General features: G+C 46.9%; 2 protein-coding genes and 1 pseudogene across 2 annotated transcripts in view; 1 reads left to right on the top strand and 2 right to left on the bottom strand.

Moving 5' to 3' along the window:
- YWHAG (tyrosine 3-monooxygenase/tryptophan 5-monooxygenase activation protein gamma) overlaps positions 1–19,916 on the bottom strand; it is a 28,678-nt gene extending 8,762 nt beyond the window's left edge. Inside the window, exon 1 of the mRNA XM_055340613.1 lies at positions 19,600–19,916. Within this exon, the coding sequence (XP_055196588.1) occupies positions 19,600–19,686 (87 nt within the window). The 5' untranslated portion in view covers positions 19,687–19,916. The remainder of the gene's footprint in view (positions 1–19,599) is intronic.
- Positions 19,917–42,105: 22,189 nt separating this feature from the next.
- SSC4D (scavenger receptor cysteine rich family member with 4 domains) lies at positions 42,106–51,946 on the bottom strand. Its single transcript, XM_055340611.1, has 10 exons — positions 51,781–51,946; positions 49,803–49,838; positions 49,221–49,526; positions 48,230–48,307; positions 47,205–47,519; positions 46,126–46,203; positions 45,492–45,566; positions 45,065–45,376; positions 43,773–43,850; positions 42,106–43,132 (listed from the first exon to the last, which is right to left on the bottom strand). Exons 1-10 carry the CDS (start codon positions 51,944–51,946, stop codon positions 42,816–42,818), a joined length of 1,761 nt encoding a protein of 586 aa, XP_055196586.1. The 3' UTR covers positions 42,106–42,815.
- Positions 51,947–60,277: 8,331 nt separating this feature from the next.
- On the top strand, positions 60,278–67,017 carry LOC129519889 (developmental pluripotency-associated protein 4-like; annotated as a pseudogene).
- Positions 67,018–71,160: the final 4,143 nt, after the last annotated feature.

The raw sequence follows: 71,160 nt of genomic DNA, 5'->3' as shown, positions 1-71,160 counted from the left end.
CTCTAAAAAAAAAAATCTCAAGGAAAAGGTGAAAGGAGGCTCCTGGGTGGCTTAGTTGGTTAAGTGTCTGCCTTCAGCTCAAGTCATGATCCCCAGGGTCTGGGATAGAGGCCTATATTGGGCTCTCTGCTCAGCAGGGAGCCTGCTCCTTCCTCTCCCTGCTCACACTCTCATATGCTCTGTCCCCCCACCCCCGCAAAAAAAAGAGGAGGAGGGGACTAGCGGACACTAGGTATAACATTTGGCCCTCATCTTGCATTTTTCTTATGCCCCTAGGTTTGGAGTACTAGTCACTAGAAAGGCCAAGAGAACATGAAAGAGAGAAACACAGTAACTACTATATATGAACACCCTATACCAAACAGAAAAAATAAGATGACAAGGTACAGGATGGATATCAGTGTTCATGTAATGGATAGTCTATATACTATACAAGCAGAGGAATAAACTGCTAGAAATAAATGATACTGTTCTGCCTGAATATGTACCTAATCACATATTCTAGAGATGACTGGTCTACTAAATAACTACAAAAACTTTACAAAATACCCTGAAGCTATGACTTTTCTATCAGGGTAAAATGCCTTACACTTGCATTATAGCCTGTGCAGAGGAGTTAATACAACAGACTTGAGAATGCTAACTTTAGCAAGATCTACTTGCAAACTTGACCCTTGGCCGGCATCTGAAAACTTGAATTTTGGAACGGTTCCCACCACTTCCAGGTAAGAAAGGCTCCCTGCCCCTAAACTGTTTGTGCAAACAATGTGGTTTATGGTAAACACCTGTTTTCCTTCTAGGAGTCTTGAATTTTGGTATGTGCTAGGCAAAAGTACCTATGTGACCCGTCCCAATAAAACCCTCGGGGCACTAAATTTCTTATGAAACTCCCTGGCAGACACCATTTCACATACGCAGCCTACATAGGAGCCCCTGGGAGAGGACTCTTGAAACCTTGCACCTGGTTTACTCGGATCTTTGCCCAAGCACCTTTTTCCTTTGCTGATTTAGTTCTGCATCTTTTTGCTGTAATACACAGCCCTGAATACAACTATATGCTGAGTCCTAGCAACATCATCCACCCTGGGGGTAAGTCTTGAGGACCCTCAATACATTCATTCTAGAAAACTTGATAGAACATGTCCCATAAGGTCTGATAACAAGGAAATATACTGAAAAGCCACTCATCAGGGTAATTCATCAGGCATCTGTCGAGCATCTAGCATGTTTCATATGCCACCACTCTGTGAAAACAGAAAACTTAGTGAGACATCCTCAAGGTGCTGCTCCCTGAGGAGGAAACACAAACTTACTCACTTTATTCTTAGGATAGCACTCTGTCTGTAAAGTTTATTTTTTTATTTTTCTTTAATTATTTATTTATGATAGTCACAGAGAGAGAGAGAGAGGCAGAGGCAGAGACACAGGCAGAGGGAGAAGCAGGCTCCATGCACCGGGAGCCTGACGTGGGATTCGATCCTGGGTCTCCAGGATCGCGCCCTAGGCCAAAGGCAGGCGCTAAACCGCTGCGCCACCCAGGGATCCCATGTCTGTAAAGTTTAGAGGAAATTTTATTTAGAAAATAACACTAGCTGGGTTTTTTATTAAAAAAAAAAAAGACTATTTACTCATGAGACACAGAGAGGCAGAGGGAGAGGGAGAAGTAGGCTCCCCATAGGCAGTCCAATGTGGAACTCAATCCCAGACCGGGGATCATGCCCTGAGCCATAGACAGATACTCAACCTCTGAGCCACCCAGGCATCCCAATTAGCGTTTTTTTTGTTTTGTTTTTTGTTTGTTTTGTTTTTTTTTAATAACCCAGGAGCAACCACCATGGATAACTCTACAGAAGGGAAAAATTTAAGGAACAGGAGCATCCTGGGAGTTCTGTAACTTCATATTCACCAGGGCCAAGCTCAAGATCTCACAGATGACAGAGGAGCTGCCCGGGCACTGGGGCTTTTCAGACAGTCACAAAGTCCTGTGTTTGTTTCATTACTTCTCTTCAAGGTGGACATCACACTTACAGATGTGATGTAGACAAATGAAAAGGATGCCCCCCCCCAAAAAAAAAATCACACCACAAACACATTGCTGAGATAAGACACAAACATGAGCCCTCTAGCTTCAAAACCTGTGTTCCTTCTCCCATCCCAAGGCTCTGATGATATGAGTATCACCAACACATCAAAGAGAAAGGGCTAATTTCTCTTAATACATAGACCTCCTATAAAGAATTTTGGACCAATTAGTAATAGAAAAAAGGAGTACAAGGAATGGACAGTTGAAAGAAAAGGGAAACACAGGTAGAGCACCCACTCTCATCTATTATGAATGTTCGGGATCCCTGGGTGGCGCAGCGGTTTGGCGCCTGCCTTTGGCCCAGGGCGCGATCCTGGAGACCCGGGATCGAATCCCACGTCGGGCTCCCGGTGCATGGAGCCTGCTTCTCCCTCTGCCTGTGTCTCTGCCTCTCTCTCTTTCTCTCTCTGTGACTATCATAAATAAATAAAATAAAAATATTTAAAAAAAAAAAAAAAAATATTATGAATGTTCATTTTTCTCCAATCAGACTGGCAATACCTAAAGTCAGATGACTCTATGAAGAGCAGCACTCTCTCATCCATCCATGGTGGGCAACTATAAATCGGTACAACATTTATAGAGGACAATCTGCAAAGGACTAACAAAATTACAAATATTCAGCAACCTTTTGACTCTGCAATTCCTACCCCCACCCCCGTTTTTTAAAGTAAGCTCTACACCCAACATGGGACTTGAACTCCTAACCCAAAGATCAAAAGTCACATGCTACTCTATTGAGCCAGCCAGGTGCTCCTCTTTCAACTCTTTCTAGAAACTAATTCACTGCATTATTGCTAACAGCTAAAGTCTGGAAACACCAAAATGGTCTTCAATAAGAAACTAGTTAGATTATGACACATACATACTGTGGAATTCTTAGCCATTCAAAAAGTATTTGTGAGGACACCTGGGTGGCTCAGTGGTTGAGTGTCTGCCTTTGGCTCAGGTCATGATCCTGGGGTCCTGGGATCAAGTCCCGCATGGGGCTCCCTGCAGGGAGTCTGCTTCTCCCTCTGTCTCTCGTGACTAAATGAATAAAATCTTAAAAAAAAAAAAAAAAAGTGTTTGTGTATTCTAGGTATATTTCTAGAGAGGCCACTCTCTAAAAACAAGAGTGGCTGGGGAGCAGTGGAGATTGAGAACATTGATTCTGACCTGTTACAGTACTTATTCAAACAAACCTACCCCATAATTCACCCTGTTAATTTTATCTACATTAAAGGTTTGGTGTTTTTTTTTTTTTTTAAGATTTTTAAAACCAATGCTGAGAACTAAATTTTCACAAAAAAAAAAGCACCCAGGGGATCCCTGGGTGGCGCAGCGGTTTGGCGCCTGCCTTTGGCCCGGGGCGCGATCCTGGAGACCCGGGATCGAGTCCCACATCGGGCTCCTGGTGCATGGAGCCTGCTTCTCCCTCTGCCTATGTCTCTGCCTCTCTCTCTCTGTGACTATCATAAATAAATAAAAATTTTAAAAAAAAAAAAAGCACCCAAAGGCAGTAATTTTATATAAACAAGTTTACTGGTGTAAATAATTAACTCAAACCCGTTATCTGTTGATTTGTGTGCACTACCCCATCCCAAGAATACCTTTTTCCCCCACTTTAGTTGTATAAAAATCTTTCACTGGATCTTTATACAGGTCACGGCCAATATATAGAATATATACTATAAATTTCAGCCCTGTCTCATTAAACCAATTATTAATTCATATATTTCCCCAGTTTATTTCCATAATCTTATGGCTATCAAGTATCAGTTTCTTTCCTGTAGTAATACTCTCTATACCTATAATCAAATCTTACTGCACACACATGGGCAATGTTACTAATGTTGATCACGGGCACTTTTGTTTTGAATTAAATGGAATACTTCCAGCATTTTTATTTTATTTTATTTTATTTTTAATTTAATTTAATTTTATTTTATTTATGATAGTCAGAGAGAGAGAGAGAGAGGCAGAGACACAAGCAGAGGGGAAGCAGGCTCCATGCACTGGGAGCCCAATGTGGGATTCGATCCCGGGTCTCCAGGATCACGCCCTGGGCCAAAGGCAGGCGCCAAACCACTGTGCCACCCAGGGATCCCCTTCCAGCATTTTTATTTATTTTATTTTTTTTATTATTATTATTTTTAATTTTATTTATTTATGATAGGCACACAGTGAGAGAGAGAGAGAGGCAGAGACACAGGCAGAGGGAGAAGCGGGCTCCATGCACCGGGAGCCCGACGTGGGATTTGATCCCAGGTCTCCAGGATCACACCCTGGGCCAAAGGCAGGAGCCAAACCACTGCGCCACCCAGGGATCCCGCCTTCCAGCATTTTTAAATAGTGACTCTTGTTTTGGGAGGTTTTAAGATTTTATTTATTCATTTGAAAGAGAAAGTATGAGCAGGGGGGAGGGGCAGAGGGAGAAGCAGACTCCGCTGAGCCAGGAGCTGACTTGCGGCTCGATCCCAGGACCTGGGGATCATGACCGGAGCTGAAGGTAGACACGTAACTGACTGAGCCACCCTAGCACCTCAAGAGGAGGTTTTTAATAAACTATCCCCTGGTCCACCTGGGTAGCTCAGTTGGTTAGGCATCCAATTTTTTATTTTGGCTCTGGTCATGATCTCAGGGTCACAGGATCGAGCCCCATGTTCAGCTCCGTGCTCAGTACAATGTCTGCCTGGGATTCTCCCTCTCCCTCATGCCCAGCTTATACATTATATACACAGGTGCACGCTTTCTAAATAAATAAAATCTTAAAAAAAATAATAAATCAATAGGGCAGCTCAGGTGGCTCAGCGGTTTAGCACTGTCTTCAGCCCAGGGCGTGATCCTGGAGATCTGGGATCGAGTCCCATGTCGGGCTCCCTGCATGGAGTCCATTTCTCCCTCTGCCTGTGTCTCTGCCCTTCTCTCTCTCTCTCTCTCTCTCTCTCTCTCTCTCTCTCATGAATAAATAAAATCCTTTAATAAATAAATGAATAAATAAATATCCTCCAACGTAGCCCTACCCCTTGAAGATCCAGTATTGCATGGAATCCTTACTTCTCCAGGTTAAGAATGGAAGCACAGGGGCACCTGGGTGGCTTAGTCGGTTAAGCATTCGCCTTTGGCTCAGGTCATGATCTTAAGGTCCTGGGTTTGAGTTCACTGTGTAGGAGTCTGCGTTTCCCTTTCCCTCCCACTTGTTCTCTAATAAATACAAATCTGGAAAAAAAAAAAGGGAATGGCAGCACAATATTCCTCAAAATGGCAAGTTACCACATGACTCAGCAATTCCACTCTTAGGTGAGTATATATGAGAGAAATGAAAACATCATCCACACAAAAACTTATACACAAATGTTCTTAGCAGCATTAGTCAAAACACCCAAGACTGAAAACAATCTAAAGGTCAACTGGTGAGCAGACTAAATTAAATGCATTATTCAAACAATGGAGTATTACTCGGGCATAAAAAGGAATGGAATAAGGACACAGGCTACAACATGGAGGGCAGTGAAAACACGATGCCAAACTAAAGAAGCCCTGGCACAAGAAGACCACACACTACAGGATTCCAGTGACAAGAAATGTCCCAAACAGGCGAATCTACAGAAACACAAAATAGACTGGTGGTTGCTTAGGGCTGGGGGGTTTTGAGAGAGGGCAGGGGAGTAGACAGTGACTGTACCCATGGGTACAGGGTTTCTTTTTCGGGGAGTGACTATTTACTCTAGGATTCAGACACTGGTGCTAGCTAACACAACCCTGAAATGCTAAAAACCCCTGAACCGTACACTTGTAATGGGTGAACTGGTATGTGGATTATATCTCAATAAAGTTGTAAAAATAAAACTGTTGCACTGTACCATAGTCTACATTGCACTTTCACACACTAGCAATTAAACATTAACTCATGTGTGCCTGAGGAGTTCCCAATTCCAAATACTTCATGCTTCATAATACGTGGGCTTATACAAAGACAAGTCACTGTCACAGACCATAAACCTCTAATATTAATTTTGTTATTTCAAATCAACTCCTATGTAGTCTAATGTATGTTAATATTTCTTTTTTTTAATTTTTTAAAATTTATTTATTTATGATAGAGAGAGAGAGAGAGAGAGAGAGAGAGAGAGAGGCAGAGACACAGGCAGAGGGAGAAGCAGGCTCCATGCACCGGGAGCCCGACGTGGGATTCGATCCCGGGTCTCCAGGATTGCGCCCTGGGCCAAAGGCAGGTGCCAAACCGCTGCGCCACCCAGGGATCCCCTCCTATGTAGTCTAATGTATGTTAATATTTCTCATCCCCTCTCCCAAGATGAGAACAAGAGTATTGTGTAATTTTATTGCTCAGGTATACTTAAACAAACGTGAAGAGGGCTACGAAATTTACATTCCCTATCACAGGTATTTCTCATTATAAAGCATCCAATCGTGCCACTATAGGAGGGAAACACGAAGGACAGAAACATACTGAAATTATGCAAGATTACGTATTACTTCCCGAAACACAGACAATCCACACAGATATCAAACCAGAGCTCCTCCCCTCTTGCAGACCCTGAGCAAAGGTTCCCCCTGCCCCACATTGACCTGCACATCTTCTGTGAGAACTGGACCTAAGTCCACCTTCAGAAATTAATTTCATGGTAAAACTCCCTACAACTGTCATGTGCTAGCCTTATGAATTTTATCTCTTGGGGCCACAATCAATTCCTCAAAACAGATGAAGACAGTCCTCCTAACTTTTCGTCTTGTCTACTTACTGTTTATATGATCTGGATATAACTCCCCTCACCATCCTCTCTTCCCACAAACAGGCTCCTCTGTCACTACCCGTAAGCCTGCTGAGAATACAAGACTCAAACTTCAGCCAGGCTACCTCCTGAATGCAGGCAAACAAAGAGCTAATATTTATCATGGCTGCTTTAATCATAGATATGTTTTGGTGAGGGAGGGGAGGCTCTCCCTGCAGAAAATTAAACTAGCTGATGTGTACACAAGTGCTGTATGAACTATGGTACACTGCAGCAGTTTCTTAAAAACAGCTCTACAGAGATTACTGAGCAAAGGCCAGGGATGCTCCTGAACTCTAATATGCACAGAGAGGCCCCCTACAAGAGTGAAGAATAATATGATCCAAATATCAATGGCACCAAGGTAGAAAAATGCTGTACTGGAACACCTGGGTGGCTCAGTGGCTCAGGTCATGATCCCAGAGTCCTGGGATCGAGTCCTGCATCAGGCTCCCTGCATGGAGCCTGCTTCTCCCTCTGCCTGTGTTTCTGCCTCTCTGTGTCTCTCATGAATAAATAAATACATCTTAAAAAAAAAAAAAAAAAGGAAAGAAAAACCCTGTACCCTGTACCAAGTTATCAATACTCAGGTCATGTTACTCTTCCTCAGACTGTATACTTCTGCACTCTCATGCTTGTCCAACCACCTAAGCACACTTCCAGAACCCATAAAGAAAAATTCTCTGTAAATCTTTCAAGTCTTAATTCAAATACTACACACACTTCCTTCCAGAAGCCTTCTGAAAATTTCTCAGGCAACTCTAATCACAGCTTACTCTGTGTATTAATTTTTACCTTGCATCCTTTATACCACTTACTTCTAGTGCCTCATACTGTTAACTATATACCCCTCCTTTCCCCACAAAGACTGAAGTCCTTAGGGACAGGCACACATTGCGTACACCAATGAATCACCATCGTACCAAACAGTCACTTCTAAATGTTTAGGTGACCCGAATCTATCCTAATGTATCAAGCCGATTGTTTGCAAAAGTGGCTCTACTAATTCCTCCCAACCCTGTATAGATCTTTTTCGTTTGCAGTAGGACTTTGTAGCTCCTCCCATGAAGAAATGGAATCTTAGCTCTCCACCCCTACACTCTGCACTTGGTCATGCGACTTGCCTTAGCCAGTGGTCCAGTAGCAAGCCTGAGGCAAGCAGAGGCCTGAAAAGTGCTTGTGAATCAGGAGAGAGCTTGCTGCTAGAAAACTTCCATGGCCACTTTAGTTTGTCCCCCCGCACCCCGCCAAAGATTTTTATTTATTCATGAGAGAGGCAGAAACATAGGCAGATGGAGAAGTAGGCCTGCCACGGGGAGCATGACACAGGACTTGATCCCAGGACTCCAGAATCATGATCTGAGCCAAAGGCAGACACTCAACCACTGAGTCACCCAGGTATCCCTAAACAGCTTCTTATACAAATCCATACTGACTCCCCTTCGTAACAATTTCCTTTTAGGCCTTTTCTTTGCTTCTACAACTTTCCTGGAATCAATGTCCTGTTCATTTTTGTTGGGATTACTCACCTATGTCCAGATCTGTGTCTAGCTCTCTGGTTCTACTTGCATTGTCCAAGGCTATTCCCCTGAATTAATTATAAACAATAGTGTAGCTATCTCACCAAATTTGACAACTTAACCCCCAAACCACACCCTGACCTCCTTGTTCAAAATCATTCACCTTTAAAATCAAACTGTTGGGCAGCCCCGGTAGCACAGCGGTTTAGCGCCGCCAGCAGCCCAGGGTGTAATCCTGGAGACCCGGGATCGAGTCCCATGTCAGGCTCCCTGCATGGAGCCTGCTTCTCCCTCTGCCTGTGTCTCTGCCTCTCTCTCTCTGTCTCATGAATAAACAAATAAAATCTTTAAAAAAATAAAATAAAATAAAACTGTTAGGGGCACCTGGGTGGCTCAGTGGTTGAGCGTCTGCCTTTGGCTCGGGTTGTGATCCTGGGGTCCCTGGATCCAGTCTCATATCAGGCTCCCTGCAGGGAGCCTGCTTCTCCCTCTGCCTATGTCTCTGCCTCTTATGAATAAATAAATCTTAAAAAATAAATAATAAAACAAAACTCTTACAAAACCTCCATCCAATACCAGTCCTCACTCTTACCTACTAGCCCATGCTCCTGAGCCCCATCCCTTCTTTCCTTCCCTTTAGGCTTTATTCCTTTCTTCTAAGATTCACGAATTCAATTATTTATGTATGAATATGAACTTTCCTACTGAGGGGAGAGGAGACAGGGAAGGAGACAGAGACAGACACCAACCTAAGACAAGTCCCTGCACATTAAGGTTTTCCTAACATCAGCAGGGGCCCTTTGCACCTACTGCTTCGCAATACTTGCTTCCTGCCACCTCTTCATGGAGGAGAGTGACCACAAGGAACGAGGTGCCTTTTCTTAGTAAACAACTGGTACTATCATTGCCTCCTCCCTGTGTGCAAACGCAGTGTTTCTTCCCCCTCACTATATGCCCAGCAGTCAATCTCTCCCCTAGATCTTGCCTCCTCCCCTCCTGCTTTTTCCCATTAGCACATCACCCAAGATCAGGATGAAAATGAGTAAGTGGAGGTGAGTGAGTGCCTCAGTGCCTCAGCAGGTTGTCTGCTTCTCCCCTTTCTGCACTTCCCCCTGCTAGTACTCTCTCAAATAAATAAAATCTTTAAGAAAAAGAAAAAAATAAGTGGCTTTTAATCTTATCTTTCTCATTTCCTGCAAAATCAAGCTCCTGAAAATAAGTCTATACTTCTCAGCACTTCCTGAGCTTTCATTCAACTCGCCTTACCACCCCTGCACCTACTTGATAAAGCCATCAACTGTCATTCCCCTTACCCACCCCCAATCGACATTCCCTTACATCTTCAACTTAAATCTCTATTCCTAAAGGAATCCAACACTGCCAACCACTCCCTCTTTCCAGACCAGCTCTTCCCTTTGTTAGCATTCTCTCCTGGTTTCTTGCCTTCCTCACTACCGACTAATAGGCTCAGCCGCCTCATTCTAACTCAAACTCTACTTTCCCTAAGTGACCTTACTATGCCTGGTTTTAGCCGTCACGGATAAACAAGTGTCCCCCACTAGAAAGTCCATTCCATAGGGGCCACGAAGTGGGCCACGGATTCCCCAGCTCTCAGACCAAAGCTCAGTCACTAGTTGGTCCTACAAAAATGTTTATTTGATGAAGAGAGAATATGTAATACAGTGTTTGCCCTGTGTATGGTGCTATTCTAAGTGCCGTGCACATGTTAACTTGTAGCTGCCTCTACTTACATGGCTCCCCAAACTCAGCACAACCACAAAGGAATTCACCGCGTCGGTCATTCTTCCTCCCTCCTCGTCTCCAGCCATCCAATTCCCTCAAACCTGCTCTCACCATCCATCCTCATGTCCAGGTTCTCATCCCTTCAGGCTCCACCTCATAACACTTTAATCCGTCTCCCTCCCTCCACTTCATGGTCCTTCTTTTCTTTAAGATTTTTATTTACTCATGAGAGGCAGACACAGGCAGAGGGAGAAGCAGACTCCATGCAGGGAGCCCGATGTGGGACTCGATCCCAGGTCTCCAGGATCAAGCCCTGGGCTGAAGGCGGCGCTAAACCGCTGAGCCACCACCCGAGCTGCCCTTCACGGTCCTTTTCAATTTCCAAATATTTTCAGGCCAAAAATCAGATTATGATCCTCTTCCGCTTACAATCTTTCCATGACTCTCCATAGTTTAAAAACTCAAGACTTCACGAAGCCCTTTGTTAACTGGCCCCAACTCACCTCTGTGGACTCATTTGCTATTTCCTCAAATACACACTACTGCAGTACGTTCTCCTCCTACACACTCTGGAACTACACAGGTTATTCCCTCTGCCATGACATTCCTTCCTCCATGCTCTCCTCCTTCCAGCCTCACCGAGACCCAGCATTGCTTCTGTACCAAATATCCCAAAGTCCAGTGTGACTTTGATGTCCTGTTACTCTATTACTGTTGTTATAGCCGTTGGAAATTTACCATATTGTTTTCCTTTCCTTAATATTGAATCCCCTTCCAAAATAAGTTTTATGGAATGCCTGAGTGGCTGAGCGGTTGAGCGTCTGCCTTTGGCTCAGGGGGTGATCCCGGAGTTCTGGGACTGAGTCCCGCATTGGGCTTCTGGCATGGAGCCTGCTTCTCCCTCTATGTTTCTGCCTCTCTCGGTGTCTCTCATGAGTAAATAAAATCTTAAGAAAAAATTAATCAAGTTTTCCAGCAGAACCTTCAAATGGCAAAAAAATAAGTAAAATGATAGCTTACCCACCTAAATTACTGTTAACATCATAATTGGGCAGCTGTATACCTGTGAGCATGGATTCAAAGCTAGGCTGTTTGGGCCCAGCCAGCTAAGATATATGCTTACTACCTACTTACCCACCCATCCACCCAAATACCCAGCAACATACAGCCCTTAAAACAAATGATTTTTTAAGAAATGCTTCGCAAGCAACAGAGCCAAACAAAAGCAAAGTTGTTTATTCACATCATCCTCAACCAATAAACTGGGTTTTAGCTCTTCTATCAGATTAGTGATAAAAGCCAGAAGTAACTGAAGAATCTTTCCAAAAACAAAATAAAGGCAGTAAAAGAGGAATCCCAGTCCTGTAATGATATAAGTCTTAACCCACAGACAACACATCATGCATCCTCTGCCCCCTCATGACCCATCCAGGCTTTCATTCCCCTCACGAGAAAAAGCTGATGGTAGGCAGCACTTGCATTTCAAACTGAAGTGAAGTGCCTCTCTTAAAAATCAAGGAAAAAATGAAAATCATCTGCCATGTGAATTAAATGCTTTAAGCAAGAAACTACATTTGAGATTGCCAAATTTGAATGTGGAGAGATCTTGCTGATAACCTGAGCATTTATGGCCAATACAGGGTAGTTTTAGGTCGTTAAGAAGCCATCTTCCGCTAAGATGGTAAATCTGGTAGGAACATAGACACAAGATTGACTGTTATGCTGACAAATGGTGAAGCTGGTTGTATGAAGACATATCCTACTGTTCGTCTCTAGAAATGTTTGAAATTTTTCATATTAGTTTTAAGTAATCTACACCCAACGTGGGGCTTGAACTCATGACCTGATAAGAGATTCCCCCACGTTCTAGCGATTGAGCCAGGGAGGCCCTCAGTGTTTTCTTTTTAAAGGCAATCATTCCAACCACAAGAAAGCAACAAAAGGGAGATTTGCTGCTAGCAGTGAAGTTCTTACCTGCTTGACTTCATTTTTCTTCATGTAGTAAAAGTGGAATAGGTTATCCTTGAATTTAGAAGCGTGTTATACCTACTTGATTACATTTTCCACTACTTTTAAGAAAACTCAGTACCCACTGTGATTTCAAGAACCTTAAAAATTATGCTTAGCTCTTCCTTTCAAAAATTCCACTTCTGGGGATGCCTGAGTGTCTCAGCGGTTGAGCGTCTGCCTTTGGCTCAGGGTGTGATCCTGGGATCCAGGATAGAGTCCCACATTGGGCTCCCTGCATGATGCCTGCTTCTCCCTCTGCCTATGTCACTTCCTCTGTGTCTTTCGTGAATAAATAAAATCTTAAAAAAAAAATTCCACTTTTGGGTCTCTGTCCTAATATATAAACTATGTTGGAGGGTACCTGGGTGGCTCAGTGGGTTAAACATCAGCCTTCATCAGGTAAGGAATCCCACATCAGGCTCCTTACTCAGCAGGGAGCCTACCTCTCCCTCTCCCCCTGCCTGCAGCTCCCCCTGCTTGTGCTGTCAAATAAATAAGTAAAATCTTAAAAAAAATATGTTGGAAGCTTTATCCATAAAGATATTTATAGCAACATTACTTATAAATTCGGAAAGAACACAAACGTTAAATACAATTATGAAAAAATTAAATTATGACACACCCACAGAACTGTTAAGCCATTGAACATAATAACAGGAAAAAAAAAGATCCTTGAAAAAACGTCAAGGGAGAAGGCAAGGTACAAAAGCAAGCCTAAACACTACAGAAAAATACACGAGGGAAATAGACCTGCATGGGGAATAATTATGGTGATACCTGCCATTTTTTCCCAAATCTCCAAGCATCCAAAAGGCCAGACATGTTTGTTATCAGTAATCAGTCCCATTGATGACAGCCTTCCAAAGACCAGACTCCCTTAGAAAATAAAGCATCCCAAAATTCAAAATATTCTAGAATATTCTAAAAAAGGAAAAAGAAAAATAAGAGTGCCTGGCTGGCTCAGTCAGTAGAGCATGACTCTTGATCTCGACATTTTAAGTTCAAGCCTCACATTGAGTGTAGAGATAACTTTAAAATTTTTTTTAAAAAAAACAATATTTTGGGCAGCCTAGGTGGCTCAGTGGTTTAGCACCGCCTTTGGCCCAGGGTGTGATCCTGGAGACCCAGGATGGAGTCCCATGCCAGGTTGCCTGCATGGAGCCTGCTTCTCCCTCTGCCTTGGTCTGTTCCTCTCTCTCTCTCTCTCTCTGTCTCCCATGAATAAATAAATAAAATCTCTTAAAAAAGTAAAATAATAAAAACTATTTTTTCTGCGCTCCCACTAGCTTTTCCTTGCCTCAAGATGGTTGTTAAGCCTCTTATTCTCTCCTTGCACTTCTACTAGATTGGGTCATTTTCAACTTAATATAAAAAATTTAGTGCCTCTATTAGAGATGTAGTTTAAAAGACTCGATATAGGTCACATGTGAAGAATGGAGGGAGTATCATTTGAAAATAGCATCTATCCACCAGTCTACCCATATCAGGCAGGCCCTCACATAAAACTGTGCTGGCAGGAGTATGAGATTGGGATTATCTGCATGGCTATTGGCTACTATATCCATGTGGGGCCACCAGGGCAGAGACCTACTCACTTAATTCAGTCAAAAAAAAAAAAAAAAGTTTAAGCTTATTTCCACATCCTTAAAGTACTGGCACCAGAAACCACTTCCCAGATCCAGGTTATTTAAATATGATAGGCTCGGGATCCCTGGGTGGCGCAGCGGTTTGGCGCCTGCCTTTGGCCCAGGGTGCGATCCTGGAGACCCGGGATCGAATCCCACGTCGGGCTCCCGGTGCATGGAGCCTGCTTCTCCCTCTGCCTGTGTCTCTGCCTCTCTCTCTATCATAAATAAATAAAAATTTTAAAAAAAATAAATATGATAGGCTCAAGTGTTGTGTTAATAATTCCTTTCAAAAAGCTCAAGAAAAAAAAAAAAGCTCAAGAAATTTAGGGGCAGCCCGGGTGGCTCAGCGGTTTAGCGCCACCTTTGGCTCAGGGCTCAGGATGTGATCCTGGAGACCTGGTCAGGCTCCCTGTATGGAGCCTGCTCCTCCCTCTGCCTGTGTCTACCTCTCTGCCTCTCTCATTAATAATTAAGATCTTTAAAAGAAAGGAGACAAAAAAAAAAAAAAAGCCCTCACGAAATTTAAATGATCTCCTCAAAACAAACCTGCATTTTTAAAAGCCCTCCTCTTGTTACCCTCTTACCCTTCCTTCTCTCCGCCACTGCAGCTGCTCTGCACTTTCTGCTGTGGGGGAGGGAGGCTAAGGGATTCCTCTTGAGCTGTCATTACTTGTGCAGCTGCCCACTGCTGTCACTGTCCTATTCCCAGCTCTGACGCCCCTGTCCTAGTAACAGAATTAAAAGGAAAAAGCTGACCTTACACCTGGGTCCTATTCAGTTTGGTTATCTCCCCCCCGAAAGTAAGATCTTGCTCCAAAGATTAAGAGGATGAGACCGAGGAGTTTATCTGGAAATTTACTTTCTAAATCTCATGTTAAACGATCTACATATGTGAGAACACTCTCATTCCCTTTTACCTACTTGCAACCCAGCTATGCAGCACAGTATTCAACTCAGGTAAAGAAAAATCTCCCTCTATAGGACACAACTTTATAGGTGAAATGCTTGAACTTCACTAGTTTAGAAAGGAAGAAAAAAAAAAGAAGCCATGCAAAGTCCTTAAGACTTATTTTTATTGTTGCTGTAAAATCACGGAATCAAACCAATTCTTTAACCATTTATCTTAAAATTAAAGCTCTCTTGGGAACGTCTATTGATCACTTTTCATGGAACTGGTTTAAATGAGTAAAATCAAAATTCAAGGATCTCTGTGTGATGATATGGTGGTAATGAACCAAAATCATATTTGATACCTAAAAAGGAATTTCAGGAAGACAACAGGAAAATGATTATGAAAGGAAAGGTAGCTGATACTGGTAGCCTTTACAACCTACAAAGACAAGCTGAGCCTCCCATGATTACAGTCGTAAATATATGCTCAAACGCTAAAAAAACAGAACTTAGAAAATAAGGACAAAAGAGGGGCGCCTGGCTCATTCAATAAGACACGCAACTCTTGATCTTGGGGGCATGAGTTCAAGCCCCATGCTAGGCAGAGTTTAATTAAAAAAGACAAAAAACTGGTTTATGTGTGTTTTCCCCTTTGACTAGTAAACCTATAAAGTGCTCTGTGCTTTTCTTCCACATCCCATGGAATCTGAGAGCAATACAGTAATAACCAGATGCCTTGCGCCAGGTAAGAAGAGTGAAGGCTGGTGATAATGGCAGTAAGAAGCTCTTGGAAGCCTCAGAAGCCCCCAATGTTGTATATAACATCATACACAGGGTATTCCCATCAGTTTAGCATCCCGTTCTTGAACAGCTCACCCTCTCCATGCTGTACAGTGTTCATTAGGGAACCGCTGCCACAGCAGGGAAAGCATTTATAACGAAGTCAGCATTGGGATGGAAAATGAGTCATAGTAATAACCCAGCAAAATTTCCATAATCTCCAATAGTTAATAGTTTGTTCTGATTTCAGGTAAATTCTTATTTGGGGGAACATCATACGGTTCTTAAGCTCTGTTAACTTCTTAAAGGGAAATATAAACCTAGCTAAAATAAGTCTTTTTTCAATTTATGCTGAAAAGGTTCAGATGTCAGAAAACAAAGACAAAAGGATGCCAATTATCATTGGCTGTGAGCTACTGTGATTACTTCACTATTGACACATTCCTGAATCAGTAGTCTTGAAATCCAGCCAGCTACAGCCAAACCATCATCCCTTTTTAGAAATATCATTTTCTCATTTTTTTAACTAGAGATAATGGTTGCACAACATTGTGAACGTGCTAAATTTTACTGAATTGTACACTTGAAAACAATTAGTTTGATACTATGTGACTCTTACCTTGATAAAAACAAAATCATTTTCTCTGCTTTTTAATAATTTAGAATTTGGCTTAATAAGGCTTCCCGCAGGTGCTAGGGAATGAAATTCTCCCTGTGGTCTGCTGTTAACCCAAAGCTCTGTAACAAGGATACACATTTAGCAGTACCTTTTTTATCTTGATACAATTCAAAAGACAGTTTTTTTTTTATTAGAAAAAGCAATTGGCATTGCAGTTATTGCAAAGACTACTACATAAAAAGCCAACTGTTATCTGTATTCTTTCCACCCCAAAGAACAGAACAATTGAAACCACATGGCTTAGAATAATGGCTGGCAGAATTCCACCTCTGAAGTCTGCAGAGGTGTCACTACTCCATTAGCGATAATGGCTATTGATCTAGCCTCCTGGAAGGGCTAGGATGAAAAACAGAGTATTTAAGACATTAAGAATTGTAGACCATATGGATTCCAATAAGACTCTTCTATATAATTAAGGTAGCCTTTTCCAACCAGTGCCCCCCAATCCAGTCACTTCAACAAGATGAGTAGCCCAGAGATCTTTCCTCCCTCCTGAGGCAAGTACCAGTAGCCTATTTAGAATATTAACTTCTGGAGAGGCTATTAGAACCCAAAGAACAAGACAAAACTGTCTAACAAGAAACATCTAGGTGTTCCCTTAAATGGCAGACTACAGGTTTCTCTTAAAAAACTAAACAACTGAGGTGCATAACTGGTTCAGCTGGAAGAACATGTGACTCTTGGTCTCCAGGTCGTTAGTTCAAGCCCCAAACTGGGTATAGAGATTACTAAAAAAAAAAAAAAATATTAAAAAATTAGCTTAAAACAAAACGCCAGTAAACTTCCCCTTTTCTTCTTCATAACACTGCAAACTGTTCCCATCCTCGGTCACCCACACACAACTACCACTCTGCACAGGTACCAAAAGTATTATTACTAAGATAATTTCATTAAGTGCAAATTTAATCCCCCTGTCATCAGAATGACTTCAGCCTTAGAAGAGTGCTCCTTGGGTGACAGGACCCAGTAATTTCTTTGTATCTTCCTGTATTTTCCCAATTCTCCAAAGATGAGATGACTTTTATAAACGGGGCAAGAAACAAAGTTTTCTACATAGTTACTATTTTTGAGCACCTACTACATCCCTTACTTAATCTTCACAAGTATTTCAAGTAGATATTGACCTATTTTACAGATGAGGAAAATGAGGGTCAGGGATAAGCATACCTCCTCAGTCACAGTAAACAGGTTTGAAAAAAGATCTCCTTTATTTTACACTGTTCTTTCCTCCATACTCTGACAAGAAGCAGAAGCATAAATATGTGAAAAAAGAACTTTTCCAAGTCTCAATGTAAACGAATCTTCACTCGTTAACATTACTGAAAATGACCCAGTAGGAAATCATAATTTTTAAAGGTTTTTATTATGACCTGCCAAGTTAAAAATCTGCAATAAACCCAAGTATAGAGCAGCCTACCCAGCACTATGATCAGAAAACATATTGTTTAGAATTTCTATTTTTATTCCATTATTGTCCAATTTTAACAGAGACACGTTTTAAAATACAAATATGCTTTTGTGAGTAAACTAGAAACTGGAAAATGAATAGGCATTATCTAGAGGTCACTGATTTTCATGCCTAAAGGTAAATGAAATTCTTATTTTTTGGACCAACTCTTATCTGGTGGATACGGTGAAACGCTCAATTCCACCTGCTTATCTGCTAATTTCTGCATTACCTTGGACAAATGCCATTTGCATACTCCCTACCAGCCCTTAGGTGCATTGCAGCCTCTGTGTCATTGTGTGTGACATCACTGGGTTGCTATGGATATAGGTGCGAGGTCACTCACTTTCCTGTGAAACTAGAAACATGGAAAAATTAGAAGCGTCTAAATAGCATGAACTAAACATATTTATAATACTGCTATCTCTTAAAAGTACAACTTATCATTTGAGCTTTAAAATGTTTTAAATTTTAAATCTGTGGCAATACATTATAATACAGCAATACTCCCAATTTCAGAATCAAGCCTCTTCCTAAATAATAAAAATCTTTTTTGTTAAGGTAGCTGGCTTAAATAAAGCATCAGCATTGTTATGTATTTTTTATGAAATAGCAAAGTTATTCAAGAATTAATCTGTGATACCTACATTGCTTCATTATAAAGATTTAACATGCAAGAAGATACACTCCTGAATCCACTTCACACTGGAGATGCATTTTCTAAATCTTTGTTACATAATGCAGAAGTTAAATGTTAAGGTAGTGAGAGACTTAAATCATTCATTAGATAATTTATATGTTTCATTTAATAATACTCAATATTTGCCCCCTCCTCTAATATCAAACTCCTCGATAGCCCATTAGATAAATGTACTGTTACTGACAAAATGGTGCAATACAGGCAGGAATCTGCATCCCAGACAAAAATGCGACAACTGGCGATCAGCATTCTCTTTTCATCAGCATGAGGATGCACTAGTTTTTATTTTAAAAAGCCTCACACTTATCTAAAACAAATTATTAAAAGACTTTTTCTCCTTTAAAATAACTCCTCCCAGCCTCCACCCAGTCTAGGCTCTCTGCAATATGACAAATGCAGAATCTTCTAGAATGACTTGATACTGCCTCCCACCACTGCTTTGTTTGCAATATCAGATCAGAAAGAATATTTTTTCAACTTATAGGAATTTCAACAGATGTGTGCCAATATTCAAAGAAACAGCATGTGTCACAAATTGTACCAGTCAGCTAAATGTATAACCTTTATTTTAAAGACAATACCTACCCTTTTTAATACAAAAAGCATCAGGAAAAAATGGAGAGGACATGTTGAGAACAATCAATGAAAATGCCAGCAAGACATACATTCCCCTTACCTAAAAGCAAGAAGACTTGCTTTGGGGTATGGAGAAAGAGGAGCCTTTTGTTAAGAAAAACGTGAGAGCAGCAAGGAGGTTTCGGTTTTGCTCCATTGAGCCCAGGGTTTCAGGAGAGCCTACATTTTTCCTGGTTAGGTTCTAAAGGATCCATCAGGAGAGGCAGTGGGGAAGATTTGGGGGGCGGGGGGGGGGGGGAAGTATTAGAAAACCAGGAGACCTGATAAGTGAATGGGAAAGGCGCCGCCCAGACACCAGGGAGAGAAAGAGGAACCGCATCCATGCGGTCCCCCGCCCCCACGCCCAGGCTGGGAGGAGGGGAAGTGGGGCACAAAGGATGTTCACGGCCCCCGCTCAGGTCCCCAGCGGACCCGGAGACTCGGGGCCAGAGCCCCCACTCCCGAGACCAGCCCTGCAGGATCCCGCCCCAGCCCGAGCCCGGGGAGGGTCGAGGCAGCGCCGCCGGCCCTGGGGGAGCTCGGGGAGAGTCCGCGTCACAGCCCGGGTCCCTTTCGCTGTCGGGGCCCTCCCCAGCTCCCCGCCGGGGGCGGGGAGGGGCGGCCAACGCCGCAGTCGCGACTGGCGACTAGTCCCCGGGCCGTCCACGCGAAGGCCCGCGTCTGCGAAGGGGCTGGGGCGAGGCGGGGGGAGGGGAGGAGAGACTCACGTTCTTCATGGCCGCGGCCATGTCGTCGTAGCGCTCCGCCTGCTCGGCCAGCCGGGCTTTCTGCACCAGTTGCTCGCGGTCCACCATCTTCGCGGGCTGTAGGTCGGGCCGGGTGAGGAGACCGGGGCGGCCTGAAGGGCTCGGAGGGCGGCTGCGGCGCGGCTGGAGCCCGTGTGCCGGAGGGACCGACCCACGGAGCGAGCAGCTGAGGTGGCGGTGGCGGCGGCGGCGGCGGCGGCACGGAGGATGCGGACACAGCTGCGACCGCGGGACCGGGCGCGAGGCGGCTGCGGCTGCTGTGCGTGTCGCGGGCGGACAACCCCCTGCGGCCCCGCCCACGCCGCGTGACGCAACATGCCCCGCCCGCCCGCCCGCGCACCCCGCCCCGGCCCCGCCCCGGCCCTTCCGCTTCTCGGGCTTCCCCTCCCCAACGCGGCTCGCCGCAGCTTTCTGGGCGTCTCCCTCCTTCCCGTTGCCTCCTGCCAGTGCTCCCCGTTCTTCCCTTCACCCCGCTTCCTGCGCCCCAGCTTCTCCAGACTATCCCTCCACCGCCCCCCTCGCATCTCCGCCCTGTCAGCCCCTCCACCACGTGGGCCCCTGGGAGTTGTAGTTTATCCAGCAGGGGAGTGATACGTTGGAGAGATCAAGGACAAAGGGGCAGTCAGGACTACATCTCCCAGTGGTCTTAGCGCATGAGCTGTGGAGAAGGGGAGGGTTCTAATTCCGCGGCCACTGGGGACCCCTGGCGGGGACTGAGGCTGCATCAGTCCAAGCGAGTGCTGATTCACGGCCCCGCCCCATATTCTCTGGGAAATTACGAGGGGAGGGGGCCTCAGGACCTCAGCCCTGGCCCCTACCTGTCAGGGAGATAAAGCAGCACCTGGCCAAGGAGGGACAGGGGAGACACAAACTTGCCAGGGTAGTGCCCGCCCGCAGGATGGATTGAATTAAGGAGCTTAATATGGGGAGCTAAACTGTCACCCTCCCCCACAAGGTTCTATTTCCTAGTACCCAGTTTGAGGTTCTTGGACCCAAAGAGGTGAAAACATGAATACTGGCCCGGCATACGAGTTAATTTACAGAAAGGATGCAGCTGTCTGCAGGCTGATCCCTGGGGAGCTCCTTTTTCCTCTCCAGGGTGGAGTGTCAAAGATTCAATTCTGTTGCCAAGAGCCTACTGTATGCTGAACATGAGGTTGTATCACTGAGGGTTGACTAACCCTTTTCTCCCCATCTAGGACACACACACTGAGGTCAGGCTGACAAATTCTTGCTCATGTGCTTCTCTTCTTGCACATTCCATGTAGCTCACACGCCCATAGTTTTGATTGTATATTTTATTTGCTTAATTTTTTTTCAGCAATTATCTGTTGAGCACCTACTGTGTTCCAAGCACTGTTCTAAGCAATGGGGGAGAGCAAGGAACAAAATAAAAAAATCCCTACCCCCCAAAATAGGTAAGATAAAGATAAATATATGGAGTATGTTAGGAAGTGATAAGGAGTTAAAAAAAAATACAGGATAAGAAGTGTTGTGTTGTGAGAATCTAGAACGAAGGAGTCTCTGTGGGAATATTCCAGGCTCTGTGCTAGATGGTAGAAGAACAGGGCATGGAACCCTGCCCTCAAGGAATTTATTTATTTATTTATTTATTTATTTATGATTTATTTATTTATTTATTCGTGATAGACAGAGAGAGAGAGAGAGGCAGAGACACAGGAGGAGGGAGAAGCAGGCTCCATGCCGGGAGCCCAACGTGGGACTCGATCCCGAGACTCCAGGACCGGGCCCTGGGCCAAAGGCAGGCGCTAAACCGCTGAGCCACCCAGGGATCCCCCTTCAAGGAATTTAGAATGTTTTAAGTAATGTTAAATTTTGTTAATTCTTTCAGGCTAGATAGAAAGAGGTTCTGAAAAGCTTCTCTGGGAAGGTTGGTTACAATTCCAACCCAGCTCTTAAAGGATGTGTAGCTTTTTTTTTTTTTTTTTTTTGGATGTGTAGCATTTAAGAGCATGAACAGGGCACAGGCCCAGAATTCGGAAGGTAGGTTTCTCCCTGATATAGTTATCCTCAGGCAAAGAATTCAGAGTCTTTGTTGTCTTAAATGATGGGTAGTGGGATTGCGGAGGGAGCCAGGAGCCAGAACAGGAGGACCCCTGAATGACAGTTAAGGGAGTGAAGTCTTTCTCCTAGAATAAATAGGAAGCCCGAGGAGAGATTGTTATGAGGGCAGAAAATGATGAGATTTGTATTTTGTTGGCATCATCACGGCCTCCTTGGAGCTTAGCACAGTGCCAGGCACACAGTAAATCTGTAGAACATACCAAATAAAGAAATGGATTATTGAATTCATGCACATATAGGGAGACTGCTCTGGCAGAGGTGGAGGAGATAGACTTAGTGAGGAGAGGGTCTAGGGAGGAAATAGCTCTTTCTACCATGGACATGGGATCTAGACCCTCTTCTCTTACCACAAAACCCGGCAAAATGCAATCCTGCTTGTGAATAAACCCTCCCACTTCCTTCTGTCTCTTACATGAGTGTTCGCCAAGTCATTCCTCTTCCTTTCTCTTCCTCCCTGCATGCAGGCCAGGCCTGAACAATTCCGGCCTGGGTGTCACAGGTCCGTGGCAATGAGCCCTCATAGCCAACCCTCCTTGTCCTCCTGTGCATTGAATGTGTCAATGATTCGGGCCCCAGATGCAAAATCTTGGAAACTTCCTGAGACATTTCAGGCTGCCTCTCTGACCTCTCCACCTGAGTTCCTTCCTCCACCAGTCCAATGTGCATTAAAATAATAATAATAATTTTAAAAATCCAGGCCAAATCTGTTTGGGAAAAGTAAAGCAGATACAAAGAAAAGGATGTTGCAAAGGCAAAGAGGAATGACATCTGCAGTCTCCACATCAAAGCTTCCCTCCAGTGGTGCAGGGGAGATCTGGCCCTGCCCTCCTTTCTGTTTTGATTTTTTTAAGACTCTAAGCTTAAAGCTGCAGCAGCCCAGCAGCCCCTGGCTGTTTAGAGGGCAGCTTCAGAGGTGCGGCGTTGTTATACAGAGCAAATGGCTTAATATTCTGGCTTCTTTCTCCATTGCGTGGTACTGTTGAAAAAGTAGGGAGGAGCAGGGAGCAGGGAGGTGGAAAATTAACATTCTGGCTTCTGCCTGGCCCCCAGCTCTGTGTGCAAAGCTTGTCCCTTCTCAGGGTTTTAATTTCCCCAACTTTGAAGTGAGAAATCAAACAAAATAAGCACCATGTCCTCCCTCCCCCCCAGCTGTGACAACTCATAGTTCTAGATTCAGCATGTTCCTCTCCTTTAGCGGTGAAAACAGAGAATCTGTACCTGCAGAACTGGGAGATGATTCAGTCCCAAGAGTTGAGAGGCTCAGAATCACCCCTGTTTTTGAGACCAGGAAGCCGAGACACAGTGAGACGGTGTGACCAGCCAAAGTTCACACACCAGTGACTAAGAGCCCTGAATTCAAACCTGGGCAGATCTTCCAGACTCCCAACAGCAAGGGCACCCTTCTCTACCCAGGCTGTCAGGATCTACACTTTGGCATCTGCTTGGGAAAAGGGACCCTTGCCTCTGATGATGGGCCTGATACAAGGGCACTGGGCAGGCACGCTGTATAGCTAACCCTCTGCCCCATCTCCAGTACAAGAGGACATGACCTTTAGATGCATGCTCTCTGGCTGAGCTGGCGGACAAGCAGGCCAGCCAGAGACATTAGTGTCCTGCTGTTTCTGTGCAGTCATAAATCACTGCAGCCCCATCCCCTGGCTCCTGGCTTCCTCCTGTGGCTAGAAAGCTCCCTGATTGGAGGGGAGGCAGCAGCAGGAACAACAGCAGCAACATTTTCTGAAGCAGGCAATACTCTCACCCTGTCCTCTGGGAACACTTTCCTGTCACTTTCCTAGCCAGCTGGGCTGTGGTAGGGGCAGAGCACATTACAGGTTCAGAGGCAAAGGACAACAGGGAAATCTTGGTGGGTTGCCCACCTTCCAAGGAGAGTGGGGCAGTGAAGGAAGTCTCTACTAGGAGGCAAGACCCATAGGTCTTAACTTTGCTATTGATCTTGCTGGGTGACCTTGAGCCAGTCACTTTACTTCTCTGGGCCTCAGACTGTGCATCTATAAAATAAAATAATTGGATGAATGTTTCTTAAGATCCTCCAGCCTGTAGCAACAGCCTTTCAGGGATGCCTGGGTGGCTCAGCGGTTGAGCATCTGCCTTTGGCTCAGGGCATAATCCCTGAGTTCCAGGATTCAGTCCCGCATTGGGCTCCCTGTAGGGAACCTCTTTCTCTCTCTGCCCATGTCTCTGCCTCTCCCTCTGTGTCTCTCATGAATAAATAAATAAAATCAAAAGAAGGGAAGGAAGAAAAGGAAGAAATGGAAGGAAGGAAGGAAGGAAGGAAGGAAGGAAGGAAGGAAGGAAGGAAGGAAGCAAATTCTCTATTCTGACTCTCTGGGGCTGACCAGCTTCCAAACCAGCTTCCCTAATCTTGGGCCTAACTTTCAAATCCCCTAAAACTGATTGAGCTGGAAAAAGGAAGAGATTGAAAAGTTTAGTATACCTTTCCATTCTATTTTAATTTTAAGATTTTTATTTTTTATTAATTTATATATCATATATATCTATATGCTACTTTCATATTCAAATATATTTATCCTTAGTAAATCCTTATTTTATCTTTACAATTCATAAACAAAACCCCATATACAAATTAAAACAACCTCACCACAACCCCACCCCATACCCGAACACATTACATCAATTAACATCCCCTATACCACCCAACCCCTTTTAACAAACAAATCCCCCTATCAACCTACTCCCACACCTCCTCATTTAAATCTCCTATTCAAATCTACTCCAAACCTCCCCCAACTCCATATAGAAAAATCACACATCTTAACCACCAGTCTCCCATGCCACCACTCATTGCTTTATACCATCCACAAAATATAATAAGTAAATTATAAACAAATCTCTCACATGTCTAGTATGATACCATTATGTGGAATCTACGTTAGTCACTACCATTGAAGCCCAAATAGGGATCACATACAGTATTTGTGTCTCTTTGAACCATAGATTGCCACAGAGCTTTATCTTACCTGATTACTTTGTGTGTGTATAGTGAGCATTACCTGTAGAGTGAGAGTGGTGCCAAATATTTGAATTTGAATAGGTAGTTTTTGTTTTTGTGTGACTATCTAGAGTGTGTGTGTGTGTGTGTGTGAAACACCATCCTCACTACTATGTTAGAGAGAGAGTGAGATAGTAGATAGTATTGCGCGTAGTAGTAGATGGCTGATTAGAGAATCTTAATGTTTATTTATGGGGAGTGATATCTATAATCGATCATTATTTGTATAACTCGCACCCTGAGCCAAAGGCAGATGCTCAACCACTGAGCCATCCAGGCATCCCTTCACCCTACTCATTAAATCAGACAGTGACACAGATGAATTCTTTGACTCGGTAGAGGGGTCTGAAGCAATGTTTTGATGCTTGGAAATCTAATAGAGGGCAAATGACCTTGGGAGACTGACAGGGATGGGTTGATGGCAGCCAGCTGATCAGTCACACAGAGTGAGGTGGACCTTTTTATTTTTGGAGGACTGCAAGCTTCAAGAAAGCCCAGCAGTTTCTGTTCATTTCAAGGAAGCAATTTCTCCATCGGCTGGAGTCCTGTGGTGATGACATGAGCAGAGTCTGGAGGAAGTGGGACAGATCATGGGTCAAGGACCAGCAGATAAGCTGGGTTGGAGGACCAGCCACTCCCCAGTGATGCTGAACAGTGTTCTCAACATGGCTGGGCATCACTGCTTCCCAATACAGGGGGTGGGGATGGGGGTGTATGTATCAAGAACACAGAGTCCCAGGTGCAGCTTAGACATACTGGGTGGGAAACTCCAGTGGTGGCATCTGGGAACCTGTATGCTTCTGGAAGATTTTTCCTACCACCGGTGGTCTGCCGGGATGACCTCAAAAGGCCCTGGTGACCTGGAAGGAGGCCAGGCTGGGTTGCCTGAAGAGGAAGTGGAGCGGCCATGAGGGCTTCTGAGAGCTGTGTGGAATGGGTGCAGGAATTGGCATTTTCTCGTGTTGACCATTCTGCTGAATCAGCCCAGCACTAATGCTTTCAGAGTGCAAATCCCACTTGGTCATGTAATAGGAACGTTGGTGCTGACACAGCAGGCAGACGGGAGCCCAGGCTGCACCAGGGAACAGACACTCCGCACCAACTCCTTGCTCTAAGCCTGGGGACAGGCAGGGGCAAGAGGCACTCCCTCCAGGCCAAGCCTTAAGTGAGCCAAGACGACTCAGGAGCATGGGGCCTGCTCTAGGTTTCAGAGCCAGCCAGATGACTTCCTCTCTGTGTTCCTGGAGTTTGGAGTTCATAACAGAAAGGGACAGCAGGAGGACTCCTGTTCATCCAGGGGGGAAATCTCTTCTCCAGCATCCCATCTCCTGGGTGTCAGCCCCTGCTAGCATACCTCCAGCTACAGACCATTTACTGTTTTCCTGAGGTCCCCCTTCCTCTGTGGGACAGCACCCCCATTTGTAGAGCTTCTGCCCATTGTTCCTCATTCTGCTCCCTAGCGTTACAAGGAAAAGGAGAACATTCTCCCCCAAATCCTTTTATGTTTAAGGCCAAAACATGTGAAGCCCTATTGTCTCCACACTGGACAGTTTCCCCAGGAGCAGAGAGTAGGTTTGAGCACATGCTTTTATGCAACCATAGTGCCTGGTACACGGTGTGGATGGAGAGATGGCCAAGAAGATAGATGGCTAGAGCAGGCAGTACTGATCCTCCACTTAAGAAACATGTTCCTAGAGCATTATACAAGGCCTAAGAGCACTTCATAATAAGCAGAGATTTGGTCTTACAACCCCAGGGTAGCCATCCCCAACATAAGCTGTGTCAGGTCCCTGGCTACATCAAAGGCTACCTTTGTGTGTGTGTGTGTGGGGGGGTCTGTAATCAATGCTCCTTCCACTAAGCCCTTACCTGAGTTTCTTTTTTCTTTTTTTCCCTTTTTTAAGATTTTATTTATTCATAGAGACAGAGAAACAGGGGCAGAGACACAGGCAGAGGGAGAAGCAGGCTTCACACAGGAAGCCCAACGTGGGACTCGATCCGGGGTCTCCAGGATCACACCCCAGGCTGCAGGTGGTGCCAAACCACTGAGCCACAGGGGCTGCCCCTCACCTGAGTTTCTTACACTCAGATAGCAAGGAAAGGGCAGTAGGTGGGCAAAAAATACAGGAGAGCAAGTGAGTTTACTTCCATGCCCCTATAGATAGTAGAGAAGCCATAGTACAGATGAGGAATCCAAGGTACACAGAAGGTGAGAAACCTGTCCAGGTCATACAGTTAGTAAGTGGAGGGGCTGGGTCATAAGGGGGGTTCATGTGTCTCCTACTCTTCATCTAGCATCCAGAAGTACCACCTCAGTAAAAGGGATTTCTTTTCTTTTCTTTTCTTTTCTTTTCTTTTCTTTTCTTTTCTTTTCTTTTCTTTTCTTTCTTTTTCTTTTCTTTTCTTTTTCTTTTCTTTCTTTCTTTCTTTTCTTTCTTCTCTTTCTCTCTTTCTCTCTTTCACCTCTTTTCAGAGCCAGTGAAGATAGCCTGACTCCCTGCTCAGAGCTGGGCTTATTTCTAACAGAGGGAGGAAGTGAGATACCTGCTCACTCATAAGAGTGGGAAGGAGTGTAGTGTGGTCACTAGGAGGGTGAATCAGACTAAAGACCCTTCCGCAGAACGAGGGACAGCAGTCTCCAGGTGTACTGTCTCAAGGCTGTGGCCACCCATGCTGGTGTCAAGCCCTGGGACAGCAAGCAGAACACGGGAGACCTGGCTCTACAGATGACTCACTAAATAACCTTAAACAAATTACTTCTCTTCTTTGGAACTCTGTCTCTCCTTTGCAAAATGAAGAACCAATGACGTATCCACTCAAAACAAGTCACTTGGGTTAATACTAAAACCTTAAAAAAAAAAAAACCTTTATACGTTTTGTTACCTTCTCTAAATTGATCTGAACTCAGGTCCTATGGGGATCAGAAGCACCCAATGATATCATGGGGCTTTCCTGGGTATTTATGATATCATGGTGCTTTCTGGGGTTCCAGGGAGCGGGGGATAAATATAAAGACACCAAGAGGAACTAAATTTGGGAATCTCAGAATGAACCAGATTCCTGCCCTTCATATTCTTCAGCCAGGAAGAGTTTTAAGCAAGGCAGAGATAGAGTCAAATTTGCATTTTTAGAACTCTGTACGCTGGCCACTGGAGTAGAGGATGGACTGGATGGGAAGAAGGCCAGAGGAAGGGAGATCACTTGGGGAGTTCCTTTAATAGCCCCTGTGAGAGGGACACCTGGGTGGCTCAGCATTAAGCTTCTGCCTTTCAGCTCAGGGTGTGATCCTGGGATTCGGGATGGAGTCCCACATCTGGCTTCCCACGAGGAGCCTGCTTCTTCCTATGCCTGTGTGTCTGCCTCTCTCTGTGTCTCTCATGAATAAATAAATAAATATGAAAAAAAATAGCCCCCCCGTGAAAGGTGAGCATTGGTTAGGGCAGTAGTAGTGGCTGTGGGGGTGTGGGGGAAGATGCCAAGCATGACTCCTAGGAACATGAGGTAGATAGGGATGGTTCCCTTCTTCTAGATAGAGCAGGCTTGTTTTTCTTTTTTTTTTTATTTTAATTTTTATTTATTTATGATAGTCACACACACAGAGAGAGAGAGAGAGAGAGAGAGAGAGGCAGAGACACAGGCAGAGGGAGAAGCAGGCTCCATGCACCGGGAGCCCGATGTGGGACTTGATCCCAGGTCTCCAGGATCACGCCCTGGGCCAAAGGCAGGCGCCAAACCGCTGCGCCACCCAGGGATCCCTTGTTTTTCTTTTTAAAGATTTTATTTATTTATTCATGAGAGACACACAGAGAAAGGCAGAGACATAGGCAGAGGGAGAAGCAGGCTCCGTGCGGGGACAGAGGGACCCCGGGATCATGACCTCAGCCAAAGGCTCAACTACTGAGCCACTCAGGCACCCCTAGATAGACCAGGTTTAAGGGAAAGAGGATGGGTTCAGTTGAGGAGTAGCAGTACAAAAGGATATCCAAATATAGGATTGTTGAATGACTATATTGTACACCGGAAATTAACATAACAGTGTATGTTAACTATACTGAAATTTAAATATTAAAAAATTGATACAATTTAAAATTTAATTTAATGAAAAGAAAGAAAAACAGGATATCCAATGAGATGCCCAAGTTGAGGCTAGAAACAGAAATGAAGGGGCAGGCCCATGCAGATGGGCTCAGGAGGAGATCTGGAGGGAGCACCAGGAAAACCAGAGTCCCAGGGCACTTGGGTGGCTCAGTCAGTTAAGTGTCTGCCTTCAACTCAGGTCATGATCTCAGGGTCCTGGGATGGAGCCCCACATTGGGCTCTCTGCTCAGCGAGGAACCTGCTTCTTCCTCCCCCTCTGCCCCTCCCCCCCTCATGATCTCTCTCTCTCTCTCTCTAATAAGTAAAAAATAAAATCTTAAAAACAACAACAACAACAAAGGAAAACCAGAGTCCCTGTGTCTCAGGGATCATGGAATGATGTGATCATCCAATCTACCTGGTGCTCCATGATGCCAGAACCCTGCAGAAAACTCATGTGAAGGCAAGTAAAGAAGGCCATTTCTTGAGTTAGGGCATCCTTCTTGAGCTAGGTGAGAGCAATTTTGGATGGCAAGAGGTGGACAGGTGAAGAATCAAAATGGAGCTGACTGCTTTCATCATTAACGTAATGGTTAGATGAAGGAGAGAGAAGCTGATATTGCTGGTGGCTCAGGCAGAGGGAGGGTTTTATTTGTGGGGTGGAGGCTGAGGGTTTAAATGTTTAGAGGAGAGGATGGAGAGAGTGACTAGAAGGTGAAGGGCTGGAAGAGACAGGTGGATAAGCTGAGGTGGGGCAGGGCCGGAGCCCTGAAGGAGGGGTCAGCTGGGATGGCAGGTGGGTGGATGGGCCTGTGAGTGAAAAGCAGGGAGTTTCCTGGGAACCTCTTTCTCTGAGAAGGAGAAGCTGAAGTCACTTGCTGAGTCATGAGAGGAGGAGGGGAGGAAGCCAGAGAACAGGCTGAAGGTTTGAGGAAGTCTCTGGGGAGGATGGGGGAGTGAGCTGGGGAGAGGCCAGCCATTTGAGGACCAGCTGGACCTAGAGGCCACCACACAAAGGCCCCAGTCTGCCCAATCCTGTGGTTTTTCTCCTGCAGCCCTTGCAATATGAGTCTGAGCTCAGAAGGTGAAGGTCAGATCACCCAGAGCAGGCAGTGGTGAGCTGTGGCCAAGGGTGTGGGGGACAGGGAACCCAATATATCAAAAGAGAGTACCCAGATGGGCCAAGGACCAAGCTAGGTAAAGGGTAGAAGCCAGAAGGGAGTCAGGGGATGAAGGCCTCTAGGACATGGAAGCACAGGTAGAGGGGAGCAGGGGAGCAGGGAAGCAGAGGTGCCAGAGGATCAGGAGAGTAGAGGGTTGTCATTCTCAGAGGTCCCCCAAGGCCTGCAGAATATTCTGGGGAGTAGACAGGGCTAGGGTTGAGGCCCAGGAAGTTAAGGAGGTCCCTACAGGAGACTCTGGTGCAAGATGCTATGTCTTGTGGATGCTGGAATGTTCCAGAGGGAAGCAGGGCCTGGGGAAAAAGGCAAACTGCAACCAGGCCTCAGGAATGCCACTCAGAAACGGGCTGTTTGAGCAAAGAGATGGATCACAGAGCTGCAAGGCCTCAGCCCTGAAGAAAGAGACTTGTTCAAGGCATTTGGAAGGAGCAGAGCTGGCAGGGTAGTTCACGGCTTGGACCTCCATACCTCTCCGTTCTGCCTGGCACTAGGCCCTGCCACCTGCACATCTTGTGCCCCTAACTGATCTCTGGGCCAACACTTCCGCCTCTGAGACTATCCGCTTCAGGCCTCCGGAGCTTCATAACAAGGGAAGAGGAGGCTTGAACAAATAGGAGCATAGCTACAGTGTATCCTGCTTGGTAGGTTGTTTTATGTTTTTTTTTTTTTTTTTTATCCACTGGATCATGCACGTGGCTGAGAAGCACCAGGCAGAATAAAGCTCTCCTGAGGGGCTGTATGTCCTGGGGAGTGCTCCTGAGGTAGGGGAAAGGCCAGGGAGGAGGTCCTGAGGCTGACCCCCCCCCACACACACACAAAAAAAACTCAGAGATGAGAAAATGGTATTGACAGACAGACACACAGCGGTGGGGACAGAGACCCAGAGAGAGGAGAGAGAAAAGGATTCAACCGAGGGACAGACAGGAAGACAGATTGCCTGAGACAGAAGCGAGGAGAGAAGGTGATGAGCAGGCTGGCCAGGTGCCCACGGCTCATCCGGGAAGCTGCTGGGCTGGGCCCAATCAGTGCAAGATGGATGGCTGCTTTGGGAAGGCAGAGGCCGCCAGGCCCAGGCCGGGCAGACAGGCAGCTGGGCTGTCTCTTCCATCAGCACAGCATGCATCAGAGAGCCCAGCCAGCTGACCCTGTTTCCCCACAGGCTGACTGAAGAGCAGCTTCAGGGCTTCCTCAGGGACAGCAGGAGGTGGGGAAGGGTGCTGCTTTGGAGACAGGGACCCCACGCCCCACTCCACCCCTACCCCTGCCTCTCCCTAGCTTCCTGGTCACTGGGTCCTCTGAAGTCTTCACTCCCATTTCTAAACCGAGAACCAGAGCCCCAGTCCTCAGTGATTCTGACATTTTTCCACCTCCTCTATTGAGACAGGGGACCTGGGTACCCTGGGACATCACCGGTATCCTTCAGGTCCAACAAGAACTTGGAGGTAACAGGTGCCTTCTGTTCCTGGCACATTTTGGGGATAGTTCCAAAAATCTGGCCAAGTAGTTTGGGCTGAGGGTGGTTGTGACCCCAGGTCCAGAGTTGCACAATTGATAAAGATCCTGCCAAGTGAGGGCTCCTATCCAGCTCCCCTTTCCTCCAAACCCTTGCACTGATGCTGGGTGCCAAGCCCTGCTGCAACATGTTCTGTCCTAACCATCCAATAGATGTGCTCCAGACAGTAGCCCTCAGCAGCAGGGCTGGAAAAGACACTCCTGATCACTGAGGCCAACCTGCAAACTAGCCTCATCCAGCCTCTCTGCCATGCATTTGCCTCTTCATTCACTCAAATGGTGAATGTCTCCTTTTTTTTTTTTTTAAGATTTTATTCACTTATTCATAAGACAGAGAGAGGCAGAGACACAGACATAGGGAGAAGCAGGCTCCCCTCAGGGATCCCCATGTGGGACTCGATCCCAGGACCTGGGGATCAGGCCCTGAGCCAAAGGCAGACGCCCAACCACTGAGCCACCCAGGTGTCTCTGAATGTCTCCTTAGTGTATGAGATCTGGTAGGTGTGATGAGCCCAGGATGAAGGAAGAGGACATAGAGGGGACCCTTCACCCTCTCCCCACCTATCCAACTCCAACTTAAATATTCCTTCTTCCAAAAGGCTTGCCAGAACTTCTAGGATTGGAGACTATTTCCTCCCCTGAGCCCACAACATTTCTCCAAAGACCCACATACTGGGGTCTTATACTTGGTCTAGGAATGTATATGCTTTATATCCCCATAGATGGTTTCCTCTCTGGGGGCAGAACCCATATCCCATTCATCTTTGCTTCCTAGGGAGCCCAGCACAATAGCAAGGGGTCAGAGTTCAAAGGATACATATTTACAAGTCTTTGAACTACAGTGGAGTTCAATGCTGCATAATAATTACTGCCTTTAAACCTCAATCTTTTCTTTTTTTTTAACCTCAATCTTTTCACTTGTAAAGTGGGGATAATAATCTTTGCTTCCCCGTGGGGCCAGATGGATCAAATGAGATATTGCACGTGAAGTCCCCTGGTAAGCTGGAGGCTCTATAGCTCCGTGCCGCTGTGGGCTGTTGCTAATAATATAGCAATCTTGGGGCTAGGGCTGGGTTCAGAGAGGCAGGGAGCAGGCGCCCCTCTGTCTGCAGCTTCTCCTGCCTGACAGTGTGAAGGGAGTCTCTGAGCCTGAAACACCCCAAATGTGGGCACCAGACTGCAGTGGGAAGAGAATCCATGGGAACCCGGATACCCAGTTTCCAAATCTGCCTCTAGCTAAAGGTGAGTGACCTTGGTCAGGGCAGTCCCTTTTCTGAGCATAAGTTTCTCCATCTGCTAAGTAGGAATAAGAATTCCCAGTTGGCGGCAGAGTTGAGGCAAGGCCTGGTGAGGGTTGCAATGCATAGGAAGCCCCACACCAATGTCTAAATACTGTGCTCTTGTAGGGTCACAGAGAGGTCTGCACCAACCCCTCTGTAGACATCACCCCTCGCCTTCTACCCCAATTAGGTCAGACAGCAGCCCCTTTCCCTGGAAGACTGGGCATCATTTCTGGCCCAGAGTGGTTCAGAATATTTTCTGAACAAGAGAATGCATGAATGAATGAATGAATGAATGAATGAATGGGAGCCCCCTTTTTCTATTTACTTATTTTTATGATTTTACTTATTTGGCAGAGAGCACAAGCAGGGGGAGCAGGAGAGGGAGAAGCAGGCTCCCCACTGAGCAGGGACACCCCACCTTTGTCCTGCTCCACCCCATGTAGGGCTCCAACCCAGAACCACTGGATTATGACCCAAGAAGAAGGCAGACACTTAAACTGAGTCACCCAGGCGCCCCTCCCTGCTTCTTTATCTTATTATCTTACTAGCTCTCTTCTCCACAGGATGCCCACAGTGATCTCTATAAAATTTAGATCTTATGTCTCTCCTCTGCTCATAACTGGCTAGTTAGCCTCCCAGTACCCTCAGGATAATCTCCATAATCTTTAATGACCTACAAGGCTCTCCTTTCTAAGCCCACCATCTGGGCTGAACCTCTGTTTTAACCATCTTGACTTTCCTCCCATTTCAATAAGGTCAGGTTCCTCTTCCTCTCCTTAAAAGTTAACTTTCTTCGCAAAGTTTTCCTTGGACTCTCACCTCAGTATAAATTAGGGGCCCCTGCAACCTGCCCCTGACTTAACACTGTTCTTTTCCATTGCAATACTCATCAGGTCTTGATGTAACCTTTGTGGTGTCTCCTGCCTAGACTGTAAACCCTAGAAGAGCATGGACCTGGTAGTCCCACAATGGCCCTTTTCATCCCTGCCTGGAGCAAGGAAGGGGCTCAGAATATTTGATGAGTAGCAGAGAGGGCGGGAAAGGAAAAAAGATTGCAAGGAGTCTTTGAGAGTAAATTTAAACAGACCAAGTCATATCAGGAGCAGAGGCCAGGTAGAGAGAAGGGCAGCCAGGTTCAGAGAGCATAAGGCTTTGACTATCAATTTGAGAAACCACTAAGAGCCAGAGACCACCTTCCTAGGCTTGCCTACATCTCGAAAGCCTTGAGTGCCAACTCCAGAGACCACAAGGATCACATCCTCAATGTGATACTGCAACCGCATGCCTTTGCTGGGGCTCCTCGATGAGCGCGGCTGGTTGTTAGGCTAGTTGTGCGTGTCTGGGAGTGCTCAAGACTGCCCTTCTTGAATTTGTTCACACACACACACAACCCCCCCCCCAAAAAAAAAAACTGGCTTTACAATTTTAACAGGCCTCTGTAGATGAATTAATCCTCCCGTCTGAAAACAAGAGTAGAGACCCCAGCCAGGCCCGATTGGTGCGCCACTCTTTTAAGCTAAGAATTGCCGCACGGACTAGAAATGGTCGCCTTCACCCCAAGTTCTTGGAGGCCGTTCCCGATCCTTCCTTTCGGTGCTGGTGTAGGCTGCACCAAGGCTCCCCGCCCAGGTTCCGGCCAGCCCCACCCCTTCAAGTGGCCAGGCCCAGGACACTCCCGAAAGCCGCGAGGCGCGTGCCCGGGAGGGGCCAATTCCTGGGGAGGTGGGGGCGTTCCCTCGCCTTAGGCTGCGACCCACCGGCACCCTGCCTCTTGCTGTGATTGGCTGTCCCAATCGCAGGCTCTCCAATCGGGAGGCTATGGCGAGGCCAGGAGCGGGGCTTCGGTTCCCACGCGGGGCGGACTCCTATTCGCCTCTTCTCCCCAGCCCGCTGCTCCCCGCCCCGCGGCCGTGACTCAGCAGGACGGTGCGACCCGACTGGGCCGGAAGGGCCGAGCCTCGCCGCTCCCTCCGGGTCCACACACTGAGCGGGTGGGGTTGGGGACGCTTTGTGAGCGGAGGTGGGAGTCCCTAGATCGGCTTGCTGGATCTTTCTGTGTGACCTGGAGGAACTCCAGGCCCTTATCTGTCCATAGCTTACCTTCTCTGCAGGAAAGATAAGGATACTGGGCGGTCGTGAGATAAGATAGGATTAGCTAGTCAGTAGGAACAGTGTGGGGCTTTCGGGAGTTTGCTCTGGGTGCAAATCCCTACCCCTGATTAACTAGGTAAGTGACCTTGGCCAATCCCTAAATACTCTGTGTAAAATCAGATAAGGAATTTACCTTGTTCTCTGGTTGTGATGATGAAATGAGGCAAAATTCCAATTAGAAGAGCCAACTTTAAAAAAAAAAAAAAAAAGAAGAAGAAGAAGAGCCAGCTTTTGGGGCAGCTCCGGTGGCCCAGCGGTTTAGTGCCCGCCTTTGGCCCAGGGCGTGATCCTGGAGACCCAGGATGGAGTCCCACATCAGGCTCCCTGCATGGAGCCTGCTTCTCCCTCTGCCTGTGTCTCTGCCTCTCTCTCTCTCTCTCTCTCTCTCTCTCTGCCTCTCATGAATAAATGAAGTCTTAAAAAAAAAAGTTAAAAAAGAAAAAAGAAGAGCCAGCTTTGATTAGCAAAACAAAAAAGGCAATTTTGGAAAGCTAGTCCTGAATGCTAGGCAGTAGACAGGCTAGCTAGACAGCTATGCACATGAAATAAGCAAGAATGCAACTGAAACATGAACCAAGGTCTTGAATATACATTTCTCCAAAGAAGATCAATAAAGAGCCAATAAGAACAAGGAAAGATACTCAACATAATTAGTCATTAAAAAGATGCAAATCATGTGGGGGATGGGCTGGCTGGGGATGGCTATTAAGGAGGGCTCCTGTGAGCACTGGATGTTGTATGTAAATAATGAACCATTGAACTTTACTGAAACCAATTGCACTGTTTGTTAACTAATTATAATTTAAGGGACGCTTGGGTGGCTCATCGGTTGGGCGACTGTCTTTGGCTCAGGGTTGATCCTGGAGTTCCGGGGTCGAGTCCCAGATCAGGCTTCCTGCATGGAGCCTGCTTCTCCCACTGCCTATGTCTCTGTGTGTCTCGTGAATAAATCAATAAAATCTTTTTTAAAAAATTAAAATTTAAATAAAAATTTGGAGGAAAAAAGATGCAAATCAAAACCAGGAGATACCACTTCACAGCCACTGGGATGGCTAGAGTTTTGTGTTTTAGAATTTTTTTTTTTTTTTAAGTAGGGAGCTAACTACAAGAGTTAGCAAGGATGTGGAGAGTTGAACCCAGATGCATTGAAGGTGGGAACAGAAGATGGCGCAGTCACTGTGGAACAGTTTGGTGGTGAGATTCCTCAAAATATCAAAGGTGGAATTACCACATGACTCAGGAATTCCCTTCCTAGGTATATACCCAAGAGAATTGAAAACAAATTCAGACACTTGTAACCAATGTTCATAGCAGCATTAGTCATAATTGCTAGAAGGTACAAGCAGCCTAAGTGTCCATCAACAGATGAATGGATACACACAATTGGTTGCATCCATACAAAGGAATATTATTACATCAAAAAAAGGAATGATGTCCCGATATATGCTATAATGCAGATGAATCTTGAAAACATTATTCCAAGTGACAGAAGTCAGACACAAAAGGCCACATATTGCATGATTCTGTGCCTATGAAATATTCAGAATAGGCAAATCCACTGAGACAGAAAGTAGCCAGAAGCTGGGGGGGGGGGGGGGGAAGGAGAACGAGGAGTGCTACTGGGTGTAAGGGGTTTTTTTTGGGAGGGGAAGAGGGATGAAATGTTCTGGAATTAGGTAGTGGCAATGGTTGTATAACCCTGCAAGTATACTAAAAAACAAAACAAAACAAAACACCGAACTGTATACTTTAAAAAGGTGAACTTTATGATATGTGGATTTTATCATAATCAAACTGTTATTTAAAAAAGAAAAAAAAAAAGCAATGAGCAAAATGTGGCAGTCAGAGGGTTTGCAAAACAGGGAAAAGGAAAGAGGTAATAGGAGAAAGGGAGGATCCCAGAAACTGACATAGACTGTTAGGGCTAGAGTAGAGAAAAATTAGTGAAAATTATGTGGAAATGTGAATGTGTGTGTAGGGCGGTGGATGGGTGGTGGCGGCAGTGGTGGCAGTGGTGTGCATGAATATATAAGGGCTTTGTAAAAACAAAATATCTAATTTTCAATTTTCAGCTGTTTGTTGCACTCTTGCTCCAAATCGTCAGCCAAGTGTGGTACAGGCACAGCCCAGAATTGGTGAAAACGGGAATGAAGGGTTTAGTGAACAGGAGAAAGAAGAGTTACAGGGGAGGCAAAAGCAGATGGAAGATTCAAAAATCAGCAAAAGTCAGGTGCCTGGGTGGCTTAGTCTGTTGTGGTCCGAGTCTTGGTTTCGGCTGAGGTCATGATCTTGCAGTTGTTGGATTGAACCCCATGTAGGGCTTGGAACTCAGCCTGGAGTCTGCTTTAAGATTCTCTTTCTCCCTGTTGCTCCCCCCATTCATGATCACACGCACTCTCTCTCTTAAATGAATAATTTTAAAAAATATTTTATTTATTTATTCATGAGAGACAGAGAGAGAGGGGCAGAGACATAGGCAGAGGAAGAAGCAGGTTCCCTGTGGGGAGCCTGATGTGGTACTCTATCTCAGGAGCTTGGATCACGCCCTGAGCCAAAGGCAGATGCTCAACCACTGAGCCACCTAGGTGCCCAATAAATTTTGTTTTTCTTAAAGGAAAGAAATGGGACCCCTGGGTGGCTCTGCAGTTGAGTGTCTGCCTTCAGCTCAGAGCTTGATCCCAAGATTCAGGATTGAGTCCCACATCCTGTGGGGAGCCTGCTTCTCTCTCTGCCTATGTCTCTGCTTCTTTCTGTGTGTCTTTCATGAATAAATATATAAATCTTAAAAAAAAAAAAAAGGAAAGAAATCAGCAAAAGTCAGGAGTGCTTAGCAGAAAGCACTTGAAGATTTCCTGCAGGTTTTGGTAGGGATGTTGGGTATCCTACTATAATGGGAGATAACTGGCTGGATCCCCTCCCCCCCACTTTTTTTTAGCGCCAGCACGAGGCTGTAGGGAGGGGGAGAGAGAGAGGGAGAGAGAGACTCCCAAGCAGGCGCCAGGCTCCACACCCAGCTCAGAGCCTGAGCTTGATCTCAAGACTCTGAGATCATAACCTGAGCTAAAACCAAGAGTCGGACACTCAGCCAAGGGAGCCACCCAGGCACTCTGGTGGCTGGGTCCTTTTAAGTAAATTTTAAGAGGCAAGGCACACTCAGCAAGTTGAAAGAAGTGGAACATATTTAAGAGGCTGATATCTGGGGCACCTGTATCATTCACTTTCCAGTGGGTTCTGCCCGCCATTAGAATACAACTTCTCCCTCTAGCCTAGAAAGTCCTGAGCGATCTGGCCCAGGTGGTAACACCTTTTCTGACCCATCTCAGCATGTTCCCCTTTGCTCCAATCATAGCACACTTCCCTCTGGCCCTTCTGCAGTCCAGGCTAAATCCCTACTGAAGGACTTAGAATGTTCCTCCCCAAATCTTTCTGTGGCCAAAAGGTTCATGGCCACCTCCCTCTCATTACTAAGGCCCAACTCAAGCCTCAACCTCCTCAGGCACCTTCTCTGACCACCCAGTGCCTACCATGACACCTACTTTACGTTCTTTTGAGCACTAATCACTAGTTCAAATTCTCTATTGATAGGCACAATGGTTTATCATGGGTCTCTTCTCCTGTAGAACTTAATCTCTGTGCCTTGCAAACAGGAAGCTGCTCCCGGTCTCTTCTTGCTCTGGAGCCCCAGAGCCCAGCACTGTGCTTGGCCTAGCACACAGGTGTTCCAGAAATATTTGCTCATGTCCTTCACTCACCTGACTAATATCATTTGAGCAACTACTGTATGAGGGGTCCTATGCACAAAGTTGGGCATGACAGCTCCAGCCGCAGGGCTCAAAGGTTCCCTGAGCTGGTAGGAGACAGCCAAGTCAGCAGTCTCAGCAGGGGTGAGAGCTGTTCCTTGGGGGTACAGGGTACTATGCTGGCTGCTCCTAGTGCAGACCAAGAGGAGAAGGTATCAGAGAGGGCCTTCTGGAGAAAAGGAAAGCTAAGACATGAGCCTAAATAAGAGTTGACTCAGGGGAAGGAGGGGAGAGGGTGACGTGTCTCCCAAGCAGAGAGAACAGCATGTGCAGAGGCCTGGTGGGAAGGGAGCCCAGACATTAGAGGAATTGAAAGTAGTTCAGCCTGGTGAGATCCTGGCAGCAAGTGGCAAGAGATGATGCTAGAAACACAGGCAGAGCCAGGCTGGACAGGACCTTGCAAGTTGAGCTAAGAGGTTGAGGAAGAGCACTGAGGAGCCATGGGAGGGGTTTGAGCAGGGGCGTGGCAGCATGGGGTTTGGAAGAAACTGCTCACCTTTTTTTTTTTTTTTTTAAAGAACTTATTTCTGTATTCATGAGAGACACAGAAAGAGGGAGAGACATAGAAGGAGAAACAGGCTCCTCACAGGGAGCAGGATGCAGGATTCGATCCCTGGACCAATCCCTGGACCAGGGATCACGCCCTGAACTGAAGGCAGATGCTCAACCGCTGAGCCACCCAGGTGTCCCCAGCTCACTGTTCTTGTGGCGTTCGGAAGAGGCTGGAGACAGGGAGACAGTGAAGAAGCCATGGTGTGAAATGTAGGGTGGAGAGAAGTGAACAAATTCTAGCAAGGTTTGGGAGATAGAATCAGTAATATTTAGTGACTAATTTTGGTGGTGGAGATTGCTGGGGATAACACCCTGATTCCTAGCTTAAGCCAGTGGTTGGTAGTACTACCTGCCAAACAGGGAAACCCAGGTTTAGGTATAGGTGATAAAGTTCTGAGTGGGACAGGCTGAATTTCAGGAGAGCTCAGGGTACTCAAGTTAGCAAATGATTATTATGTGAGTTTCTCAAGGGTAAGAGCCCTGTCTTATTTATCTGTGTGCTCCCAGCAGGCCTGGCCCACAGAATACCAAAATGTACAGCACAACAGAGTTATAACAACAGTTAACAGTACTTGCCTTGATAACTGGCTGGAAAACAGGCTTCACATAAACCCAAGACAGATAAATTTAGAAGCCTGAGTATGTCAGACAGGATGGTCTAGGTTAGGGTGCTCTGATAAACCACCCCCAATCTCGGTAGATTACAACAACAAAGATTTATTTTTCACTCACTCTTAGTCCACAGTGAGTCAACAGAGGCTTTGTGCCAGGTGGCCCTCATTCAGGGATACAGGTTGATGGAACCTCTGTCACCTGGAACATCACTGGTCACCTTGAAGGAAGGAATTTGGCAAACTGCGTAGGTCCTTGGGGACTCCTATCTGAGGGGGCACTTCACTAACGTTTCATCGCCAAAGCATGTCATAAGGCCATGCCTCACTTCAGGAGGGCAGGGAAGTGCAAACCTGTCATGTATCAGGAAGGGGAGCACAGGACATGTTGGTAGACTTGTGACTCTTGAACTCAGGGTTGTGAGTTCAAGCCCCAGGTAAGTGTAGAACTTATGTCTCAGCCTCTCTCTCTCTCTAGTATCTCTCATGAATAAATAAATAAAATATTAAAACAAAACAAAACAAAAAGACCAGGAAGAGGAGTCCAGGGATGGGACGCTGTGCTACTTCTCAGGCCGAGGGAGAGGTATGTGGGCGTGGCTGGAGTGGTCAAACAGAATCTGAGTGTGCTGCACTCAGATCTGGAGGCTAAAGGGTGGCTGGTGTGTCCCCATCCCTCTGCCCTGAAGTATTTTTGTTCCTTTCATTGCTCAGGTCGTTATCCTTCCAATGACACAGTGGGTCTCTGAGCTCTCTGACAAATGGAGACAAAGCCATTACTGCCAAGTGCTGATGGACTGTGGAGCTGAAGTGTCTGCCTCACTCCTTGGCTGGGAGCCAGGACCCAAGCTGGAGCCTGTGGGAGGCAGAATAATGCCCCCCCCATTCCCTGCCCCAAGATGCCCATGTCCTAATCCCTGGAGCTCCTGAACATGTTACTTTACACGGCTAAAGAGATTTTGCAGATGTGATTAACTTAAGGACCTTGAAATGGGGGAGTATCCTGGATTATCCAGGGCCTCATATAATCACAAGGGGCTTCAGAGAATGGAAAAGGGAGGCAGGAGCCTCAGGAAAGGAGATGAGGTGATGGAAGCAGCGGTCTGAGTGATGCACTTGCTGGCTGCAAGGAGGTCATGAGTAGGCATAGGATGCGGACAGCCTGGAAAGGTAAGGAAATGGATTCTCCCTTAGACTCTCCTGAAAGAACATCACCCTGCCAATACCTTGAGCTTAGCCCAGGGAGACCCACTTCAAACTATCGACCTCAAAAACTGCCTGGGTAGCACAGTCGTTTGGGCATCTGATTCTTGGTTTTGGCGCGAGTCACAATCTCAGGGTCCTTCCCCCTCTACTCCCTCTCTCAAACAAATAAAATCTTTTTTAAAAAACCTGTAGGGGATCCCTGGGTGGCTCAGCGGTTTGGCGCCTGCCTTTGGCCCAGGGTGCAGTCCTGGGGTCCCGGGATCGAGTCCTGCGTCGGGCTCCTGGCATGAAGCCTGCTTCTCACTCCTGTGTCTCTGCCTCTCTCTCTGTGTCTATCATAAATAAATAAATAAATAAACAAATAAACAAATAAATAAATAAATAAATAATCTTTTAAAAAAAAAAACCTTGTAGGATAATAAATTTGTGTTGTTTTAAGTCATTCAGTTTGTGATAATTTGGTATAGGAGCCATAGAAAACCAGAGAGCCTGCAGGCCAGATGTGGAGGACAGGCTTGACCAGGACAGTTGCTACTGGCAAGTCACCCACCCTAGGGCTGAGAGAGGCTCTGGCAAGATCTCCATTTCTCTCTGCCCCTGGAGCTCCAGGTGAAGTGTCCCAAGAGCAGGCCCTGGGGACACCCCAGTGCTGCGTTGCTTTCATCTCCCTACCTCTTCTCGAATTTTGCTCTTCTAGTGACTCTGCCACCTTGAAATGTGTCTTGGAGCAGACCCTTCCCTTCTGTAGGACCTAAATTTCTCTATATGCAAAAGGAAAGTAGGGATGGGCTAGGGTATCCTCTGGGGCCTTCAAGGCCTCGTACAGTGAGTCAACATTTCCAAGATGTGTAGGCCTGCTGAGAGCTCTCTGATGATGCTCTTGAACCACTCCATCCCCAGCTGGTTTCCTCCAGAATCCTAACCAGTGTTTCCTGCTGCTACAAATGATGCACTTGTGTCCACAAGTTAAAAGACAGGGAGGACAATGCTTTATTGACTTGGCACCTATGAACAGGTGGCTACAGGCCCCCAGGGTTCTTTGCTACTGCAAAGTGGAGGCTCTGTGGTGGGGGCAGCATAAATCAGAGATGCTGGTTCCAGCTGCAGGGAGGGGCCAGGATCCCTGTTTTGGCCCCTCCAGTCCCCTTGTCCAGCCAAGCACCATCTGAGTGTGGGCCCTCACGGAGAAGGCCAGGGCAATGACCCTGGTTCTTCTGCAGCCCCAGGCAGTCAGTCTAAGGTAAGAGCTGTGGGCCTCTCCTGCCTTCCCTCTTCTTGCGGATCCCAGTATGGGTGGGAGAAAGGGAGAAACCCCATTTACAGAGAGTCCCTGAGCCTCCTGGACCAGGGTCCAGGAAGGCAGGGTCAAGTTGCTTTAACAGGAACCCCACCAAAAGAAGAGAGTTAAGAGTCATTCCCTTCCCCACATTTTATGTTTTGTCTGAGCAGAAAGTGGGAGCTCTCAATGAACTAGGCCCATGGTTGTTGATGACAGGTGAGGTCACCCAAGTTGATGGGTAGAGCCAGGCTCCCCCATGCAGGACCACACTGTCTGAGCAGGCTCTCTCCCAGGCAAGAGGAGGGAAGGGTAGGGTAAACTGAAATTGTCACAGGAGGAGGGCTTCCTGGAGGAAGAGGGACAAGCCATAGTAGGCTCCCAGAAGAGATGGTCTGCAGAACTGGTGGGGTCACAATGGCTGGCACAGGACACTAGCATCCTCGCTGTGGTCACAGTTGTGGGCATCCCAGCGTATGTGAGAACAGAGCAGAAGAGCACTCTCATCCCCATGGCACTTAACATTGTCCAGGAGGATAGGGCCCTGGCCTGGGCCAAAGTGGGCCTCGCCAGGGGCTGCCAGGGCCTGGCCACAGCCCAGCTGGCGGCACAGGACAGTGGCTGCCCGCAGGTCCCAAGCGTCATCACAAACGGTGCCCCACCGTTGCCCTAGGAAGAGTTCTACACGCCCCTCACATTGGTGGGCTCCGTTGGCCAGACGCAGGTGCCCTGTAGAGAGACGAGGATCAGGGCTTGCAAGGGCTGGCCTATGCCAGGCTACTCTCATGCCAGGCCACGGAACGGGTAGACAGAAAAGACAAAGGCTGGTGGTCTGAGATACAGCATTTCCCTCAGGGCTGATGGATGAGGGCGGACAAATCAGATTAAAAGAGGATGGGCAGCAGTCCAGGCTCACTCTCTGGACTGGAAGAACGTGTACAAGCCTTTGTGGGGTGTTGTACACAACCCAAGAGTCTCATGTCTGCTCTTGGTCCTCTGTTCATAACCCCAGTGCTGCTCTCTGGAGACTGTGAATGTGTCCCCTGAAGGTCATCATCTCCTCTCACCCACAGGTTTAAAAGTGAATTCTTCCATTTCTGTCTTTGAGAAGGAGCCACATCCCTTTATTTTAGTCCCATCTCTAGAAATCTCTAAGATTGCTCCCTTAACAACACCCCCCACCCCCACCCCATACCTCTTTCTGGACATCATACCCCTATTCATGAAAACAGAGACTAGCACAAAACAAAGGTTCTTAAACCTGGTACAAATCTGTTCAGCTGTGCAGTCTCTGGCTATGATCTTCCCCAATTCTGGCCATGTTTCTCCTAATGCCTCTACCTCCATCTTTGGGGCTGTGGGCACCTACCGTCCCTGGGCCGAGGAGTGGGCATCCGGGTGGTCTCAGAACCGTCCTGCTGGCCTTGCAGTCCTAGCTCCTCTGGGCCTGGCTCAGAGAGGACAAAGAAAAAGAGGTGGCCATCACATTAGGGTACATGTTCCTTAAGGCCAGGTTACCTCCTACCCCGTGATTTAGGGACAGAGAGAACCTCACAGGACCCTGAAGGAGAACTGCTCTCTGCCACCTGGATCAGAAATGGGGGCTGTGGGGGCACCTGTGGGGCTACTCGCTCAGCAGGGAGTCTGCTGCTACCTCTCCCTCTGCCCCTCCCCCTGCTCCTGCACGCGCACGAATGCTCTCTCTCAAATAAAATCTTTAAAAAAAAAAAAGAAAGAGGGATCTCTGGGTGGCTCAGTGGTTTAGCGCCTGCCTTCGGCCCAGGGCGTGATATTGGAGACTCAGGATGGAGTCCCACATCGGGCTCCCTGCATGGAGCCTGCTTCTCCCTCTGCCTGTGTCTCTGCTCTCTCTCTCTCTCTCTCTCTCTCTCTCTCTCATGAATAAATAAATAAATAAAAATATTTAAAAGAAAAGAAAGAAAGAAATGGGAGTCGTGTTTCTTTCACCCCGGGACCCAACGCAGGACCCTTTATAGCTACCCCTTTGCGGCCAAAGCTACTAGACCCAGGACACCAAAGAAGGGTGAAGCTGTCAACTCCCACACCAGTCAATGAACAGAAGCATTTTAAAATAGGTCCAGACTCAGCAAATATCCTTTTCCATCGATTCCTCCCGAAGGTCACACGCTTGCTCCCCGAAAGCTGATCAACTAACTGCTTACTAGAGCCGCCTTGCGGGTCCTTGACTCAGCAGAGCAAAAGCGCCCAGGCCCCTCCCTCCGCACAGATTTCCAGACCTCGCCTCCGGCTTTCCGCCTCTCACCTCCCGCCTGCCCTCCCCCGCCGCAGAGCGCTGGCCCTCCCCGAGCCGTGCCCCCTCGACTCTCCCCCACCCCCGGCTGCTCCCCTCCCTCCCTGCTCGCTCAGCAGAGAACGCTCCCTTCCCGGCACCGCCCGCGCCGCGCAGCCGCAGAGCGCGTGGACGCTCGGGCTCCGCCCCTCCCTGCGGAGTGCGCGTCGTCCCGGGCCCGCTCCCGCAGCAGTGCCGCCGAGGGCCCTCGCGCGCGGGCCCGCCTGTCTCTCAGAGCCCGCCTAACCCTGCGTGCGCCGCGGTACGCGCCTGCGCGCGCCCCCGCCCGTCCCGGGGGGGCCGTGCGGTGCTGTGCCGCGTGCCTCTGCCGTGTCCCGCCGCTTCCTCACCTGAGCAGAGCGCTCCGGCATCCTCATGGTGGCCGCAGTTGTGCTGACCCCAGCCCAGGTGGAAGCAGTCGCTCAGGCGGGCCTCCGTCCCGGCGCAGCCCACGTTGTCCAGCAGCACGGGGCCGCGCCCGTAGCCGAAGTGGCCGAGGCCGGTGGCGCCCAACGCAGGCCCGCAGCCCGCCTCGCGGCAGGCCACGCGCGCATCCGCGAAGTCCCAGTCGTCGTCGCACACGGTGCCCCAGCCCCCGGCGTACATCACCTCCACGCGGCCACGGCAGGGGCCCGGGCCGCCCACCAACCGCAGCCGCCCGCCTGCGGGGCGCACAGGCCCGCGGCCATAGGAGCTGGGCTGGGGCCGCAGGATCGGGGACAGAGCCCCAGCCCCACCCTCTCCCACCTCCCACAGAATCCTGGCTCTGCCACTTACTTTTCTTCCCCGAGGCCCAGGTAGCTGTGGTGAACAGTGCCATCTCCCTGGAAGGCAGGGCGCCAACTCCAGTAGCTGCAGAGACAGGGCACCGAGAACATTTGTAGGGGCAATGGGGCCTTCTGGCCTGCAGCCAGGCACAGCGACGCCTATGGGATACCTCAGCTGCACCACACCTGCACCCCTCAGCCTCACTCCTAAGTGTCATCGTGTTGTCCCGTGTGGTCCTCAGGAAGCTTGATTGGAATGAACCCAGTCCCGATTCCAGGCATTATCCTAATTTCAATCCCAATGATAGTTCCAGACCGAATTCCAAATGTGCTTGTAGCCTTCATTCAGCCTTTAGCTCAACCTCTCAGGGTCTCTCAGTTGCCAACCTCAGCACCTGCCCAAATTTTACCTCAGAGCTTTGAAGAGATCCTTTACTATCTCCTCCCACCTTGCTGAATTTTCCAGAGCTCCGGATTTCACGCTTGCTTCAACTGCTCGTCCTTCTCTCACCCATCTCTTTACCATCTGGCCAAAAGTCCAGGTCGCCTAGCCAGGGCCCCCTTCCAGGAGGTCCAGAACAGCCTAATTCCCATCCCTGCGTACCTTGCCCCAGCATTTCAGTGGGGGAGGCTGGTCTCCTTACCCTCTGGCTCAGTGTGCCAGGCCCAGTCCTCTCCTGTGGCCAGGGATGGTAATGCTGTGAAAGTTGGAGGGCCCAGCACTAGAGTAAGAGAGAAGGGAGCAGGGTCAGAGGCCAAGGTTCTGGTTCCTGGTCAGCCTTGGGCTGTCAGGGGAGGATGGGAGGGTCTCCCTGGAGAAGACAACAGATTTTACTTCCAGAGTCAGGGGCACAACCTCAGCTAGGGTCCAAGGAGGTCTGCCCTACTTGACAGTGTTTGTAATTTACTGTACACTTCACAGTTCATGAACTTTGATGGATGCGCTTTCATTTCTCTCCAGTGTTTTCCAGAAACGCAATGTGGACCCACCAGGGAGGGCCATGCACGGTTCTGAGGGACTTACAGAACAAGACTCATTTCCATCTTACAGATAAAATAGGACTAGAAGGCAAGGATCATGCTGGAGACTGTGCAGCAAGGTTAGCTGTGGCTTTGTCAGAGCTCACTACGTGACCTTGGGTAAGGCTCTGCCGAATGCGCTGGGGCTTTCCCAACTGTAAACCAGGAAGGATGGCCCCGGTTTGCTGAGGTATGGGCAAACAATTTATATCTTGTAGAGTGAAGTCCATCTGTGAAGAGCCACTACTGGTCCTATCATTCTGATTTTTCAGGAAAACTCTTAAAATGGGAGAGGGACCGGGTGGGTGAAAATACAAGTGTGAGAGCATCAGAATTACAAAGGGCTATTATATTTAAGTCTGGGGACACCCCTGGGTTACAGTGAGACAATTCAAGAGTATCTCTGGGGCAAGTCTAGAGTAGTATTAGTTTACTCTGAAGTATTCCATGAAGAGTACATAGAAATTGCTAGAAAATTCGAGGAGCATTCTTGGGGTACTGCTAGATAATTCTGGAGTATTGGTGGCACAATACTGTGAAACCTATCACAAAGATTACTGGGACTTTCAGAGGTACTTTTAGTGCAGTATTGAGCCATTAAAAGTAATTTTGAGGCCTTCCTGGAAAGCACTGGGGAGCACTGGAATAGCCACGAAGCCCTGGCCCACTGCAGGTGTCCCTCACCCCCGCCCCCAGCCCGCACCTGCACAGAGTGCGCCGGCGTCCTCGTGGTGGCCACAGTTGTGCACACCCCAGCCCAGGCTGAGGCAGGCTGCCAGGTGGGGCTCGCTGCCCTCGCAGTGCACATTGTCCAGCAGGATGTGCCCCGTGCCGTAGCCGAAGAAGGCGTTGGTAGTGGCAGCCAGGGCAGCCCCACAGCCCAGCTGACGGCAGACCACAGCAGCGTCTGGCAGCCCCCAGTCATCGTCGCACACGGTGCCCCACAGGCCGCCATGCAAGATCTCCACTCTGCCCTGACATGGGCCTGCGCCCCCCACCAGGCGCACGCTGCCCTCACCTGGGGGGTGGGGTGGGAGCAGGGAGCATCTCTCTCGGGGCTCTGCCTCCCCCTCCCGTGGTGCACCTGACCCAAGGCTTCCCCAATGCCTCAGGCCCTGCACTACCCACAGGGCATGGTGCCCAGGACCTAAAACCAGGGAGAAGCTGTTCACACACAGATAACCCAGGGCACTGCCTCCTCAAAGGCCCAGATTGGGGGAGCTTTGTGGGATTGGGATAGGCTGGCTTTGACTGCCTAAAAGCGACCTTCCTTGCACTGGTCCATGCTCTCCCTAAGCAATCCTAACCATATAGGACATGGTTTCCTCATTTACTACTCTCCCTGATTTCTGATACATGAGACCTTCTTCCTTCCCTGGGCTTCCTTGCCTGTTTATCTGTTCATCCTTTAGGGTATTTTCATGTTCTCATTCTACATCATTATCCACATTTCTGTACATATCTGACTTTCCCATTGAATTAAGCTTGGGGCCTCACCTTTCGATAAAACTTATGCTATTTTTAATCATCCCATGGGAATGGACTCCTCTTTCCCTACCCAGACTGTGAGCTTCCTGAGGGGCTGCAAGGGCTGCGATGGGGAGGGAGAAGGACCCAGCTCACCCATTGGTCATCCCTCTCTTCCTACTGTCAAGGGTAGATATGGAGGACTCCCTTTGGGGTCCTTCTCTTAAGACCCAGGTGGTCCCCCACCTTGCCCTTACTTACCTTTCCCGTTCTGGGGAGTTGTAGGGGGCACCCTACTGATGATCACTTTCCTTGGTGGGGGCTGTGTGGGCAAGAATTCTGGGAAGGAAGCAGGGTGGAAGGGAGGAGGATACATGGATCTTTCTGTTCTTCATCTTCACACCCATGGGTGTGTGAGCAGCAGGGCATGGACCCCCTAAGGTACCTGCCATAGGGCCTCTGGCTACACAAAGGGTCAAAGCCAGGAACCCTGAGGGAAGAAGGGGCCCCTGAGTCCAGAAATCGGTAGCTTCAGGTGAGTTCTTTTAGTTCTTAGAGCAATATCTCATTACTTGAGAACTGATTAGAAATGCAAATTCCCAGGCCCCACCCCAGATCTGTAGAATCAGAAATTCTGGGATGGGGCCACAGTCTGTGTTTTTTTTTAAATATTTTTTTTAATTTTTTTTTTTTTTTTTTACTTATGATAGTCACACACAGAGAGAGAGAGGCAGAGACACAGGCAGAGGGAGAAGCAGGCCCCATGCACCGGGAGCCCGACGTGGGATTCGATCCCGGGTCTCCAGGATCCCGCCCTGGGCCAAAGACAGGCGCCAAACCGCTGCGCCACCCAGGGATCCCCACAGTCTGTGTTTTAATGAGGCAACCAGGTGATTTTCTTGAAAGACTAGAACCATTACTGTCAAGGTCAATACCTCACAGAGATTTCTGCTGCAGTGCGTCACCAAATGGACCTCACTGCCCATGTTGGCCCTAATTGTTTGATTGTACATGGGAAGAGGGCTCTGCTGGAACAATCAAGGCCCTACATAGAAACAATAATGCTGGTTTTCCTTCAGCCAAGATCATACAATGAAGTAGAAGGAGCACTGAGATCCTGAAAACCGAACTGAGGCTCTTCCCTAGAACTATGCAATGCTACCTCGGGCTTGGTCTTCTGTGTGGAAGTCCCTTCATTCACCCAGCCTACAGCCCTGCTGCCTGCCCTCCCTGGTCACAGATCTCTACGTACCATCGCACAGGACACCCACGTCTTCGTAGTGGAAGCAGTTGTGAACACCCCAGCCTCGGCTTCTGCACTGGCTCAGCGCGGCTTCCTGCCCGCCACACTCCACATTGTCCAGCAGGATGGGGCCCCGTCCTTGGCCAAAGGCAAGGGGCCGAGGCACGGGCAGCGCCAGGCCGCAGCCCAGCTGTCGACACACCACGTTGGCATCCACCACATCCCAATCATCGTCACAGACGCTGCCCCAGGAGCCACTGTGCAAGACCTCCAGGCGCCCCCGGCAGCGGCTTGGGCCCCCCACCAGCCTCAGCTCTGTGGAGAGGGTTGAGCTGGCACCAGAGGGATTGCTGGGCCTAACCTACAGGACGCCCACCTTGCTGTGAAGCTGTGGAAGTGCGGGAACCTCAGGATGAGTCCCTTGGGGCCTTATTTCTCCTTTTCTGTCAAATGGAGAGGCTAATGCAACACGTTGGGAGGGCATCTAGAGTTCTGGAGGGCTGGTTAGTCATTACTGCCTGAGGATCTGTCTGAGCATCTGAGTATCTAGGGGCAGGGCAGGGTGTGGGCATAAGGGGCAGAGGCACCTACCTTGAAAGGGCAGCGAGGTGGGCTGTACGGCGCTGGCTGAAACAGAACGAGGAAGAGCAATGACCCCACTGCCCCCTCTCTTGGCCACCTGGCCCCAGGATGCAGCCTCCCCTCCACCCATGCTCCTTATCATCATCCCCTCCTCTTCACTTCCCCTGCCTCTCCAAGCTTCTCTTCTCTCTCTCTAACTGTCCCAGTGGGCCTCCTTGCTTCACTCTTTTCCCATCACTCCAGAGACATCTGCCTAAAACAGGTGTCTGCTTATCTCTCTCCACCATGAAATTCCTCAAAGACTCCCTATTTCCTGCAGGAGTCCCAGACTCTAAGTTTTCACTACAAAGCCTTCTAGTACCCTCTCACCATCTTCCTCTAACTTTTTGGTTTTTAGGATGTTATTTATTTGTTTATGAGAGAAACACAGAAAGACAGAGACGTAGGCAGAGGGAGAAGCAGGTTCCCCACAGGGAGCCTGATGCAGAACTCGATGCCAGGACCCCAAATCACCACCTGAGCCAAAGGCAAACTCTCAACCACTGAGCCACCCAGGTGCCCAGATTTTTTTTTTTTAATCATTTTATTTTTGGACGCCTAGGTGGCTCAGTCGGTTAATTATCTGCCTTCAGTTCAGGTCATGATCCCAAGTCCTGGGATCTGCAGGGAGCTTGCTTCTCCCTCTCTTGCTCCCCTGCTTATGGGCGCTCTCTGTCCCTATGTCAAATAAATAACTAAATCTTTTTAAATTTTTTTGATTTTTAAGTAATCTTTACACCCAAAGTGGGCCTGGAACTCAAAACCCTGAGATCAAGAGTCACATGCTTTACCTACTGAGTGAGCCAGGGGCCCATCTCCCTTAGACTTCTTTATAGCCCATCTGTCTTGTCTCTGGGTCTTTAACCCTACAGTCTCCTCTGTGTGAGCAATTCTGCTCACTAGAGCCCTGCACCTCCTTCAAGATACAGCTCCAAGTCCCCTCCTCTGGGAACCCTTCCTAGAGCCCTCAGCTAGAGGTCTCTGTTTCCTCTGAATTCCTGGGCACCGTCTCCATAGCCCTTTCTGGGCCTTCTGTTGGGTGATGCAGCCATGCCTGTCTCATCCAGGTGTTTCCCAGGGCTCCTGCCGCCGAGAGCCTATTACTCGGCAGATGGTCCGTAGCTCTGTCTGAAGTATGTCAGTTGGCTCTGGGATTCGTCACGATATGTATTCCCCAAAAGATTTACCTATACAAGTCCTTCTGCTTCAGCCCCCATGGCACTGTGCTCATTGCTTTATGTGGCCTGGCTCACTTAATCATTAGGACAACGTATAAGGTGGGTAGGATCGCACTTATGGGGAATGTCCGGCTTAATGAATTTAGGCAACTTCCTCAAGGCCACACATCCAACAGGGATTAGAGCTGGGATTCCAACCCAGACAGCCATACTCTTCTTCACGACACAATTCTGCATATGGCCCAAGATGTAGGGAGGAGATTGGGAAACTGGCCTAACGCGGGAAACTGAATATCCCATAAGAGCCCCTCAGTTGTGTGCAGGGCATTACAGTTCTCAGGCACATTCATGTACATTACCTCATAGAACCCTTACAACAGTGCTCCAAGGGGTGTCTGTGGAGTGTACTAGTGTACCCATTTTACAGATGAAGAAAGGTTAGGATGGTCTCTAGGTCATTTGGTTCTATGTATTCCACCAGTTGCCTCTCCAACAGCCATTACTGAATCCACCCACTCCTTCCCCTCCTTCCCTATTTCCAATGCCCTCTAACTGCCCAGACTCTGTGTACACTGAGCCTTCCCCTCTAGCACTAAGCCCTCCACTTGCCCAACTCAGACCCTTGGCTTTCATCAACCTTGAACAAATGTCAGCTGGAAAGAACTTCAGAAACCACCTCACTGACAAACCATGTCCCACCATAATTTTACAGCTGGGAAGACCCCAGAGCCAGGAAGGGGAAGGGTCAGAGGCTAGGGGAAGGCACTCACCCAGCGGCAAGAGGAGGAGGAAGGACAGGGCTGGGGGGAGGGGTGAAGGGGCAGCACTCCTGTCTCCTGGCCTCCACCCCCTGCTCTTCTCTGCTGGCTGCAGACCAATTCGCATCTCAGCTTCCTTGTGTAACCAGCCAGGGGGTGACCTTTCAGAGGGTCCCATCAAGGGGTGAGAAGTCACAGCTGGAGTATCTGGAATTAAATATCCCCAGTCACTTCTTCCAGCTGGAAGGGGCCCAATGAGAGCTTCAGGGGGATGTGACATTTCCATTTGGATCTGGCATTCCGAGTGGAGGCAGCAGCAGGAGCAAAGGCTGGGACCTCAGGGAAGGATGGAGCACAGGACTCTAATGAGGAGCTAGGTCTGGCTGGAGCAGCGGGTGTGTGAGCACAAGAGGCAGGAGACAAAGTTGAAGGGTTGCCTGGTCCCAGACCAAGACAGGCCTGGGGGTTGTGCCGAGGGCTCAGTTTATCCTCTGCGCAGCAGTGCATCTCAAAGCCTGGTGTTGGTGCCACTGGTGGTAATGCACATGATTTTAGTGGGTGATAAAAGGATGTTTATGCCTTTTCTTTTCTTTCTTTTCTTTTCTTTTCTTTCTTTTCTTTTCTTTTCTTTCTTTCTTTTCTTTTTCTCCCCCCCCCTTTTTTTTTGTTTTGTTTAGCAGTGCTTTCTATTTACTGCAAAAGCTTCTGGTTTTCCATTTATTTGGAGCAATATAAAGTTTCTCTTTAAAGTTAATTTAAGGGGCACCTGGATGGCTCAGCCAATTGGGCATCTGCCTTCAGCTCAGGTCATGATCTCAGGGTCCTGGGATCAAGTTTGGCATCGGGCTCCGGGGCTCCTTGCTCAGCGGGGAGTCTGCTTCACCCTCTCCAGCTGCCCCTCCTCCCTGCTCACGTTCTCTTTCTTCCTCTTTCAAATAAGTAAATATAATCTTTTTTAAAAAAAGTTAATTTAAATGTGAATAAATGAGTCAATTTAAGGAAAAATAAACATCAAGGACATATGGTTCCTGTGACTCTCAAATATGCCAAAATGGTGAAGGGCTGGGAGAGTAGATGCCATTTGGGATGCTCTGCCCTTTTTGGGTGGGAAGCCTTTTAAGATGCTTTTTTAAAATTTTTGGTTTGAATAAGGGCACCTGGCTGGCTCAGTCAGAAGAGCAGGTGACTCTTGATCACCAGGTCATGAGTTTGAGCTCCATGTTGGGTACAGAGATTACTTAAATAAATAGATTTTGGAGGCACCTGGGTGGTTAGTCGGTTAAGCCTCTGATTCTTGATTTTGGCTTGGGTCATGGTCTCAGGGTTGAGTCATGCTCTGCGATCAGTGTGGAGTCTCCTTGGCCCTCTCCCTGCCACCACAAATAGATAGATGGATAAAATCTTTTAATTAAATAATTAATTAATTAAGGGTTGATATATACAAGCCCCAAAGTACATAAATCAGAAGTGTAGAGCTCAGTGAACATTTGCACCATGAAAGCAGCCTCCCGGGTTCCCTGGGTGGCGCAGCGGTTTGGCGCCTGCCTTTGGCCCAGGGCGCGATCCTGGAGACCCGGGATCGAATCCCACATCGGGCTCCCGGTGCATGGAGCCTGCTTCTCCCTCTGCCTGTGTCTCTGCATCTCTCTCTCTCTCTCTCTCTCTCTGTAACTATCATAAATAAATAAATAAATAAATAAATAAATAAATAAATAATAAAAAAATATAAAAAAAAAAAAAAGAAAGCAGCCTCCCAGTAAGACCCCAGGTCCCAGGTCCCTTTGCCTGGCTGACTTTCAGCAGGAGTCTGATACACTGTGTAGACAGTAATAGGATGGTTGGAGGGGGATGGGGGTTGGTTTAGAGGATGGATCTGTTTGAGATATATTGAGAGGGAGATACCTCCTACCAAGAGACAGCCCCCATCTCTCCCTGACTTGGCCTCCATCCTGGCATACAAACAGTCTGGTTGGGGAGAGATTGAAAACCTATCTGGATGTGGACACAGGGTTTTCAATACTCCATTCATGGGGCCCAGCACAGCCCCCAGTGGAATAATCAGCTTTTGTCTTCCCTCTGCCTGACCTGGGGACAGCTGGAAGATGGGGAGATGGGGAGTTGAGGACTATGAGGAGGGGCAGCCACAGGCCAATCTTTACTGAGGGGCTCCATAGCGATCTGGCCCTGCCCCTGCCTCACGCCGTGGGACCCCAGGTGAAAATGAGACTTAACTGTTCCCTGCCCTCTGTGAACTGTGACTCTCTGAAGCTCTCACACTCCCTGGCTGCCCTTTATTAGTGTACCTTTTGCCTTTACAGCAGGGGGTGGGGGGCAGGCAGCATAACAGTGCTTAGAAGTATCAGCTCTACCACCTACTAGCTGTGTGATCTCACCCTACTCATCTGTAAAATGGTGCTAGTAATACACTTAGCTCCAACAATTGTTGCTGGGTTAAAGGAGCTAAAGTCTGTAAAAGGTTTAGCCTAATGCCTGACCCACCATAAATGTGGTAGCTTTCTTTTTTTTTTTTTTTTAAGATTTTATTCATTTATTCATGAGAGACACACACAGAGAGAGGCAGAGACACAGGCAGAGGGAGATGCAGGCCTCATGCAAGGATCCTGATGCAGAACTTGATCCCGGGACTCCAGGATCACGCCCTGGGTGGAAGGCAGGCACTAAACCACTGAGCCACCCAGGGATTCCCTGTGGTAGCTATTTTATTGTTAATACTATCTGTGGACCTTAGAGGGCAGGGATCAGATCTTGTTCAATGGCAGCATCTGGCACAGGATGGGTAATCAGGAAATATTTGTTGAATGACTGAATGAAGTTTAGGGCTGCAGAATCATAGAATGAAGCAGTTAGAAGGGGCTCTGAAGATCAGCAAGGGTAATACCACATCTGACCAGTAGAAAACTTGTCATTCTCTCTCTCTCCCTCTCTCTCTCTCTCTCTCTCCTTCTTACACACACACACACACACACACACACCCACACACCAGCAAAAGTGAAGTATTCATACCTGGGGGAATGTTCTGGGCTCTTTCTGTCCCTTCTTCCAGTCAGTCCAAGGTCAAATCTCAAATCACTTTTTCTGCCCCCAGGACTTTAGGAGGGGGAAGGATCCCCCAAATGCAAATCAACACAGACCTTTCTTCTTTTCTTTCCAAAGCTGGAAGATGAGCAGAGGCAAAGTCCCTGTCCATGGAGCTGGCTGGTGGCCCCAGCCTGTCCCCACCCAACCTCAGTGGCAGAGGGAAGCAAAGCGAGAGTGGAGGTGACCTGCACAGTCTGGAACAGTCCCAGAGAAGGGGCACCCAGGCAGAGGAGGAGCTCGGCGGTGAGGGGATAGGTGTGGACTCTCAGGGCCAGACAGCCCCTCCTTCCCCTTCCTCCTAACCCAGGGCTCGAGTTTCAGAAAGGGAGCTCTGCCAAGCATCCCTGAGCTCCAGCAACAGCTCAGATCCAACTCTTAATCCTGTTGCCTGGGGAGTTCCCTTGATCAAGCCCTGACCCAAGTCCCATTGGGGGTTTGGAAACTTGGTCACTGGAGCCAGAGTGTGTGTGAGGGTGGGAGGGTGGGTGGCGTGGAGCTTCCCAGGCAGGCAGGGCCTCTAATCTTGCTGTTGATTTTGCCTTACTGTTGTTCCTCTTGAGTTCTGGTGCTTTTGAGCTTTGGGGCTTTTGTAGTTATTGGTGACAGGAAGTGGCATGTGGCTCATTCTATAGCTTGTGGCTTCCATGAAATGCTGTGCTGGAATTCTGCACCTTCCTGCTGAAACCACAAACTCTTAAAGCCAGAGTGTCCCTTCAGGGCGGTTCCCCAACCTGGTTGTGCCTCCACATCAGCTCCAGGGGTACTTAAAATATATATACAAATTTCTGCCCCCACCACTTCTGCTACAGAGATTCATGGATAGGGTCCCCCAAAAGCATATTTTTGAAAAGCCCCTGAGGATCAGACATGTTTGGGGACTAGGGATGTAGTCAGAGCTGTTAATCCTGCAGGTAAGAAGATGAGTCTAAGAGAGGAAAAGGGAGATCCAGCCCGGGGAACTTCGCAGGACTTAGTTTCCTAATCCTGCATCCTATTTCTTGGAGAAAGAGAACTCTCTGCGGAGAGGTCTGCCATCATCCTGCTCCCAAGCCTATATGCACTCCTGTGTCTACACCCATCCTTCCTTTTCCCTCCCTCTTCCCCCTTCCCCTGGCCTGACCAACTGCTCCCCCGCAGTCCAGACCCCGTGTCCTTCTGCCTCATCAAGGACTTCCCTCTGTCCATCCAGGCATCCTCTCTCTGCCATATTCAGCTGCTCTTTCCCAACTGGATCCTTCACATGGGGCTCTGAGCATCCTCTGGTCTCTGTCATTACAAGCAAGCCACAGAAAACCCTCTCAATCTGTGGCTGGTGGGTCCTCAGGGTAGAAATGGCCAGGCCCTCATTTCCTTATGCTCTGTCACTGGCTGGAGGATGCCTGGGAAGTGACACCTTGGCTCAGATGCTCAGGCCTTGGAAGGTGCTGGAACTGGAGGCTGCCAGCTGTCTGCGTTCCTTGCAGCTTATCAGCAGGTTCTTTCTAGCAGGGAGACCCAAGCAGGAGAGCATCTGCTTGTATTCTGCACTGGCCTCCACTAGCCCCTCCTCTGGCTAGTGCCCCGTCCCTCTCCTCTCCATTACAGCCAGACTTCACTAGAGTGCTGCCTGCACACCCAGGTCTGCCTCCTTACCTCTCCCTGAGCTCAGCTTGCTCTGGTCTGCCTTCTGTCCTCACCACTCCACTGAGGCAACTCTTCCTAAGGTCACCAGTGACCTGTGTCATGAGATCCAAGAGAGGATTTTCATTCCTTGTTTTCTTTCTTTCTTTCTTTCTTTTAAGATTTTATTTATTTATCTGAGAGAGAGAGAGAGAGAGAGAGAGAGAGAGAAAGCACAAGCAGGGGGAGGGGCAGAAGGAGAGGGAGAAGCAGACTCCCTGCTGGGCAAGGACCCCCCCCCACACACACACCCCATGCCTGATGGAGGGGGGGGGCGCTCTATCCCAGGACCCTGGGATCATGACCTGAACTGAAGGCAGATGCTTAACTGACTGAGCCCCCCAGGCGCCCCTCATGCAAGCATGTTTAAAGCCTCTGCTCTGGCATGACACATACAGCACCTGCTCATGTTTTATTTTTTAATTTTATTTTTTAAAGACCCATCATGTGACAGGTTCCTTCAGCTACTCTTTTGTTCCTTCAGCTACTTTTTTTTTTTTTTAAGATTTTATTTATTTATTCATGAGAGACACAGAGAGAGAGGCAGAGACACAGGCAGAGGAAGAAGCAGGCTCCATGCAGAGAGCCCAATGTGGGACTCGATCCTGGGACTCCAGGATCATGCCCTGAGCCGAAGCAGACACTCAACCACTGTGCCACCCAGTCATCCCTGGCATCTGTTCTTATAAGGATACTACTCCTATGGGATGAAGGCCCTAACTCTTATGACTATTTAATCTAAATTATCTTCTCAAGGCTCTATTTCCATAAACACTTACATTTGGGGGTGGGGGTTCAGCATGAATTTTGGAGGGATACATTCAGTCCATAACAGACAACCTAAAGGAGAAATGGAGGGATTTTCATGTTCCTTCCTTAAAGGGTATGACCACAAGCCTTCTCTCTCATGGGTAGAACTTCTCATAGCCACAGCCTAGCTAAGAACTGTATTACTGTACAAGAAGGGAAAGTAGCGGGGTACCTGGGGCGCTCAGTCAGTTCAACGTCTACTCTTGATTTCAACTCAGGTCATGATCTCAGGGATTGAGCCCTGTGTTGGGTTCTGTGCTCAGTGGGGAGTCTGCTTGAGATTTCCTCTTCCTTTCCCTCTGACCCTCCTCTCTATTTCTCTCTTTCTCAAATAAATGGAAAAAAAGAAGAGGAAGAAGAAGGAGGAGGAGGAGGAGGAGGAGGAGGGAGAGCAGACACCAGAGGACAACTACAGTTTCTGTCACTGTCCTCATGTTTATTTTTTTTATTTTATTTTTTTAAATTTATGATAGTCACACACACAGAGAGAGAGAGAGAGAGAGAGAGAGAGAGAGAGAGGCAGAGACACAGGCAGAGGGAGAAGCAGGCTCCATGCACCGGGAGCCTGATGTGGGATTCGATCCCGGGGCCTCCAGGATCGCGCCCTGGGCCAAAGGCAGGCGCCAAACCGCTGCGCCACCCAGGAATCCCCCTCATGTTTATTCAAAGGCAGCTATGCTCACCTCTATACCACCAACACACATTGTTCTCATATTACTTGATATTCCGGCAGCATTTGATGCTCTATCAGTTATGGTGCTTTTAGGGGGCAAGTAACAGAAAACATAAATCAAAGTTGCTCAAAAGGAGACTTTATCTCACTGAACAAGAAGTCAGAGGTGAGACCATTTCAGGATTGGTTGATTCAGTGGGGTGACATCATCAGGGACCCAGGTGCTTCCCATCTGTCTACTCTGCCATCATCCTCCTCTTGGCTGCCTTCCCTCTTGATTCAAGATGGCGGCCTCAGTTCTGAGTATCTCATGCATATGACAATGTTCAGAACTAGAATATCCCTATCTGTGTCCTGTTATAAAAGCTGGGAAGAGGGGATCCCTGGATGGCTTAGCAGTTTAGTGCTGCCTTTGGCCCAGGTCATGATCCTGGAGTCCCAGGATCAAGTCCCACATCAGGCTCCCTGCGTGAAGCCTGCTTCTCCCTCTGCCTGTGTCTCTGCTTCTCTCTCTCTCTCTCTCTCTCTCTCTCTCTCTCTCTGTGTCTTTCATGAATAAATAAATAAAATATTCTTAAAAAGAAAAAAAAAAAGCTGGGAAGACTTTCCAACAGATATCCCCTTGAGTCTTCTCAGCCAGATTCAGTCACATGCCCACTGCAACATGACTGGCAAGCGAAGGGGAGCCCTAGGCTCAGTCTCCGGCCTCCTCCCTCCTGGGAAGCCTTGAACAAGCTCAAGGTATACAATTCACTGGTTTTAGTATATTCACAGAAATATGCAACCATCACCATAATCTAATTCTGGGACATTTTCAGCACCCCCCAAAATAAACCCTATACTCATTAGCACTTAATCCCTACTCTCTTTCCCTCCAGCCCTTAGCAACCACTAATTTACTTTCTGCCTCCGTGATTTGCCAATTCTGGACATTTCAGATAAATCCAAGCCTGCAATGTGGCTTTTTATGTTGGCTTCTTTCACTTAGCATAGTTTCCAAGATTTATCCACATTGTACTATGCATCAGTACTTTGTTCCTTTTTATTTATTTATTAAAATATTTCTTTCACATCATTTTTTAAAAGATTTTAAGTAATCTCTACACCCAAAGTGGGACTTGAACTCAGAACTCCGAGACCAAGAGTCGAATGTTCTACTGACTAAGCCAGCCAGCCAGGCACCCCTATATCTTTTTATAGCTCAGTGATATTCTGCTGCATGGATATACTAAATAAATGAATTGATATAGTTCTATCTAGAATATATAAGAAACTCAAAATTCAACTTTAAAAAACCAATTAGACAATGGGCAAGCCATAAAGAGACATTTCACCATAGGGGCTATAGAGATGGTAGACAAGCACATGAAAAGATGAGCTGACCATTACGGAGACACTATTTAAGATCAATATGAGATGGGGCGCCTGGGTGGTTCAGTTGGTTAAGTGATTTTATTTTTCTTTTTTTTTTTTTAATTTTTATTTATTTATGATAGTCACACAGAGAGAGAGAGAGAGGCAGAGACACAGGCAGAGGGAGAAGCAGGCTCCATGCACCGGGAGCCCGACGTGGGATTCGATCCCGGGTCTCCAGGATTGCGCCCTGGGCCAAAGGCAGGCGCCAAACCGCTGCGCCACCCAGGGATCCCTATTTTTCTTTTTTTTTTTAAAATATTTTATTTATTTATTCATGAGAGACACACACAGAGAGAGAGAGAGGCAGAGACACAGGCAGAGGGAGAAGCAGGCTCCATGCAGGGAGCTCGACATGGGACTCAATCCTGGGTCTTCAGGATCAGGCCCTGGGCTGAAGGCGGTGCTAAACCACTGAGCCACTGGGGCTGCCCTAAGTGTTTGATTTTCATCTCAGCTCATGTCATGACTCAGGATTGTGAGTTCAAGCCCCATGCTGGGCTCCATGCTGGGCATGGAGCCTACTTTTAAAAATAAAATCATTATGAAGTGTCATCACATACCTATCAGAAGGGTTAAAGTAAAAAGAGTGACAATACCAAGTGCTAATAACAAGGATGTGGAGAAACTGGATCCCTCATATGTTGCTGGCAAAATGTAAAATGTTCCAGATATTCTGGAAAATAGTTTGGCAGGGTTTTCTAAAAAATGAAGTATACACTTATCATACAGCCTAGCAGTTGTACTCCTGGGCATTTACCTCAGAGAAATGAGAATTTATGTCTGTACAAAAACCTATACATGAATGTTCATAGCAGCTTTATTTGTAATAACCAAAAGCTGGAGACAATCAAAATGTCTTACGATAGGTAAGTGGTTAAGCCATACATGGCACAGCTATTCCACAGAACATTTCTTAGCAACAAAACGGAACAATTATTTATATAGGCAATAATCTGGATGGATCTCAAGGGCATTATGCTGAGTAAAAAAGGCTAATATCAAAAGGTCACTCACTATATGATTCTATTTATATAACATCCACGAAATGACAAAATTACGGAAGTGGAAAACAGATTAGTGATGTCCATGGTTTAGAGATCGTGGAGGGATAGGGGGTGGGTGTGGGTAAAGGGGTAGCACGAGAGAGATCTTTGTGATGATAAAATAGTTCTGGGGCTCTTGGGTGGCTCAGTCAGTTGAGTGTCCAACTCTTGGTTTTGGCTCAAGTCGTGATCATAGGGTTCTGGGACAGAGCCCTGTATTGGGCTCCCTGCTCAGCAGAGAGTCTGCTTTTCCCTCTTCTTCTACTCCTCCCCCCACCCACTCATGCACTCACTCACTCACTCTCTCTCAAATAAATAAAATCTTAATTTTTAAAAAAAAATTTTAAAAATAAAAGTGGTACAGGGTGCCTGGCTGGCTCAGTCAGAAGAACATGTGACTCTTGATATTAGGGTTGTATTTTCAAGCCCCACATTGGGTGTAGAGATTACTTAAAAATTTTTTTTAAAGATTTTATTTATTTATTCATGAGAGACACAGAGAGAGAGGTAGAAACACAGGCAGAGGGAGCAGTAGGCTCTCTGCAGGGAGCCCAATGTGGAACTTGATCTTGGGACACTGGGATCATGCCCTGAGTGAAGGTAGATGCTCAACCACTAAGCCATCCAGGTGTCCCGAGATTACTTAAAAATTAAATGAACAGGGACACCTGGGTGGCTCAGCGGTTGAGCATCTGTCCCACATCGGGCTCTTGCAGGGAGCCTGCTTCTCCCTCTTCCTATGTCTCTACCTCTCTCTCTCTCTGTCTCTCATGAATAAATAAATAAAACATTTTTTAAATTAAATATTTTAAAAATGAATAAAGATTAAAGCAACATTTTTAGCACTTCCTGAAATCACCACTTTCAGGTGTGAAAAATGGTTTCCAACAGGTGGCTTTTTTCTGGTATGAGAAGCTGCAGGTGCCCAGGGATTGATTTACTGATAAAATTTCTCAAAATCCTTTGGAAGCAGCTGGGCTTAGCTGGAGTGTAGGAAAATCTGGTGTAGAGTCAATGAGTGGATTTCCACTGGGCTCCACATTCTGGAATGCCTCTCCCACGTGGAGCACCTCTTCTGCTCTTGAGCTCCCTGGGAGGGCAGTGACCCTCAGATGCTTCCATGACTCCACTTAGGTCAGTTATGAAAAGACCTCACGCTCTTCTAATTTTATTTATTTATTTATTTATTTATTTATTTATTTATTTATTTATTTATTTATTTATTTATTTATTTTTAGAGAGTGGGGCAGAAAGAGAGAGTGGAGGGGGAGGGCCAGAGGGAGAAGAAGACTCTCAAGTAGGCTCAGCAATGGGCATGGGCATGGGGCTTCTTCTCACAACCCTGAGATCATGACCTGAGCTAAAATCAAGTCCCATGCTTAACTGACTGAGCCCTCCAGGCATCCCGACCTCATGCACTTCTAACAGCTTGCTCAATCCCCAGAAAGTTTGTTGCATGAAATCTAACAACAGTGCCCAAATCCCCATTCTTTCTCTGTGTGTTTGTCTGGGGAAGGTGGGCTGAAGTAGGGATCCGCTGAAACCCATTATTGTGAAATAAAAGTTCCATTGTGAAATGCCTTTGCACTTTTACAAAATGCAGTTTCCACACACACACACAGAACACATGAAAGCAAAATCCAGAGGACAGAAGAGAAGTGCCACGTGATTCCCCATAGAACCACTGAAGGGTCATTCTTTGATTTTTCCAGAGACAACTGTGGGAAGCACGTTTGGTGAAGCGCCGGTGTTGAAGGAGAGTTTCATAGGGTGAGAACCGGGGGCCTATTATGTTCATTCAGCACTTTCTTTCACTGGCAGCCTAAAGGCTGCCAAGGCAGAAACATCCCAGGGGAAAGTGCTCTTGCACTGGGCAGCCAATGGCACAGAGGAAACTTCTGGCAGCAGTGGCCACATTCTGAGAATCAAGCAACCCCTGTTGGCCAGTAGCTACATTTTTCTGATGCAATATTTAACATTTTTGTTTTATTTTTGTGGTAAAATCCATGTTACATAAAATTACCATCTTAATCAGTTTTTAAGTGTACAGTTCCTTAGGGTTAAGTATATCCACGTGATTGTGTGCTCATTTCTAGAACATTTTCATCTAGCAAAACCGAAACTCTATACCCATTAAACAACAGCTCCCTATGCCCCCTTCCTTCCAGCCCTGGGCAATCACCACCCTACTTTCTGTGTCTATGAATTGGACTCCTCCTGGGACCTCATATAAGTGGAATCATACAGTATTTGTCTTTCTGTGACTGGCTTATTTCACTGAGCAGAATGTCCTCAAGGATTAGTCATGTTGTAGCAGGTGTCAGAATGTCCTTCCTTTTTGAAGCTGAATGCTATTCCATTGAATGGATAGATCATATTTTATTTATCCAGTGCACTCATTCTCTGTTCTTTTTCTTCTATCCGGCTATCAGCATCCATTCCATCAGAAAGACTTTTTAACCCTACCTTCAAAATATATACAGTCTAATATGTATAGATTATATGAAGATTATATATTTTATATATATACATATATGTGTGTATATATCCACAACCCAGCCTCTTCCAGTATACTGCCTCCATGCCACTCCATTAGTGTCACACATTTCTCAACAGAGGTGATTTCACCCTAGAAGGGCATTTGGCAACTTACAGAAACATTTCTGGTGGTCAAACCTAGGAGGGTACATTTTGGGTTGTCACAACTGGATAGATGCTGCTAAACATCCCACAATACATGGGACAGGCCTCTGTAACAACAAATTATCCGGTCTGAAATGTCAGTAGTGCCTAGCTTGAGAAAACCTGCTCTGATACATACCTTTATCCTGTCTCCCTCTGACTGCTGCAGTCCTAACTGGTCTTTGCTTCCATGCTCTTCCCTCCAAATATATTCTCTGTCCAGTGACCAAGTATCCTTTTGAAGGGTAAATCACATTCTGTTATTTATTTAATTTGTATTTATTTATATTATTTATTTATATTTATTTACTTATTTTTAAAGATTTTCTTTTTTAAAATTTTATTTATGAGGGCAGCCCCGGTGGCACAGCAGTTTGGCGCCGCCTGCGGCCTGGGGTGTGATCCTGGAGACCCGGAATCGAGTCCTGCATCGGGCTCCCTGCATGGAGCCTGCTTCTCCCTCTGCCTGTGTCTCTGCCTCTCTCTCTCTCTCTGTCTATGAATAAATAAATAAAATCTTTTAAAAAATTATTTAAAAAATTTATTTATGAGAGATACACAGAGAGAGGCAAAGACATAGACAGAGGGAGAAGCAGGCTCCCTGCAAGGAGCCCAATGCAGGACTTGATCCCAAGACCCCAGAATCACACCCTGAGCCAAAGGCAGATGTTCAACCACTGAGCCACTTAGGCATCCCACTTTATTTATTTTTTTAAAGATTTATTATTTTAGAGAGAGAGAGCACACACACATAAGTGGGGGGAGGGCAGAGGGAGAGGGAGAGAGAGAATAGCAAACAGACTCCCCACTGAGTAGAGCCCAACACGGGGCTGGATCCCACAACCCATGAGATCATGACCTGAGCCAAAATCAAGAATCAGATGCTCAACCAACTGAGCCACTCATACACCCCTTTCCAGACATTATATTATATGCATATGTAATCATTTAAAAATATACTTACTAAATGCAATGCAGTATCCTGGATTGGATCCTGGAACAGAAAAAAGGCATTAACAGTAAAAACTGGAAGTATCAAAATAAAGCCTGGAGTTTGGTAGGAAGAGGGGCAGAAGGAGAGGGAGAAGCAGACTCCTGGCTGAGCAGGGAGCCCAACGTAAGGCTAGCTCTCAGGACTCCAGGATCATGACCTGAGCTGAAGGCAGACACTCAACTAGCTGAGCTACCCAGGTACCCCAACACTTTTTTATTTTCTAAGGTAATTTTTGAACACTCTGTAATAAAAAAAGCCAAAACATGGTACAAAATGTCTATTTTCCTGAGCTGTAATCAAAGTCACATATTTGCTCATGGGGGCTGTAAGTTTTGTATATCATTTGGCTTTTAATAATGAAGTAGTGAAAAGTTCCCCCACACACTTCAGAACTCCTTTTTTTCTTTTTTTGTATTCTTGAATTTCTTTTCACTTCAGTCACTGCACAAAAAAATGTGCCAAATCCCAGCCCATCAGGATATCTCCAGTCTGGCTAAAGTCTGGCCACAGAATGAAGCAGTAGAATCAGCAACATATGGGTATGTGTGTCTGGCAAATTCCAACTGCCCTACAATTCATGGCTACTCTTATTCCCTATCACATACCAGCTATTTTGTCTTTCTAGGGTGACAGGCAGAAAGGAAAGTTCTATTTAAAAAAAAAATTTTTTTTTTTTGGAGAAATCTCTATAGGTAATGTTGGGCTCAAACTCACAACCCTGAGATCAAGAGTTGCATGCTCCATTGACTGAGCCAGCCAGGTGCCCCGGGAAAGTCTATTTTATTTTATTTTATTTATTTATTTTATTTTATTTTATTTTATTTTATTTTATTTTTTGAGGAAAGTCCTATTTTAAAAAATATTTATTTATTTGAGAGAGAGAGCACATGCAAGAGAAAGATGGAGAATTGGGGGAGGGCAGAGGGCGAGAGTCTTCAAGCACACTCCCCACTAAGCATGGACCCTTACAAGCTCCAGGACTCTGAGATCCTGACCTGAGTCAAAATCAAGAGCCGGTCACTCAACCAACTGAGCCACACAGGTGACCTGTAGCTATTTTTATCACTTACAACAGTGTCCTAAAAAGTCACCTCTCTTTAATGGTTTGTGCTTTTTCTCTTTTGAGGGGTGTGTAGGAGGGGTCATGTTTAGCAAATATCCTCCATCTCACTCTGTCCGGGAAGGTTATATTTCCTTTCATAAATTTTAAGGTTTTGTTCCTACACATTCAGCTCTTTAATTTATCTAGAACTCATTCTTATGTATGAAGTAGAAATCTAATTTTTTCCCCATATGGATAATCATTGTCACAGCTCCTTTTATTAAGTTGTCCATCTGTCCCCTCTGTCATGTGTCATATTTCACATATGCAAGTGGCTGTTTCTGGGCTCACTCCTCCATTCCACTGCTGGTGTTTTTCTGTCCTATCAGCACCCCATTTTAATTACTATGGCTCTAGAATATGTCTTCATAGCTGCGAGGGTGTGTCTATTGCATTGTTCTTTTTCTTCAGAAGTCTTGATTTCCTTGATCTTTATTCCTCTGTATAAATTTTATTTTTTATTTTTTTTATTTTTTCAAAGATTTTATTTATTTATTCATGAGACACACACACACAAAGAGAGAGAGAGAGAGAGAGAGAGAGAGAGAGAGGTAGAGACACAGGCAGAGGGAAAAGCAGGCTCCATGCAGGGAGCCCGATGTGGGACTTGATCCCGGGACTCTGAGATGGTGCCCTGAGAAGAAGGCAGACACCCAACTGCTGAGCCACCCAGGCATCTCCTTCTGTATAAATTTTAGAATTAGTTTACACACCTGTTGAGATTTTGTAGAGATTATACACACCTGTTGAGATTTTGTAGAGATTATAGGTTAACTTGGAAAATTGAGATTTTTATGATTTTTATGACATATTTCCCATCCATGAATATGGAATAGCTCTCTGTGTACTTAGATATTCTTTGATGACTTTAAGATTTTATTTATTTATTTATTCATGAGAGATACAGAGAGGGGTGGGTGCAGAGACAAAGGCAGAGGGTGAAGCAGGCTCCATGCAGAGAGCCCGATGTGGGACTCAATCCAGGGACTCCAGGATCACATCCTGGGCCGAAGGTGGCGCTAAACCGCTGAGCCACCCAGGCTGCCCCGGATGTGGGACTTGATCCTGGATTCCCGGATCATGACCTGAGCTGAAGGCAGGCGCCCAACCGCTGAGCCATCCAGGCGTCCCCCTCCATTACCTTCTAAAATTGCCACCTGCCAACTTGTTTCACCGAGACATCCTGCAGGCCTGGTGCCAAGAACTCAAGCTGAGCACCAAAGGTCAGAAATTAGATGTATATAAGCGAATCTGCGGATATGCTTACCGAATCAAAAGAAGAACATTCCTGTCACTGCAGAGGAGGCCAAGATTCTCACACAGACACAAAGAAGATTGATGTTGGACAGGGGGAAATGTCTCTGGAAAGTCCTGGAACAAAGATACCTTCTGATGGAACCTACCCTCCTGAAGTGGCTGCTCCTCCTGAGAGGTCTAATGCTCTCCTGGAGGAGGTTGATACTGTTATGACAACTTCAGCCCTGGATGCCGTGTTTGCCTCCTGGTCCAGAATTGCAGCCATGGCTGGGAAGATGGAGACAGTGGCATCGCCACAGGAGGCTCATGGTGTCAAGTGGTGTGTGGGAGAAGTCTGCCTGCAGACACAGAAGGTTGGGTTCACCTGCAATTTCATGCAGGACAAGCCTGGGTGCCTGAAAAGTGGGGGAGAGTATGAGCCCTCTTCTTGCTCCCTGCTTGTAACTTTCCACCTCCACAGCTGTGCTCCAAATGTGTTCAGAAGAATAAGGTGTTAATGAAAAGCCTTCAATGAGCTTACAGTATCAGGAAAAGGGATACAGCTGTGATTATAATTAATGATACAAAGAGAACTACAATCAACTCCGTGGTGACACTGATGGCTGGACCGCAGGCTGCTCATACCCTCCATCCTTCCTGCTTACAGGGACACAGGCTGGTGCATTGCAGATGTGACCCTCCAACCTCCACTGGGGCCTGTGGCTTCGTGGGTAGAGATACAGGTTTTAAATTGGAAGAGCATTTCAGAAATTACCATTCATTCAACTTAATAAGATGAAAAAGTCATTCATACTACCAAATGTTTACCCTTCTGAAGTAGAAGTGACCTTAACTTCTTTTAAAGTGGGAGCCTGAGCCTCACCTAGCAGAGGGTGATGGGGGTGGGGGGTGGGGAGTGGAAAGCACAGGTGTGCTTCCTTTCTGGATTTCTCTTGCAATTCTAACTCCTTCAGAGGCTACTATCTCAGGTTCATGACTTCAGGCTGTTGAGTATTTTAAACTTTCTTTTTTTTTTTTTATTTATTTATGATAGTCACAGAGAGAGAGATTGGCAGAGACACAGGCAGAGGGAGAAGCAGGCTCCATGCACCGGAAGCCCTGGGCCAAAGGCAAGCGCCAAACCGCTGCGCCACCCAGGGATCCCCCTGTTGAGTATTTTAAACCAAAGGAAAAGCTGTTACTCTTTCCCACTCCCAAAAACATACTCAATATACAAAATATTTTTTGATGTTTTCTTAATAACCTGAGACCTCTATGGTATGTCTCTGGGATAATAATATAGAATACTATATGGGTATTATTTCCACTTGTAACTATCATGTATGTTTCTACTGTTTAAAGATATTTAAGGGTGGGATGTCTGGGTGACTTAGTGGTTAAGCGTCTGCCTTCAGTTCAGGGCGTGATCCTGGAGTCCTGGGATCATGTCCCACATCAGGCTCCCCACAGGGAGCCTGCTTTTCCCTCTGCCTCTGCCTCTCTCTCCGTATCTCTCATGAATAAATAAAATCTTTTTTAAAAAGATATTTAAGGGTATTTCTTAATCATAAATTCATAATGTATTGGATTTTATTTTTTTATTTTTTTTGAATTTTATTTATTTATGATAGTCACAGAGAGAGAGAGAGAGAGAGAGAGAGAGAGAGAGAGGCAGAGACATAGGCAGAGGGAGAAGCAGGCTCCATGCACCGTGAGCCCGACATGGGATTCGATCCAGGGTCTCCAGGATCGCGCCCTGGGCCAAAGGCAAGCGCTAAACCGCTGCGCCACCCAGGGATCCCTGGATTTTAAATTGTATATAAAATCATCTATTGTATATAGGAGACCATATGCATCGCAGGCAAATTCTTAATATTCCTTTTTTTTTAAAAATTCTTAATATTCTTAACTCAGAATTAAACCAAAAATCATGATTTTCTTTGGCATGGTTCTTTTTAAAGCACTCGAATGAAGTATGATTGACATTAAAAAAAAGCTATATGTTTAATGTATATAATCTGATGAGTTTGATTCATTTAAAAATTTTTTTGTGTACTTCCTCAATTTATAGTCCTGTGATTTTTAGAAAAGATGTTTATTTTTCACTTGTGTTCTTATGGCAGTTTCCAACATTGTTTCATTGTTGTGGATTTGAGGATTATGAGATTTCCCCCCTCTTTTTTTTTTAAAGATTTTGTTTATCTATTCATGACACACACACACACACACACACACACACACAGAGGCAGGGACACAGGCAGAGGGAAAAGCAGGCTCCATGCAGGGAGCCCAATGTGGGACTCGATCCTGGGACTCACAAGATTATAGCCTGGGCTGAAGGCAGCACTAAACTGCTGAGCCATCGGGGCTGCCCGTTTTCCCCCCTCTAATGTACTGGAAGGAGTAGTAGAGTTTGAAACTTTGTAACCACTATGATATGGACAGATTTGGGCAAGAATCCTCAATAAATGTTAAAAATGTTATTTTTTTTAATTTCTCAGAAAGAGAAAGAATAAGCAGGGGGAGTAACAGAGGGAGAGGGAGAAGCAGGCTCCCCACTGAGCAGGGAGCCCGATGTGGGACTCTATCCCAGGACCCTGGGATCACAACCTAAGCTGAAGGCAGACACTTAACTGACTGAACCACCCAGGCACCCCTACTAATTTTTAATATGCATTGATAATTCTTGCCTGAATCTATTATTATGATGACTGCAACTGGTCATTTTTTAAAGGATTTATTTCAGAGATAGAGTGCATGTGTGGGGTTGGGGCAGAGGGAGAGAGAGAGAGAGAGAGAGAATCTCAAGCAGACTCAGCTGCTGAGCACAGAGCCGGAGGCAAGGGGCTTGATAGCACAACACTGAGATCCCGACCCGAGCTGAAACCAAGAGTAGGATGCTCAACCAACTGTGCCCCCCAGGAGCCTGTAAATGGTCACTTTCCAAATGATCATTCCTCCTGTGATAGTGTTCTACTTAAGGAGTTTCTTCTCTTTTACAGAAAAATATTCTCATTTATGTGTTTTTATGTATCGTCAGAATGGATGCCCATGGATTCTTACTTTATTTGACGTCGAGTCCTTGATCTCATCATTCATTTTGGTGCACAGTTGTCCCCAGCTTGGCCAGTGGGACCACTGCTCCTCTGTTCAATTTGGCTTGTGTCCTTTTGACACGTCCTCATCATTTTATGAACATATTCACCATCACAAGATATTCTAGATTCACCTTGTACTTTCCTGCCCCTAGCCTTGGAATCAGCCAGTCCTCCAAGGAGCCCTGGGTCCCCCTGTTAGAGAGGAATAGTATTTAGAGACCAGAATCTGGGATCTAAGGAATTTTAAGGGAAACGCTGTGGGCAGGTGGCTGTGCCTTTGGTGATTCTGGCCACCAGGTGGCAGCACTCCTCAGAAAAACACAAAAGACCTCGAATCTGGGCTGGGTTGAGAGAGTGGGGGTGGACTGGCCAGGATCCTTTTTTTTTTTTTTTTTTAATTTTTATTTATTTATGATAGTCACAGAGAGAGAGAGAGAGAGAGAGAGAGAGAGAGAGAGAGGCAGAGACACAGGCAGAGGGAGAAGCAGGCTCCATGCACCGGGAGCCCAACGTGGGATTCGATCCCAGGTCTCCAGGACCGCGCCCTGGGCCAAAGGCAGGCGCTAAACCGCTGCACCACCCAGGGATCCCCCAGAATCCTTGATGGGGATGTCTTTGGTCCTTTTTCTGGAAAGGGGAGACACAAACTTACCACCGCTTCATATGCATACTCTCCTCTATCCTCCTCTCCCCCAATACATGCTTCACATCCACTCACCAATTTCTTCAAGTCTTATTTCTTATTTGTTTGAAAACTCTCAAGCCCAATGTGGGGCTTGAACTCATGACTCTGAGATCAAGAGTCACGTGCTCCACCAACTGAGGCAGCCAGGTGCCCTATGTCCTTTTATCCAGAAGACTTCTAGGAGGGTTAGTTAGTTCCAGGGCAGAGAGGGAGAGGGGATGGATCCCAAGGAGGGAGGCCCTGATTTCTAGTTCCCAGCCCACCCAACCTTATTTACAGCACAATCTACAAGTACAGCTGTGGGCTACAAGTATGGAGAGGCCCCTTCCCCAGAGGGCCACCACTCCCAGATAGAGTGTCTCCAACTAGCTGTTCCTTGGGATGTTGGGCCACAGCTGGCTCCCTCCCTCTGGACCTGGTAGGCAGATGAAAAAGAAAACCAGGTCCAACAAAGCATTACTTGTGTTAAGGCCCCAAGTCAGGAAACCAAGACTTAATACCTAACCTAACTGCAGTTTCAAATCCTCAGAAATGAAACCTTTTAAAAAAAAGAATTTATTTTTAAGATTTATTTATTTCACAGAGATAGCAAGCAAGCAGGGGTGCAGGAGACACAGAGGGAGTGAGAGAATCTCAAGCAGACTGCCTGCTGAGCATGGAGCCTGATGTGGGGCTCCACCTCATGAGGCTGAGATCATGACCCAAGCTAAAACCAAGAGTCTGACAATCAACTGGCTGAGCCATCCAGGTGCCCTAAAAGATTTATTTATCTTATAGAAAGAAGGAGTAGAGAGAGTATATGGGAGGGAGGGGCAGAGGGAGAGGGAGAGGGAGAGAAGCAGATTCCCCACTGATTGTGGAGTCTGATGCGGGATCTGATACCAAGACCCTGAGA

The sequence above is a fragment of the Nyctereutes procyonoides genome, unplaced genomic scaffold (genome assembly GCF_905146905.1).
Source record: "Nyctereutes procyonoides isolate TBG_1078 unplaced genomic scaffold, NYPRO_anot_genome, whole genome shotgun sequence".
Taxonomy (NCBI): Eukaryota; Metazoa; Chordata; class Mammalia; order Carnivora; family Canidae; genus Nyctereutes; species Nyctereutes procyonoides.
Note: the sequence above shows the minus strand (reverse complement) of the source record. Positions and strands in the feature narration are given on the sequence as shown.

Excerpts from the sequence above, each read along its gene's own strand:
- SSC4D (XM_055340611.1), bottom strand. The coding sequence starts at position 51,946 with ATGGGACCCTCTGAAAGGTCACCCCCTGGCTGGTTACACAAGGAAGCT. Across the intron at positions 49,527-49,802 it reads CACCTCGCTGCCCTTTCAAG|AGCTGAGGCTGGTGGGGGGC; the intron begins GTAGGTGCCTCT and ends CCCTCTCCACAG. Across the intron at positions 46,204-47,204 it reads CGCCGGCGCACTCTGTGCAG|TGCTGGGCCCTCCAACTTTC; the intron begins GTGCGGGCTGGG and ends CTCTTACTCTAG.